The sequence below is a fragment of the Henckelia pumila genome, chromosome 4 (assembly GCF_033568475.1).
Source record: "Henckelia pumila isolate YLH828 chromosome 4, ASM3356847v2, whole genome shotgun sequence".
NCBI lineage: Eukaryota > Viridiplantae > Streptophyta > Magnoliopsida > Lamiales > Gesneriaceae > Henckelia > Henckelia pumila.
Genome location: NC_133123.1, coordinates 36726271 through 36798359, shown reverse-complemented (window position 1 = coordinate 36798359; position 72089 = coordinate 36726271). Strand labels below are relative to the sequence as shown.

The 72089-nt window shown below is 35.7% G+C and overlaps 6 protein-coding genes across 7 annotated transcripts; 1 reads left to right on the top strand and 5 right to left on the bottom strand.

The window, feature by feature from the left end:
• Window positions 1-1915: 1915 nt before the first annotated feature.
• On the bottom strand, window positions 1916-7163 carry LOC140864744 (MADS-box protein SVP). The gene is made up of 7 exons (XM_073269085.1): window positions 6551-7163; window positions 3659-3802; window positions 3478-3577; window positions 3342-3383; window positions 3068-3109; window positions 2788-2945; window positions 1916-2172 (listed from the first exon to the last, which is right to left on the bottom strand). The coding sequence occupies exons 1-7, from the start codon at window positions 6730-6732 to the stop codon at window positions 2154-2156; spliced, it is 687 nt and encodes a 228-aa protein (XP_073125186.1). The 5' UTR covers window positions 6733-7163; the 3' UTR covers window positions 1916-2153.
• A 5707-nt stretch (window positions 7164-12870) lies between these two features.
• Window positions 12871-19488, bottom strand: LOC140866996 (14-3-3 protein 1). Of its 2 annotated transcripts, XM_073272063.1 has the most exons (5): window positions 18900-19488; window positions 18249-18371; window positions 17281-17397; window positions 13468-13517; window positions 12871-13040 (listed from the first exon to the last, which is right to left on the bottom strand). In XM_073272063.1, the coding sequence occupies exons 1-4, from the start codon at window positions 19374-19376 to the stop codon at window positions 13497-13499; spliced, it is 738 nt and encodes a 245-aa protein (XP_073128164.1). In that variant the 5' UTR covers window positions 19377-19488; the 3' UTR covers window positions 12871-13040; window positions 13468-13496. The 2 variants fall into 2 exon arrangements, with proteins under 2 accessions (XP_073128164.1, XP_073128162.1); XM_073272061.1 differs by lacking the exon at window positions 12871-13040 and having other exon boundaries at window positions 13184-13517; window positions 18900-19487.
• Window positions 19489-20211: 723 nt separating this feature from the next.
• LOC140862311 (ATP-dependent 6-phosphofructokinase 5, chloroplastic) lies at window positions 20212-27130 on the bottom strand. The gene is made up of 13 exons (XM_073265324.1): window positions 26643-27130; window positions 26009-26099; window positions 25040-25113; window positions 24422-24533; window positions 24179-24274; window positions 23258-23359; window positions 23083-23157; window positions 22669-22809; window positions 22399-22515; window positions 22212-22316; window positions 21690-21770; window positions 21152-21280; window positions 20212-20699 (listed from the first exon to the last, which is right to left on the bottom strand). The coding sequence occupies exons 1-13, from the start codon at window positions 26957-26959 to the stop codon at window positions 20532-20534; spliced, it is 1608 nt and encodes a 535-aa protein (XP_073121425.1). The 5' UTR covers window positions 26960-27130; the 3' UTR covers window positions 20212-20531.
• Window positions 27131-31755: 4625 nt separating this feature from the next.
• On the top strand, window positions 31756-35854 carry LOC140867517 (homeobox-leucine zipper protein HDG11-like). Its single transcript, XM_073272595.1, has 10 exons — window positions 31756-31890; window positions 32454-32571; window positions 32688-32885; window positions 33114-33566; window positions 33673-33768; window positions 33864-34073; window positions 34302-34485; window positions 34576-34844; window positions 34944-35033; window positions 35474-35854. The coding sequence occupies exons 1-10, from the start codon at window positions 31778-31780 to the stop codon at window positions 35852-35854; spliced, it is 2112 nt and encodes a 703-aa protein (XP_073128696.1). The 5' UTR covers window positions 31756-31777.
• Window positions 35855-36226: 372 nt separating this feature from the next.
• Window positions 36227-39674, bottom strand: LOC140860602 (probable L-type lectin-domain containing receptor kinase S.5). The gene is made up of 2 exons (XM_073263604.1): window positions 38328-39674; window positions 36227-37166 (listed from the first exon to the last, which is right to left on the bottom strand). Exons 1-2 carry the CDS (start codon window positions 39583-39585, stop codon window positions 36352-36354), a joined length of 2073 nt encoding a protein of 690 aa, XP_073119705.1. The 5' UTR covers window positions 39586-39674; the 3' UTR covers window positions 36227-36351.
• Window positions 39675-66890: 27216 nt separating this feature from the next.
• Window positions 66891-67427, bottom strand: LOC140860854 (uncharacterized). Its single transcript, XM_073263858.1, has one exon. The coding sequence runs from the start codon at window positions 67425-67427 to the stop codon at window positions 66891-66893; it is 537 nt and encodes a 178-aa protein (XP_073119959.1).
• Between the last annotated feature and the right edge of the window lie 4662 nt (window positions 67428-72089).

The window sequence follows — 72089 nt, the reverse complement described above, 5'->3', positions numbered from 1 at the left end:
AATAATAATAATAATAATAATAATAATAATAATAATAATATAGTAGGTCTTTTGTTAGACAGTCTCACAAATTTTTATCTGTGAGACGGATCAACCAACCATACTCATATTTACAATAAAAAGTAATATTTTTAGCATAAAAAATAATATTTTTTAATGAGTGACCAATTAAAAGATTTATCTCACGAAATTGATTCGTGTGACCGTATCATATGAGTTTTTGTGTAATAATAATAATATACAAAATATAATCATTAATATTATATTTACATTCATATATTATAAACTATGATTTTTGTTATAACGTGTCATAAAAAAAAGTTAATTTTGCAGAGAATTTTTTTAATATTGTAGTCTAAATAGTAATATGAAAATTACAATATATATAATATGTATATATATACATACACTCTGATATATACATAGATGACGTATGTGTAATGTAATACGTAAATATTATGTACGTGGATACCCATATATAATATAATTTATACTAAATATTAAATTAATTGTGATATTATAAAATTGATGAGACAATTTAGTTAAATGAACTTTCATGGATATGAAAATATGGGGCTAATTGCATTAATATTCACTGTGAAAAGTCTAAAAATCATAAAATCCCCTAAGAAATATTAATAGGCTAATGCATCCATCAGTTTTTTAAAATGTAGCACGTTTCACCCCTATGTTATACAAATTCGAGCACATTTATACCCTCTCATAGGGGTTTCTATTCTAATTTTTTTAAAACATAAGGTCTAACATGCAATTAATTTTACACAGGGTGTTTTATGTCTTTTAAACTTTTCACATGGGGTGTGGATGTAATTAGCCCGAAAATATGCTTGAATCTTATAATAAATTGAACTGATACATTTGATAAAATTTATGGTGGATCGTGATGAGTCATTAATATGCATTAATTTCGATAATTATGGCTGATAGTAGTACTAGTACATTATGGTTGATAATTAATGACCATTAGTCTGCACCATTATTTGGCTGATAATAATTGATAATAATATCCATCATTCTCACATAATGGTTGTGGGTAAGTTAGATCCTACTTATACAGGCACTGCCTTGACATACATTTAACGGTCCTCATTCATCAATAAATGTGGGGTCCATTATTTTTTAGTGGACATTGCATGTATTATTAAATGAGAACTCTTATATCTATCATGGGGGTAGTGCCTGTAAAGGTAGGTTGAAATGAACCATGGTTGTGATAGCCCTTTGAATTTTGAAACCGAAATTCTGATTCATTTCTTGCAATTTTTAATTTTTTTTTTTATAGTTATATGGTAAAAATGTGACCAGGTTTTATATATTTTATTTTAATTTCACGTGTTATCTAACTTCAATATGTGTTTTAATATCATTTATAAATCTGATTTTTATCAATATAATATACATATTATTAAACACATATTCTAATATCTGAGTTAATAATTATACAAAATGCAACTATTTAAAATAATTATTCTTAATTTATATTATTTTCAAATACTAAAGTAAATAACTTCGAAGTACTCTTACATAATTATTTTTTAATTAACAGGTACATTATAACTTCACATAGCAACATTATACACTTTTTACACTTGTGACAGATTGCTGATCAATACATAATTTGACTAATATTATGTGTTTGATCATATATTGATTGATTACATAACCATGATATAACTTAAAATACTTTAAAAACTTGACTATAAATATTATGCATCACTTCTAAACGCCCTCAATGAAATTTTGGTTATTTGTAGCAATTTATTCATTTTCGCATGCGAAAGGGTCAATATGGCATATTGCATATGCAAGCATCATATTGATGTTATATATATGTCAGTGCTATATCGACTGTATTAACGCTACATGCATCAAAAAATTGATTAAAATAAAAATATTGACCTAAAACTGAAATTTTATATGATGGATTACCAACATCACAAATAACAAAACATTAGAAATTAGACGCCCCTAGTAGAACATGAAATATCCAGAAAAATTCCAACAATCCCCTTCGAATTTATACTGCGTTATACAACCTTCTAAATAGGAATTATAAGCCTTGTGAGTCAGTATTTAGTAACTGATCAGGCATGCACCAAAAGTACTCAGTCGAATGCGCAGCCTCGTCGAGTTCAGCCAGAATACGGCAGCCTGCAATCGAAAGCCGATATGCTTCTTTGAAGAACATCAACTAATATTTTAAAAGGTATTTGGATACCTCTTATAAACTTTCTTAAACAGCATACAACACTGTTTCAGAGCTTATAAGGTTCGATAAAATGTTTGGCAACCAATCATACGATATCAAACCGAATTGTTAAATAAACAAAATAAAATCGGTCACCCTATATTATTTATTTTTTGAGATCTTATATTAAAATTTTAAAAAGGCAAAACTATATATATCACTGTAATTTTGTAACTACCAAAACTAAATGGCACAACTCAAAATATGTACTCCAAAATATTTTTTTGCATTATTTTCATAGCATCATGTCATTTTCTTAATTTCTAATTATTATCAATAATAATACGATCTTATAATTAATATATATCAATATCTTTACACACTATTATCAAATAAGACCTTATAATTCATAAGTTACTAAAGTAACTTATGAGATATAAGAAGATATAAGCAATTTAAAATATATAAATTTATATTCTTCGATAATAGAATCATCATATGACAGAAACCATGCAGTATATATATATAATGTTACCAACTTTTTTTTTTTTTTTTGATAAGAAATGTTACCAACTTACCACAGCTTTAGAGAAGTATCTGAGCTATCATAATCTTGGGGAGGACCGGTGGAGTTACAGGCATTCGTCACAGATTCCGACGACTGTCCTTCTTCGTAGATTATGACGTCGGTATCAGCTTTCGGGACAGGTTTTTCACCATTTGTTATTTCCGACACCTTCATACATGGCACCAAGTTTCACATCAAAACGAGGCGAATCCAAGGATATATCATATATCAGATGAACTACCATTTCACATGCATGCATGCATCCACACACATATATATACACTATATACCTGATGTTTTAATCGTTCATTCTCTTCCAGAAGTTGCCTTCCCTGAAAATTTCATAAAGAAACAAGAAAATCCAATATGTTTCGTCCAAACGTAATGAATTCTAATGTCTTGCGCATGATTTCATAAACCATTTCAATGCTAGGATGCATGTGATTAATAATATCTGATACAAATGTCAGTTGATTTCGAGGTTCATTATGCGAATTGCGACCTATTAATTTGCTGTCATGTATATCAAATGAAAGATATATATGTTCAAAGTTTGAAGATGACCTTATCTTGAAGTTCATTGATTTCTTTCAAGATCTTCTCTTCCTGCCACAGATAAAAAACACAAGAACACAGATTTCAAATATTCAACCACGCAAATCCAATCGAGGGTAACGATATGATGAGCCTACGTACGTACCTTCTTCTCCATAACACGCACGAGTCCAGCTTCGAGAGACTTCTCCAGCTGCTGCAACTCTTCAACGCTCAACCCTTGTAGCTCCTCTCCTCTCATACGCCTGTAAATACACCGGTCACACGCGTGGTATCGTAAAATTTGTAGTCGATCGTGTCAACATTTATACGTTTGTTATTCTTACCTAAGCTGATAGCTTTTCTCAGCAACTTCTTTGTTCAATCTGGTATAGTTGGTGTCCTCAACTAGCTGAAGCTCCAGGCATGGCTGCTCCAACTTATCAAGATTCTTTGAATGCAAATTATGCCTTTCGAGTATCTCCTTCATACTATATATATTGGGGCCATAAAAGAAAAATAACTTGTCACATAATTCTTCATTCATCTTATATACTTAATTTTTGCAAGTTCTTTCACTAAAAAGACTTAATATTAATTAACACGTATTTTTGATCAGATGAGTTACGCCATATGCACAAAATCAAGCCTACACATACGGTTACACGTTATATTTGAAATTACAAAACTATCTCAAATACACTAACACTTTTCATCAAAATAGTTTTGTAATTTCAAATGTAGCCTCAAGCTAGCTTTTTTAATTAAGGGAATGAATTCTTGAAGGGTCCTCTAGCTAATTGGGTCGATAGGATTGCCTCTACTTGGGTCGATAGGATTGCGTGGATATGTAATATTATTACATATTATCTATTGTTTTAAGCAAGAGGGAATCTCCATAATCACTTATTTTTAGAGGTTGCAAACACCACCTAAGTGATTTTTTTTATTTTTTCCCCTTTAATTTACAAGGGAAAGCTAACTTCATATACTCATTCCGTCTAAATTATATAGTCCATGTTTTTTTTGTCTCAAATATATAGTAATATATCATATTTAGTAATATTTTTTTACTCTCTTTTATTAATATATCCCTATTAACTACAATTTGAAAATTGTGCAATCATTTTTTAATACATTAGATAGGGATAAAATAAATGGTTTGTATAAAATTTGTTTTCCCGATGATTTTTCTTAATTTGTGTGGAAAAAAAGTATGACTACTATATAATCGAGACGGAGGGAGTATATTTTAAAAACCACTAAAAGCTGCCTATATATATATATATATATTAAAAATTGTTTCCACAAAATCATAAAAATTAAGATGTCAATAACACTGAATAATATCTTAGCCCCTTAAATTTGTTTATATATATATATATATATACATATATATATATAAAGAGTTCTTTTATGGTACCCAACACTATATGCCCACTTCATGCCCACTTCATGTACAATAAATGAGTTGACCGGTACAATAGATGAGTTGGCTTGTACATGGTGGGCATGAAGTGAGCATATAATGTTGGGCACCATAAAAGAACTCTATATATATATATAATCTTGTTTTAAAAAAACGTATCTTCGATTGCTAAGGAATAAACTTCAATCAAAATTATAATGAAATTACGATTATATTCGAATAAACTTCGATAACTAAATTTCAATTAATTGGTGAAATTTGGGATGAAATTATGATTATGTACTAATTTAATTTCCAACAAAACCAAAATTATTATATAAATTAGTAATTTATGTGGTCTCCTATTTTTTTAGTAATTAGATTTTATTTTATTTACCAAAATGACATTTTGCTGTTTTTGTTTGTATTTTTAAATTCTTAGATTCGATAGTTATCACTCCTAAGCTTTTGAATATCTAATTCATCACGTGACTTCTAAAAATAAGGATTATTCTATACTACACCTGGAGTACTTCTCCCCTTATGATATGGTCAAATATCAACCATACCATTATCAAGACATATGTTACTTTTCATAAAAATATATGGGTCACACGTGATCTAATGGTATTGAAATAGGGGGAGAAGCACTCCCGGTGTAGCATAGACTAACCCTAAAAATAACATGAAAATTAATCAATGTTATGAAGATATTTTATGTAAATGCACGCGATCAAAGAACGCTAGTATTCAGAATTTTTCCATTCCCAAGAAGAGAGGGGTTTTTTTTTTTATAAAATCAAAATTATGAGTTAATTTTACGTGATAGATCTCTAATTCGATGTATTAATTTTTTTTTAATGTCACTCTACAAATAGGTCAGGTAGATGACCTATCTCAGATTGGATATTAATCCATAGTCACTCTAGATATAGATCGGGTTGATGACCTACCTCTTGGATATTGATCGGTAAAACCTTATCACAACAAACTTATTTGATTTCAAATTAAAAGATTAATCTCAAAAACTTTCATATGGGAGAGTCTAATTAGTAATTAGTTCTTTCCTTAGCTAGCTAGATCTCCTCAAGCATAGATACATAGGTCCAACACATAGTACATGTTAGACCCACCGTAAAAAAAGGATCACTTTTCCTAAAGTAATTAACTACATAGCTACAGCCTTTAGTTACTGTTTCCGTGTGAAATTTTCAGGTAAGTGAAAATATATGTACTTCTGTGTGTATGTATATATATTGTGTATATAAATGAAATCTAGCAAGAATGCCAAGAATATGGTTGTACTAAGTTAAATGACACAAGGTGAAATTTCTTACAACAAATGACCTCGTACATAGATACAAGGTAAAGATTTTTTTTAAAAAAATGCACAGAATATATAGAAGGCAATACGAAAATATATTGTGTATATAAATGAAATCTAGCAAGAATGCCAAGAACATGGTTGTACTAAGTTAAATGACACAATGGTGAAATTTCTTACAACAAATGCACAGAATATATAGAGGGCAATACGAAAATTAAAAATTACCCTTAAAACGCTTAAATGATTGAAGTACAACATTTTAATATTCCGTAAGGGACACCATCTGTAAATTAAATATAAAGAAACCTAACCAGTGAACAGATGGAAATTAAAGAAAAAAAACAAACAAACAAACAAAAATATTTGAACCGCTAAAAACCTAACCAATAAAATTTATGAACATTTACCATATATACCAGATGTATAATAATAAATTAAAACAGCCCATTTTAATTAATTTAAAGAACACATGATTTTGTTTGATGAAGGAAGCAGGAATTGAACCTGGAGCTAGCATATTCGAAGAGCTTCCCAGTGGAGGAGAAAATGATGAGAGCAACATCGGCATCGCAGAGAACAGAGAGCTCCTCAGCTTTCTTGAAAAGCCCTCTTCTCCTCTTGGAGAATGTCACCTGACGAGCAGTCGCGTTGTCGATTTTCTTGATCTTGATCTTCTCTCTCGCCATAATTAAGAGATATATATAGAGTTTAATTTCTGGAATGGGAAATCAAGAAACTGGGTTGCCAAAAATGGGGTCAAATATAGCAGGGACGACACAAAAGGCGGCGTTTTACCATTTTTAGCTAGAGAGGTGGAATATGATTGATATATATGATGATTACAATTTACAAGAGAACAAACCCTAAACAAAAACAGAACCAAGAAAATGATAAAAAAGGGAAAAGAAAACGAGAGGAAAAGAGGGACTGCAGGATCCTCATTTGGCCAATGTTCCACTCTCAGATCCAGATTTATACACACTCTCAGAAGACTCAAGAGGCAAAAAGAACACAGAAACAATAAAAAAAATAAAGTCCACCAATAAGACAAATCTGTTTGGTTGGAGTATAAAGAAGGAAAGAAATGGAATGTGGATTGGTTGCGAGAGAATTTATTGGCATTACCAGATTAGGGGAGATGTGATTTATTTTTGGGTACCCAAGTTTATTGTTCCCTGTTGGCCAAAATGCCACCAATCAATGAAAGGTGGAGTTATACTCTGTGTGAGTCTCATACTTGGTCCCCATGTATTTGCATCTAACTTCCAGAGACAAGTACAAGTACGAGTGATTTATATGATCCGAAGGTGAAAATTAGCAGCAGCTGGTGTAGTGCACCTGATGCATTGTAGAATTATCTCATCATATTGGTTGCTTGTGATAATATTATTCATACATTAATAATGCATTTACTATTTGAGCTAATAATTATTGGGTGGAAGTAACTAGTAAGGCCTCGCGACCTATTTTGAAACTGTAGCAAAGGGATTTTCTTGTCTTTTATAAAGAATGAAGTATTTTTTTTCTTTTTTTTTTTTAAAGAAAAATTAAAATAAAAAGTTATTGTTTTTTTCAAATTGAAATGATAAGAGACAAAAATTGATATTATATAATATAGTAAATAGTTTGATAAGATGGATGATTTTTAGGTAAAATCTAAAAATATCACGCTATGACTATATATAGTTATTATAGAATGCTCTTGTATTTATTTATATATATATATATATATATATAGAGTTTTGTTATGCTGCTCATCTTCCGTGCTCACCTTCATGCCCACCTATGAGGTGACAATCATCTCATGGATGAGATGAATCATATACAAATGGTTCATCCAATGGATGAGTATCACCTCATAGGTGGGCACGAAGGTGGGCAGCATAGCAAAACTCTATATATATATATATATATATGAGTTATTGACATATAATGAGTGGGGAAAAAGTTAAAAGAGTTATTGACATAAAAAAATTGAACCAATTTAAAATATTCAGTGTGTTGTTGACTTATCGTTGATACCCTCTAAAATTGTTTGGGTGATTACGGTAGATTTCAACCTAGCATATGAGTAATATCCAATGATAGATCTAATGTTTCATGATTTGTCACGTCAATAATATATAATTAATTAAGCTTATGTGTAAAAATATGAACCGTTGGATGCATGATTTGGGTATTATTCATATGCTAGGATCTCATCTACCCGTGATCACTGTGTGGATGAATTCAATCAAAATTTTACAAGTGGATTCTTTGTGTTACTAGTTTCTCCATAAGTAAAATACTAAGTTATTTTCCGTTAAAAAATCAAAAAAAAAAAAAATGAGTAAGTTCCTTTAGTTGTAAAACTTTGAAACTTTGTAGATATGGTTCCTTAAATTGACTTACTAATTATGGAGAGTAGGGGTCAAAATATATGTTAATTAGTAGCACTAATTAAATCGATAAACCTTTAAACCAGAATGATATATAAATTAGATTTGGATTCTAAATTATTGGTCTACTGATAATACAGTTGGCCGAAAACAACTCAACTGACTTAATGAAATTCAAGTAAAATTTGAAGGGGTGAAACTTTCTGTCCTTGATATTTTTTTTTTGGGTCCGGATCCTCTACTGTCTTCTATGAACAGCACATTGTGTTGCGAGGCTTTCAATTTTTTTTTTTAACTTTTGTTTTCCTTTTTTTTCACAATTGGACAATTCTTTTGATTTCATTTTGGGAAAAAAAAAGTTACTTTCTTCATTTTCTTTTAGAGGTTCCTTTCTTCTTTTTGAAGATCTTTAAAGTTTACAAAAAAACTATTTTCATGAAATAAACAGAGTAAAATTTATTTCATTCACATAACATTGATAAATTGAAATTTTGGTACATAAAATATTATAAATGATTTAATTGATATATTAACTATATTAAAAAATAATTTTACTCTTTAATAAAATTGATTTTAAATCTAATTTTTTTAATAAATTCAACTAACCCTTTATGTTTCAAAATTTTTATTGATAAAAAGTTTAAAAACAAGTTTAAATTATTTAAAAATTATATCATCCTAAATAATTGTTTTACGCGTTTATATAACAATTTTAGATGTATCAATTGATAAAGGCAAAAACTCCTATGAGACGGTCTCAAGGGTCATTTTTATGAGACGGGTCTCTTGTATGGGTAATCCATTAAAAAATATTACAATTTATGCCAAAAATATTACTTATTATTATAAATATGGGTAGGATTGACCCGTCTCACGGATGAGACCGTCTCACAAGAATGTTACTCATTGATAAATTATATACTCAAATATAATATATTTTTATTTATAAATATATAATAAGTTATATTTTTTATTTGATTTATATTAAAATATTATAATTACATAATAATAAAATCATGCTCATAAATAAATCATAGACAGATCTAAAAATATATATTTTAGCAAACCGATAAAAATACAATAATGAATATGTTTTTGTTCATATTTAAAGAAAAATAATGTATCGATTATTTATTTTTAAATAATTTGTGTACCATAATGTTTTTTTACATACATTAACAAAAATAAAGTGTATTACATTTAAATAACATAAATAGTAAATATACATATAAAATTGTTGGAAATATTGAATGAATTGTGATTGTGGGCTTGAAAGGCTTTTGAAAGGATTGTTCCAATGTGTTGAATAAATTCAAATTTGGTGAATAAATTGGAGGAAAAACTTGTTTTAGTTTGTCCCACATTGGAACAATTCCAATGTGTTTGACTCCTTAAATAACCCAAATTTGGTTTATGAGATTGGGCCCTTAGGGCACCGAGCTTTTGTAAAAGGGTAAGACGCTAATTGATGCAACAAACACACGCGCGGCCGGCTGACCCGGCTGGCGAGGCGAGGTTTTATGATCAATTATTTTTTTTGGATAAAATTTGGTTAAAAAATAATATTTTTGTGTTAGTGCGCCCGAGCGGTAAGAAACTACCAACCGAGCGCAGCCCTCACCTTGCGAGACAGTAGACTTGAGATTTGTTGGCCGCCCGAGCGGTCATAAATTACCGACCGAGCGCAACCCAAATTCTGCAAAACAGAAAGTTGGGTTTAAGTTGGCCGCCCGAGCGGTCAAATATTACCGCTCGAGCGCGCCTTCTGGGCTCCGAAAAGTTGCGTCTGTTTCTGGGTTTTTTCTGTCACGGGTTGCATCCTTAGGCCATAAGACGTATTTTTTGAAGTCTTAGGCTATATATATGATCAGTTATAACGTATAATGAGATAGAAAAACATCTGATAACGTATGCATCAGCTTTGCAAAATCTCTCCCCCACTCTCTCAAAAGAAAAGTTGATACTTATTTTTGTTCGCTGAAGTTCGTGATATTTGTAGTGCTGCTATATCATGATCGTTAGTCGTTGTATCTTAAAGACGATTGCCGCCAACGTTGAGCACTGTTAACGGGCAATTTCATCTTGCGGATAGAGAGATTCTCTCGCCTCAACTAGTTTATTGTTGTTGTTAAAGTGTTTCAAAATTCAGAATACATCCTTCTAACAAAAAAAAAACACGAGAAAGAAGAGAAATTATAAGTTTTCTCCCAAAGAAACAAATGAAACTTTCAGTCGGTTTTTTAAAAAAGGAAAACAAAAGTTTTAAACAAAAATTGAAAGCCTCACAAAATGACACCGTCTTGTGAGGACAACACATTGTGCTGTTAATAGAAGACAGCAGAGGATCCAATTCTTTTTTTTTTTTTTTTTTGGGTTTGAAATTTAGAATGATATTTGAAAATTTTACAGATTGTTCCACCTAAAAAAATTGAGATTTGAAAAATCTAGAGTAATTAGATACCTATACCTACCAGTGAAAGGTTGGTAAATATTCATCTGCGACCATAATACATGAACATAGTATTTCGTGGTATATTAATTGTGATATTAATGCTTAAATGAATGCATCAAATGTGTTATGTATTGTTTGGTGGATAACGGATTAAAATTTTAGTTCATTTATATTTGTTGCACTTGCATGAATAACACATGAGGTAATATAAGATATTATTGCATGCACGAGATGGTTTTGAGATAAGAAAATATTTTTTTTCCACTACTAGTGCACTGATGTACACGAAACACACTTATGTGATATGTTGAGTGTCTCTAATGGGATATTATTTATTTTTTATGACGTGAGAACTCGTAGCCACTACTTTTCGGTGTGCACTAAGTAAACTCTCGAACTAACGTAATAGCCTACAAATTACGCTAGCGAGGTAAACAGCAATAAGATAGTATTTGGGAAGAGCTTCTATGAAGCATTTCTCAGATTATCCTTCAAAGTTTGTAAAATTTTGTTAAGAAAAAATTGAGAATTACTTCCTAAAAGATCTTCCAAAAACTACTTAAGCAAGCTATGTGCGATAGATTAGTCCAAGAAGGTGTTGACAGAGGGAATCGAACTCATGATCTCAGGATAGTCTTTAGAGGATTACAAAGCTTGATAGAGATATGTTTTTGGTAATCACAAAGTGATGGTGCATCGAAGTTGCTCTTCTTATGATTAATGCCCTTGGTGGGGACTTCTCGGATAGTGGTGGTCATAGAAGGATATATGGTCTATCGATACTCTCAATCCTTTTGCCTATTGATATTATGCAAAGTTATATTCGGTGCATTGTAGGTGAGCCAATGACCCATTAAAATAAAAGAATTTTGAGTGAGATATTATAATTCTTGGATATGATCAATTTATATGTATTCAATATCATTTTCTTACATGCATGATTTTTATTTATTTAGCGTAAACTCGTGTATCATGCATTGTGGGTGAGCATGATAATACTTGATGCCTAGATTTACCGAGTTGAGCGAGGAGCTCGTATGAGTTTTGAGAGCATTGCACATGGATGAAGACATAATTGGGTTGTTATGTTATTATATTATATTTTGGCTTTTAGCCTACTCAACTATATTTTTAAACTTATAGAATCTTTCTGACGCTATTTGTTTATTATTATTATCTACATCATCATCTTATCTACATCTTATCTAGATATTGAATATGAAGAAATATCACTGTCAAAAAAATATGCAGATATATCTCTTGGATTTATGTAATTATGTTGATATGCTAAGTTTGGTTCTTGTATTTATAGATTGTTATATATAATATGTTAGTTGTGTGTTGAAATTCTTGTAACCTTTAGATATCCCGAAAAGAACCCTTTCACATGAGTAAAAAGCGGAGGTGTTTATTAACACCTGCGAAATTTAAATCAAAAGATGTGCACGAATGAAGACTAGCTGTCATGGTGGGTTGTTACATCTCCATCGGATAAATTAATAGCTCCAAATTCCAACGGTCGATCTTTCTCCAGACTCCATATATGTACCACCATTTGTCTTATCTGATTAATGCTCTTGTACTTGACAAATTTTCAAATATTACACTGATACAGCCCCTACGTGCTCGGTCGTTTCTTCTCGTAATCGAGAAGATTACAAGCATATTAATTCAATATATCAAGCTACCAGGTAAAATCTTCTTTGATTTTAATCTTCAGAAATGAATCCTTTCATTCCTCGGAAATATTATCCATCTTCTTTTGAATCCTAATCGGCCCCCTAAAGCATTTTTGCGATTTAAAATGATATAAAAATGATGTTTACATGATCGTTGTGTTATATTTGTATATATCTCAAATATCAATATACAATTATTAGCTTTAAAATTTCATCTTCTCTTGCCAATAAATATTTGCAACTATTAAATAATGCATTTAGTTCATAACTAAAATTGTATACTATTTCGTACAATATCATGAAGAAAATAAGCAGTTCAAAAAGTAAAAATATATTTCCCTTAAAAAAAGGTAAATTACACTTCCTACCCTCAAAAGTACTATAAAATAGGACCAAACAGCAGCCCAAGTCAATCTCCATGCAACTTTTAGAGTAATTCAAAGGTGTAGATTGTAATTTATTCGCTCTTCTTTCACCATTTGCACCTGTAAATCCGAGTTTATACACAAATTTTCTATCTCCCAAATCGAGTCAAGATCGAGAAGCAAGACTCAAAACGTCAAAATCATGCAAATTTTCAAATCCTCAAACAAGAATTCAGTCAGACCATCATCATCAATTCATCATGTTAAATAGAAATCAAAGCTAATAATAAAAATATTTTAAGCGTTACATTTCTCCACAAACAAATTTCCTGGGGCATCGAGAGATGAAGTTGACTAATGAAGGAAACTACATACCTTTCATCTGACTGTCCTACTTTCTTCGAAATCGTGAGAAATTGACTTTGGATAGTTATGCACTCCCAAACAATTTTAATAAAACAGGTACCAAAACACAATACCAAGTACACAAATTCACCACCAGTCGAGTATATGGAAATTACAGAGAGATAATGACATTCAAACCCACCTCCTTGAGACACACATAAAGCCATTGGTTCAAGCCTCGTCTATTTGGTCCTGCATGGTCATCGAACACTGAGTTAATTTACCGGAATTTTAATTTTTTTCCTATTAAATAAACTGTTTTTTTTTTTTAAATTACATTCGAAGTAAGATTGTAAGAAACATAGACGTATCAACAGATTGAAAAAATCTATGATCATATTTGGAGAGCAGTCCTGTCACTCATACTCAATGATGAGAAATAATATCAGAGGGAAGCATGAAGCAACTTATTAACAGAGAAAAGCTCCTTTTGGGGTAAAAAAACAAAAAAACAAAAAAGCGAGGAAAATTGAAAGCTAGCTTGACTCTCTTCATGAACAAATAATCAAGAACAACCAGAAGCCAAAAGGTGTCAAAAACATCGAACCGTGAAGTCAGTAAATCATAGATCAATAATCAAATATAGGAAAATACTGGATATTTCGTATATCAAATTCCACGACGAAGTTCCGATAATCACTAGCCAGAGCTTCCAAATTTGTCAAAGATGTCTTCCTTTGTCTTTTTATTTATCGAAGGACAAAATGTTTTCCTTTTTATTTTAATGAACTAAAATAATGGTATTGAACAGTAAAGTGTATATAAATTTGCTACTGTATGATTTCATAGTGTCATTGGTTTCCAAGCATGGACCAAAAAGTTAAATTCAGTATCATAAAAGGAAAAAAAAGCAATTACAAACACATTTACATTTAGAAAAATGTTTATACTTGTGTTGATTGACAATCTGATGCCGTATAGCACATGGCAACTTGTGGCAATTAAGGAGAAGCTAGAAGTTTAAGGAATGAGAGCTTATACAGTTAGGATAGGAGAAATGTAAGCAATGATATCTCCATAGTCCATACGAAATAAAGGTGCAGTGAAAGTCTTGTTGCTCCTTGAGCTAAGGTGCACATCTTATAGGCTTTTACACTAAATGTATCAAAAGAGTATTTTACTTAAACTCTAAGCACTGACATCTCCGTACAAATTAAAGGTGTGGTCAGAACCTTGTCGTTCCTTGAGCTAAGGTGCACATCTTATGAGATTTTGTACTATGATCTATGAATGTACCAAAAGAGTGTTTTACTTTATTGAAACCAAAACGTTCAACAGTAGTGTAGCAAACCAGGCCCTAGGTAAATAAGAGTGCATTTGGATTAAAAGGCTAAAAGATAAAAAGTTTTTTTTTTCAAAAAAAATGTTTTTTATTTGTAGTGTTTTTCTAAAAGTCCATCTTTACAGCTTTTCAAGTGCTTTTCTAATAACTTAAATTTAAAAAAAAAGTGTTTTTTTTTATCTATTTATCCAATTAAAAAATTATCACAACTTCTACTTAAAAAAGCCTTTTTAAAAGTTAACTTAAAAAAAACAATTTTAAAAATTTAAAGCAAAATGCTTTTGTATCCAAACAGGCTCTAAACCTTTGAATCGCATTTCCCTTGTAACTTCTAGTCTTTAAATGGTAAATTTCCAAATGAAGTCAGGTCACATAGCAATACATCTAGGTATCAGTTTGCACAACATGAGTGTCACGAGCCACATATAGGAAGTGGGCCACGAGCAAGAACTGATAAACAGGCCCAAAGTTTATCAGTTTTTACCCGTGGAAAGTTGAAGGCTCAAGATTGAGCAAGAAAGATTTAGTTATTTCCATAGTAATAAAAATTGATAATTTCCAAATCTCGACATTTCCATTGTATCTTTTAATATTTGGTATGATTTCTCTCAGTTTATCTTGCTGGGGCTTTTCCATTTCCATTGTATGAACTAGATGCAGTAAGGATTCTTAAGAATTTCAATAAACAATTTACTCTTTGCGAGAGAGGTTCTCTTCTTAAACGAGCCTCAAGTATCACTCAATCATAATTCGCAAGGTTCTAAATCCAAACATGGAATATAACAAAAAGTTTAAAGGAGGATTCTTAGAGGATTTCACTGTCCAACAACCCACAACACAATCCATATCATAAACACATAACAATGACATACTATGACCATTATGGTCTATGGACAACATTGATGCAGAAAGTTTGAATTGGAAAATTTTGAGATATTCTAAACTTATAAACCAGCAATTATGATCCACATAATTAATGGCATTAACAAATCACTACGTAGTGGTGGGGAGGGCCGGGTTACGTTGGGGTTGGGTAGTTATAATCGGGTAGGAGAAAAAATACACGACTGTGACCCGCATAATACCAGGTATCCAAATAAAGCCGGGTACCTGATATACTATTATTCAAAAAATATTTTAATGTCATAATTCATAATAAAAATTATAAATAGAGATGTCTTCAGAATATATGATATAAATAATCTGTGAGAAAGTAATTTGATATTAAAAAATGTGCTTTTATTGAATTTGGTCGCAAATATGAGGACACGGAAAAATTAAGTTGTTGGTAGAACTTGGGAAATGATATATAAATAATTTATATCATTTGCCATATGTATATGAAAAACAAATGTCCATTTATAAAGGGCATATCGAACATGTTTGAACATTATTTAATTTATGAACTACAAGAGGTAACTTTACAACATTTGATGAAATTTATATAATATACTTCAAATATATTTATTAATAATCATGAAAATACGGGATATTTGATAATATATTTTAATATGGACTTCAATATATTTATATACTTTTCAACCAAAAACTAAAATGAATATTTCACGCCCATCTCATCCCGACTGGCAATAGCCCATCCCGCCCATATTGCCCGGTCACCCATCACCTCTAGAACCAGAAAATCTCAAGCAGTCTCCCCCGGCCTGTCCAGCCATCTCTGATTTCCCCAAATTCCAGATCTGGCGCTCAAACCTCGGTGGTTTCTCTATTCTCGCCGGCGGCTGCCCTTACCTGCACCATGTTTGGCCCCTCAATGTAGATGCCAAAATCTAGACTCTTCCATCCGAGGTCTGATCTCGGCTGGTGGAGGCGGAGGTGGGTGGGCGGTGGTGTACGCGGCTGGAAATTTTCTCGTGCTTGGTTTTCTTCTTGATTCAGTTCCGCATTCCCGAGTAGTGAAGGATATGGGCAGTGACTAGTGAAGGAGTAGTGAAGGAGATGGGTAGTAAGGGGTGGAGTGAGCGAAGAAGACGAAAGAGCAGAGCGTGAAACTTCTTCATAAATTGGGCCCAAAATTTTTGTTTAAAAAAGAAAAGAAAAAATGAGGTGGGCATCAGCTGGGTACCACGTCAGCTGGCGCCATGTATTCTCCGCACCCTAGGGTGCGGGGTATCATTCCTCTATTAAACATTATGATTTGGAAATTTAGATAATTGAACTGACATGGCATCTATAATTTCATTATTTTGGCAAAATATTAGTTTAATTTCTTTTTTTTTTAATATAATGTCATGATCGAAAGTAGTGTTTATTTAATTAATTTAAGTTATAGTATAGTATTATATTATTATATTTAAAAGTACATAGAATTAAACTTTATCCAAGTACCCGATAGGGCATCAGTTAGTAAAACTCCAAGCCCTGACCCAACTTGTATATAATTCGGGGCCGGGTATCACCTGGATCCAACTTAAAAAATAAACCGATCGGGTCGGGTATCGGGTACCCATACCCGAATGCCCACCCCTATCACTATGTCCAAGTAAAAAAAGATCCATTATACTATCGAAGCTCAGACATACTAAATTTGCAAAGAACTTTCAAACAACTGACAAGATTACCAAAAATTAAAATACGCAGATTAAAAAAATACAGGAATTAAGATGTTTTTCTTTTGTTATATAAACGAATGCCTGGAAATAATTTGCTAACCTGCATATCGGAAGTCCAAAGAGTGAGATTGTCCCTGAGAAGTTGCATGATGAGAGTGCTATCCTTGTATGACTCTTCGCCCAATGTATCCAACTCTGCAATGGCTTCCTCAAAAGCCTGCAGGACGAGGGAAAAAAAAAAAAAAAAAAAAAAGTTTCCAGACATAAAATGTATAAGAAAAAGTCAAATGACATGAAAAGATTATTTAAAAAAATCCCACCTAAGTTTACCTGTAATTATCTCATCAGGGTTGATTTTAGTGGATTTACTTGCATTGTAATTATGAAAGGCAGTAAAAGCTATTTCAGAAAATTAACAAGATAATTTTTTGTGAGACTGAAACTGATTGTTTTTCTTCTAAAACTCTCTTGTACCAATGTACATGGTGTAGTCTCCGCCGATATATGGAAGAAAGAGACACAAAAGGCACACAAGATTTTGAATTGGCCCAACATAGAAACATAACAATTAACACGTTCATATTGGTAATGCTCCTGGTACCTACCAATATAAATTGAGAGTTATGATCGATCAACTCTCTGACACAGATTTAACGTTTTTATCTGGGACCCTCAAAACTACGTACTTGGTCAAAGCTTTGGAGTAACTACAAAAATTCGATAATGCATTGCAAGAAAAAAGTGAATTTTGATGTATGGAAAAGTTCACAGGATTCACACGGACCAATAAACACATAATTTCTAGGAAAGTATTTGTACACAGTATGTATAATGGAGTAATTGAGTTTGTTCCAGAAAGCAAAAAAATTGTAATTTATCACCAATCACAATTCACACCTATCTTAAATGCATGTAAAATTCAGAAAAGTATAAACAAAAACCTGAAAACTCTTGAAATTCAGAACACAATAAATTGGGAAAAAAAATTGAAGAAAGGAGGGAGACAATAAATTCTTCGAGAGCAAGGGAGATAGGATGAAGCAATCTTTTGTAGTACCCTTAACTAACCTGTTTGGCCATGCTGCAAGCTTTCTCTGATGAATTCAGAATTTCATAGTAAAAAACTGAGAAATTGAGAGCCAAGCCCAATCGTATTGGATGAGTTGGAGGAAGATCAGCAAGTGCAATGTCCTGTGAACAATGCAAAACATAAAAAAAAAGTTCTATAAAAAATTCAAATTATAGAATCAATAAGATTGATGCATCCAGCTTTCTATTCAACTTTCTAACATTTTACTAAAAAAAGATTGTATACAACATGAGTTCTCAAGCGAACCTTATACGGGCTTGTAAAATTTCCACATAAACATAAGCTCCAATTCGCAAATATTATTATTTTTTTTTTTCAAAAAATACAACTGAGCCACCAATTCAGATTTCAGAGCATACATAAAGTATGAATAGAAAATCTTTTCACGATAGCAAGAATAACACGAATCTTCGACAGATAAATCAAGTTATATCTACAAGCTAATAGCCAAAACACAAATACAAAAGGCATAACAATTCAGTCATTTCCCATCCAAAATATCATCAAAATACAATGCTTTACCCCGCCGTATCATTAAAAGACTACTGGGAACATGAAAAATCATTAAAGACGGGGATCCAAACTACTTGCATAACTACATATCCGTTAAAAGAAAGCAAAGAACAAACCTGCGCGGCTTTGTAAGCCAGCATAGTATCCTCAGCAGCCTCTTTGCGCTCATTCCCAACTTTAAACTCGGCCAAGTACCGATGATAGTCTCCCTTCATTTTCAGATAAAAGACCTTCGATTCACTAGAAGCAGCCGAAGGAATCAAATGATCATTAAGGATCTTGAGAATTCCGGCGCAGACTTGCGACAGCTCGTTCTCGATCTTAGATCTATAGTCCTTGACGAGCAAAACGTGGTCGTCGTTCTTACGGCCCTCTTCCTTTTGCTCGATGGAGGAGACAATCCGCCAAGCTGCACGCAGGGAGCCGATAACGTTCTTGTAGGCGACGGAGAGAAGGTTGCGCTCCTCGACGGACAGCTCGGCGCCGGCGGAGCTGATAACAAGGCTGTCCATAAACTTAACCATCTCTTCGTAGCGCTCGGCTTGCTCGGCTAGCTTAGCCATGTAGAGATACTGCTCGCGACTCAAAGCCATGGGAGAACTGGTTGAGATTTTTGCCAAGTTTAGGGATTTGAATTGAAATTGGGAAGTTTTTTATGAGAAAATATATAAGAGGTGGCAAGGGATTCACTTGTCTTGTCACCCAATTTTTTGAGGTCGCTATCTTTTATAATGAATGAATGCTTTTTTTTTCTTTTTTTTTAATAAATATTTTGATTAAATTAAAATGAGTTTTCCTCGGTGATATTTTACCACAAATGTTTTAAAATAACATTAAAGGTATAATCAATATATCGTACAATGATGTTTATAATAATTATACTGTGATATTTTGCTATTATCTCGTGAGATTTTGATATGATATCGTGAGATTTTGCATTTAATTATCGTGAGATTTGATAAATTGAAATTTTGTATTGAATTTTTTGTGGTGTAGAAATTGTTGTACAAATTTGGTTGTACATGTAGCATTAATCGTGTTTTAACTAGTCGATGAATTTTTTAAACAATCGTCTTGTCGGATTGAACATTTAATGAATCGAAAATCATTGTCAAAATTTTAACGAATTAATTGTCGTGTAAAGGATCATCTAACGAGAGCATTTATAGATAATTTCTTGTTGTAGAGATTATTGTTACTTATAATTAGATTTAAAATATTTCATATGAAGATAAGTATGGCACAATAATGTCTCTGAAGATTTATATTATGTTAATTGTCCCAATAAATAGGTTTAATTAGAGTGAAAATTGTGACAATCTATTTTCTTTTATGATCTATAACATAATCATATTTTAAAATCAAGTTCTTATTTTGTGATAAAGTTTAACATTAGGAAAAAAAAAATGAAGAAAAAGAGGACTTAGATGCTATAGAAATACCATCAATTATTAAAGTTTAAAATAACAAAAATTTAGAGTTAATTTGTTCTCTGATGAATAATAAACAGCATGTAACAACCCCAATCAGTGGGGGCAAAGTTTCCTTTAACTTCCTCTCCTCTAAAAAGTCATAGAAATGCTTTTTCTAAGTTTTATTACCTGCATGCCAGAATAGAAATGGCATCGTGAATGCTGTACACTTGGGAAAAAAATGGGGATGCAGTCTGGAAAACTGGCTATCGGCAACACTAGTATACAACACGAAACTCATGTTTCTAGGGTATAATTAGTTTCGCCTCCTATCGATTAGATGAAGTCTGGTTGGCCAGTGGACGTCAAACAACGATGCCACATCCTGCTGTTGGGGTCGACTATTCTGGGTTGCACGATGACTTCAGGGATAGGAAAGTAGACGTAATGTGTGTTGCAGATTCCGACTGTGATGCCACTGTACCCGGCAAATGCACCATGAACCTGTAACATGAGTTTCGTGTATTGAGTGAAATGGTTTCCAGGATCATCCGGTTAAACAAAAGAATAATACTTATTATAAAATCGTTATTCTTTTTTAAGCAATATCAATATTTGTATTCTATAATTATTATTAGTATTTTATTTATTTATCTATTATTTTATATTTTAACAAATACGGTGGGAATGTCTACTCCCATGTTCGTGGGAATAAGCATTTACATAGTAATGGGAGTTCCCATTTCCGAGGCTGTACCAAACAAAAGAATGGAATGGGTCTGGGAATGTCCATTCCATCCAGCATTCCCTACTCATTAGTCATTTCATTATGTAGAAACCTTAGTCTAAGGATCTATGAAACGCAGACCAAAATGGAGAAGGGAAAAATGGTATCCCGAGATGCAACATAACAGGGGGCAGATAAACGAAAGAGTAACGGGCACAAGTAGTCTTACAGCATTTTGACCAAGAACAGTACAGAGGATTCCATCTGATGCATTTGCACGGCACGCACGGATCATGTAGGTGGGATCAATGAACTTCACATCTGCTGGATTTCCAATCCCTTTAAAGAACTTCTTCACCTGTAATATACAACAAACGATGTAATGCTGATGAGATGGACCCAGGGTCAAGTATTCAATTGCCTCTAGAGGAGTATAACATAAAAGCATGCATCATCAGAGCAGATGCCTATATCTTTATCAGGTAATTCTTTATTTGGGTAATATTAATAAGAAATGATATCTTTATCAGGTAATTCTTTCTTTGGGTAAATATTAAACTACTGAACAAACTTGCAATATTCAACAATCAAAAGCAAATGAAAAGGACAGACAGGCCGAAAATGTGTTTACTTCGTACAAAATAAATTAATAGCTTGCAAATTACATAAATCCATACAGGATATCTTACAATCCAAAACCGTCATCACCCGATACCCCAAAGAACAACTAACAGCAAGTTGACAACAAGAGCCAGGTAGTGACAAACCTCTTGTTGTATATGGACACCAATATCTCCGAGTACGATGTTTCCAGATGCATCTGTAGCATTGGTTTTTACAAGCAGGTCCTGTGAGAAAATAAAATATGGTGTTTCCGTTAAAAAGGAGAAAAGATACTTCTTGAGTTGAGGATCAAGAGTTGCCACACGCCAACAAAAAAAAAAATGAATAGAAAAATATATATGTTCTTCCAATAAACCACAAAGTAAATAAATATTAAGCCAGAAGAAACTGCATCATTTTGAAAGTTGAACTTCTCCTCCAATGGATAACTATGAAAAGAAGGATGATTTGCATACAGGAGAATATGGGAAGAGAACAAGAAAGAAAGATTCCATAGAGAGAACATTGGCAAGTATCGTGGAAATATCAAATGCTAGAAGATTCCAAATGATATTTAATTTAATCAGACAATACGATCATGTCGCAAGAGATGGCGGAGAGTGAATTTTCACATGCATTTGCCTACTCAAGGAAATCACACGTAGGTAAAATATTATCTTACTGACCTGCCCAGCTCCCTCTGCAACACAGACAACGGCAGATCCCTTCGTCTCGAGAAGGTATTCTAAATGGTTTAAGACACCATGAGGTCCGTGAAGATTAAATGGCACCTGATGCAGCCACAAAAATACCGTGAATGAGCCAATCAAAATGAGTCCGCAATTTTTTTAGTGTTGATTGAAAGATCAATACCTCTGGAATCAAGCATATATCAATTTGTCCACTAGCAAGGGATGCCTGCATAGCAATAAATCCACTGCTACGACCCATCAATTTCACAATCCCTATACCACGATAAGCACTGTGTGCCTGTCAAATGACGAGAATCATCTAAACTAAGGACAGAAACGGAAGGGTTTCGGGGAACAAACTTCAAAGGTGGAGACTTGGAGAACAAATAATCAAATCATGATCAAAAACAAACTTATGACTTATGAGGATAAAGAAAGTGCCCATTTTCACCTCAATATATGCAGAATTAATAGCTCTTTGTGCTTCTTCAACGGCTGTATCAAAACCAAATGTTTTATCCATGAGCAGAATATCATTGTCTATGGTTTTTGGGACACCAACAACAGCCACTTTCAATTGTCTTTGACGGCACTGGACATCAACCACCAACAATAAAAATAAAAATTTTAGATCAACTAAAGAAGGTATTACAAAAACTAAGGACGCACGGACACATTTTTCCTCAAATAATTAAAACATGGAATACATCATATTATCATCATCCCACAATAAAAAGGTCACAACATTGTCCAGTTTTAGTTTTAACTTCAATGCACAATGTACAAACGCAAAATCAAACTTGCTATCTATGACATAAAGATAGCCGAGACTGAAATTAAATTGTGTAAGTAAGGTCTTATAAACCTCTTCATGTATGGCATTGGCGCCAGCATGGGTACCATTTCCACCCAGCACAAAAAGCATATTGATTCCTCTTTCCTGCCATCAATTATTAGATTTGTATCAAAACCACCTCACCGTAAAGAAAGTTTTAAGTGAAACAAAACCAGAGAAATGAGGGATCATCATTAATATTTACCTCCATGCTGTCCACAATTTCACTAACTTTAGGTCCCCCACGAGACACTCCTAGCAAGCTCCCTCCAGAGAGATGGACATTCTGAACCACTTTCCGCGATAACTGATATGACACACCAAAGCACAGTCAAGCTTTAGCAGACAACGAAGGACAAGGCATATGCTTCTGTTAAATTAACTAATTATCCTATTAAGCTTTTAATTTCTATTTAGAATCTCACAAAATTTTGTTTCCTATGTATATAATAAAAAAAAGAGTTTGTTGGCTCAGCTTTTATTGGGTTAGAGCAGTATATTTACGCCTATTTGCACAATTTAGTGAACCAATTAGACTGGCTCACTCTCTATTACTGATTATTCTGAATATTCATTTATTTCTCTTTTTTATTGTTTAACCAAGAAAACTAAAAGTTTAACTAGTGAATGGAGTAGACTAAAATTTTAACTAGTAAAGAAGAAGAAATAAATCTTATAAAATTATCATTCATCACCAACTAGCACAACAAATATCTTAAGTTCTTCAGTCCTTCTGAGACGAGTCACTGCTGGAGCAACAAATTTTGCCATGTACCCAAAGTTGCAATTCGTAAACTATCATCCAATGCCGGAGAACTTTAGATAACTTTAATAAAACTCTTTAAAATTAATGATCTCTTAACCCGAGGAAATTGTGTACACTCCGGTTCATTCCGCATGCCTAATGACTATATGCATTTGATATTTTGAAACGATTATTCATCTAAAATCCAAATGATAATAGTCTCTAGCTCAATTCTGTGATTCTAAGGCCTTTGATACAATTCTTGTTGATTGGGTGATGTATCATGTCGAAGAAATAGCTTCTGCATGAAGTGTTTAATCAACCATCTTGTTCAAAAACTGGATTAGTGTGCTTAAATGTTTTAAGTAGCAAAAAGCTCACCGGCATCTCAGCTAAACCTACGTCAGAAAACCCGCGATACCCGAAAGGGATCCCGACAATCTTTTTCACACCATATATCTCAAGAGTGATGACTATCTGCAACCATAACAAAGAAGAGAGATATTAAAAACATCAACAATCCTTACTAGTCTCTTTTCTATTGCATGATTCGAGAGCTTTTTCAGCTTAATATCATGTTATTGACACATGTCAAAATCAAAATGTACACTGGTATGGAAATACCTGTCGTATGACATCATTGAGACCAGGACAAAGGCCTCCACATGTAACAATTGCCGCTTTCACTTCTTCGGGTTTGAAGTATATTTTTTCTCGGGGCCCAGCACGGTGAACCCTGAAATTACGCATTGTTTGAGATCATTCCTCAATTACCATAAAAGGGAATTTTCTATAACCTACCAAATTAGAAATAATAACATCGTGTGAAAACTGACTCTACACGCCATGAAAAGATCCAGCAGACAGTCTACTACAACAAAAATTTCAGGCCCATTCGACATGTTAAAGAAGCCAACTGGAGTTTGTGGAACATGGCACTTCCAAGGGTTCAACCTTAGTAAAAGTGTACATCAAGGGTAGAGATCATATCATGCCGAATAGTTTCAGATAAGTTGGCACATGGCATTTTCACTTGTGAAAATAAAAACTTCAGAGAGAACTAATAATATCATTGATAAAGTAATGCTCCAAGATTCAGAAATTTCAAGTTTTCATCTCATGTGATCTCTTTCTATAATTTCTATAGCTCTATATCAAATGATGTTTAACTCTTGGTTTTGGAAAGGAAATAATCAAGTTTCTTGACAAAGCAACATGCTTAATGTGAATCAGTATATTTACCATTGCTCTACCCATGTACAATCTGCGTCGATGCACTCTGCTCCTGCGGATGTAGGAGACGAATAACGGATCACCTGAAATCATTGCATAGAAAAGAAATTCAGAACCAATGAGCACAAAAAAGAATAATGCTCGACAGAAAGAAAAGAAGTTTGTCTCTAGGCACCGTTTGGTTCGTGTAATGTGATAGATAAAGACTATGAAATAAGAGTGATAATAAAATGAAAGATAAGGATAAATAATACGGTGTGATATATTATATAATGTTTGGTGATTTTAAATTGATGGTTTACTTTCGTTAATTATATCGTGATTACCAAAATGCCCTTATCATATATTAATTAGTAATATATTCTAAAAATAATTGAATAAATAATTAAATTTCTAGAATTACTTTATTAAAAAAATTATAACAAAATTTGAAATATTATATTAATTATTAAATTTTTACTGATTTCAATATCCAAAATACAAGAAAATAACTACAAGTATTAATTAACTAATATATCAAATAAAAATTTAACAAAGAACTAGAACACATAACAAAGAAAGGGGATCAGGTGCTCTTCAATGTTTACAAATCTATTGTCAATTTTAAAGCCTCTCAAAATTTGAAATATTTAAATATTCGTCAGCATTGCAGCAAAAATAGAAGGAAATATTGTGTTTGTGAAGAGATTCTGCGAATATTTGCTTCTTAAGTACATAGGGTAATCAAGGATAATTAGTGTCTAGTACCTAAACTTAAGGGATTGTTCCTAGAATTAAGTCTGATTTTTCTGTATAAATTAGTAGACCTAGAGCCAAGTAAAATCAGATGAGAACTTATCATAATTTCATAAATATACTTCTCATTTGTTGTGATGGATTTGATTCTTTATTCTTACTACAATGATTAAGGAGATAATGGTGTCCCAAACAAACGGTCAAAGAAATTAAGCTACAGAAAATAGAAAGAGCATTATTAACCTTAAGCAGTACTCTGTCGTTTTTGTTGATATACCCATGCCATTCCTCATCCGACGGATATCCTCTCGGAAAATCAGAACTTACAGGAGTCCTGTAATGCAATCTCAAGCTAATTATTTTCTAAAAAGTAAAGCACAATTGTTAAAAAAAATCCAATGGTCGATTAGTTATCATGCTGATCAGTGCCTTGCACTGATTAATGGAAACAGGCATTAACTCTACGGAAAAAGATAAAATATAGTAACAAATTTTCATAAACAAAAAGAACAGCATTGAAGGAAAACTATTGGCGATTTTGAATTATAAACTCCAAAATGAGAAGAGTACTTCTTTGTGAGATGGTTGACAGATCCATATTTGGAATGAAAAGTAATAATTACTTCTTCATGGTGAGGTCGGATCCGTGAGACAATTTAACAGGAGTTTTCCTTAATCCAGCATAGAAAATACTATCCCAGATCATAGTCATCATGAAATGACAAACTAATATAGGTGGAATATCATGAACAGAATTAAAAAAAAACGTATATATTCTAAGATGACAGGAAACTCATGGAGAACAAATTAATAAGCAGAACCCAAAAAAAAAAATTAGATTTTTAATACTTAATCAGTTCGAAGTCCGAGCAGAAACCTCATCTTAAGGCAAAACGTGGAGGGATACGCAACGGCGTCGGGAAACACATCGGTGATATGCGGAATGTTGAATCTCGACTCGAAGTCCTTCTGGTACTTGAACTTCCAATCCGGGTCGCTGAAATCAATGCTCGGGGCGGCGGTAGATACTTGCTTCTCAAGCTGCGCTTTCACCCGAATCCTCTTCGTAATCCCATTCCGCTTCGTGTTCTTACCCAGACACAGCGACCCGAAAGGGAAAAGCTCGTGATCGGAGCGAGCGGTCATCGGCGGAAGAATCAACCTCGATTCAATCGCCGGCGAAAGCACGCCCATGTTATTATCGATTCGGTCAACGGAAAACAATCAGAGAAAAAGAATCAGAATCGAAAATTGCTGTACTTGGTAGGAGTAAATTCACATGTACGTGTATGTATATACAAAGGGAGAGATCGGGGTGGCGGAGAAGGAGAGGGAGTTTGGGTTTAGCAAGGATCCGTCATGTACTAGAACTCCAACGTTTGAAATCAAATTTAGTAGGTGTTGTTTGTTTTGTTACTAGAGCGTCAACATGGGTTAGCCCGTCGGGTCGGCCGGCCCACCACATAATTCAACCCAGCAAAAGGTGGGCCAAGATGGGTCAACACGCCTAAACCTGCGATCGCGTGGGTTGGCCCATCACGGGCCTGGATTGTCCCGCGGACCTGAAAAATTAATAATTTATTTTTATTTTTGATGTGATATATGTATTTTTTAGTAAAAGTTGTTAATTTTTTTTTTTTGTATTAATTAATTTATATAAAATTTACACACATGAAATCAATAACTAAAATTTTTATTAATATATTTCTATTAATATTTATTTATTAAATGATATTTATAATTAATTATAATATTATTTATTTATTTTTATTTGTCATGAGCCAACCCGTGGGCCGGTCCGCCTAACCCACAATCCATCTTGGGTTGGGTTGAGTTGAGGATTTCCAGCCCGCCAAGATGGTGGGTCGGCCCGCCATCATCCCGCCAAAAGGTGGGTTTTTAGTGTGCCGGCCCGCCCCGCCATGGGTTGACCCGTTTGACAGCTCTATTTGTTATACTCTCGAATCTAATATCTAATCTAATCTAGATCAATTTTAATTATGGTTAGCAAATTTTACACACCCTTCTATTAAATTTAAATTTATAATCCCTTCCTCGCTATTATATAATCTTACCTTTTTTTTTACACAGATTAAAAAAAATCATTGAAAAAATAAATTTTAAAAAAATTTTCTATTTCATCTCTATTTAATGTATTAAAAAATGATTGCACAATTTTTAATGTGTAGTTAATAGGGATATATTAGTAAATGAGTGTAAAAAATATTATTAAATATGATATATGACTATATATTTGAGACAAACAAAAAAAAACATGAACTATATAATTGGGAATGAGGAAGTATCTAATATCTTATCTTATTGTTTTTTTTAAGTGTAAATAAGTCACTCCTGTGACCTCTTGCAATTTCATTGCAGCTTAATATTATGTGAGTAATAAGTTACTTTCAATTTTGATTTTTCGTGGTCTATATTGTAATTTCATTGCTAGTGAGTAAATAAGTGTCATGCCCCGGATCTAAGCCTGCGCAACTGCACAATGGGTCCCTATAAGATCTGTTACAATTTCATTGCAATTGTAAATAAGTGTCACGCCTCGGACTCAAGCCTGCGCGACTACACAATGACCTTTATAACAACTACTTGCTAGTGAGTAATCAGTATCATGCTCCGAGCTCAGGGCTGCGACTGCACAATGGAGGATATTCATCTTTGCTTTACGAAAATGATTAACCCGAATTGTTATATAAATTCATTGAAGTTTATTATAAAATTATTTTAAATTTTTCATTTTTACCAAGCAGGACAGGACATTCAATTGTGATTTTCTTTGCATACCTTTAGCTATCGACCGGTTTTTCTGTGGCCTCGGTTGTAATTTTATTGCTTCTCAATAGGTTCTGTATGCTTCTTCCGTTGGGTTTTATGCATATATTTATTTATCATGGTAATTATGACGGCTGGATTAAACTATTAATTATTCAAATTGAAATTGATTGAGATTATTTAATCCGTGTTAGATAAATTTTAATTTTTTTAATAAAGATAAATTTTAATTTACAATTAGCAAATTGAAATATTTTTGTTCTGCGGTCTTCCTAATTTCACCACCTCGTTTTTATTATTTAATATTGTCATTATTTTATTATATAATATAATTAAATTTTAATTATGGTTGGCAAATTGAAATAAGGTTATTTAGCTCCCGTTTGGACATGTACTTTAAAAACATTTTTGATGTTTTTTAAAAGGAGTTATTTGTACCAAACACCCCTATGAAATATTGAAAATGCACACTTGTACCCTATGAAATTTTAATAGGCATCTTCAACTCTGATCTTTTATAAAATTAGTACACGTGCCCCTTCATATGAAAGATTATTGCGCACGCGCCCCTCATGCAACTGAACTAACATTTTGATTTTTTTTTGCACCAAAATACCCCTGTGAAATATTAAAATCACATATTTGACCCCTTGAGAGTATAATTTTTAATCTATTTTACCCATAAAATCCAATTATAAAATATTTATTAAACATTTACATTTTATGATTTTTTATTTTTATTTAAATTTATTATTAATAATTAATTTGTTTCTAAAAAATATTATTACTTTATCTTGATATCATTATTTTATTAAATCACTTCGTCTTTCCAATTTTTCCATTTAAAATGCATTTATAAACAAGGATTTAAAACTTAAAAGTACCAAAATATTGAACCAAAATGATAAGTTCATGCATATTACTTTTTCAATTTAAGACTATATATATTTAATCAAAATATAAATTTTTCGAGAATATTTATTGCACAATTTGCAATAAAAAATAAAAAAGAATAAAGTGGTTATATAATGAAAAAAATTACTTTTAAAATATATTTTTCGTATACCTAATACTAAGATAAAATATTAATATTTTTCATAGTTATTTAATTAAAAATATTATTTTATTTAATTAAATATAGAATTAATAGAAAATGTTATCATCATATAACTATTTTATTTTTTTAGTATTTATTATAAATTGTGCAATACATCTTTTCAAAAATTTAGATTTTGGTTCAATATTATATAGTCGTAAATCAAAAAATTAATATTCTTGAACTTATCATTTTAATTAGTTCAATATTTTGTTACTTTACGTATTTAAATTATTGTTTATGGATACATATTTAATGAAAAAGTTGAAAGCACGAAGTGAGTTTAATAAAATAATGATATCAAGATAAAGTAAAAAAAATTTAAAAACAAAAAAAATTAATAATAATAAATTTGAAGTAAAAATAAAAAATTCATAAAATGTAAATGTTTGATAAATATTTTATAATTGGATCTTATGGGTTGAATAAATTTAAAAATTATACTCTCAATGGGTCAAATATGTAATTTTAATATTTCACATGGGTATTTGGTGCAAAAAAAATCAAAATGCTAGAGTCACATGAGGGGCGCGTGCGCAACAATCACTCATATGATGGGGCACGTGTGCTAATTTTATAAAAGGTCAAGGTTGAATATACCTATTAAAATTTACAGGGGAGAAGTGTGCATTTTCAATATTTCACAGGGGTGTTTTGTGCAAATAACTCTTTTTAAAAGTGATTTTGGTGTTTTATAAGTGAAAAAATTTAAAGTAGATATTTGGATAAAATTTTTATAAAATGTTTTTGAAAAATATTTTTGAAAAGTATAGTTTTTAAAGAACACTTGATAAGTATTTTTAAATGTTTTTATAATAGAATTATGGAATGCAAACATAAACATCGATCATTACTTTTGCCTAAAAAAAACACCATTACTTTTGAAATTTTTAAAAAAAAATTTATAAAATAGTTATCCAAACACATATTTATTCTTAAAATAACTTTTAATTCACTCTTGTTAATTGATATTTGGTTCATCTTCCATTAATTTGTTATTGTTTTGATGTTCCGAGTTTTTTTTAGGAGAATAAGTTGAAGTGGATTACATTTGACAAAAAATGACATGAGGTTAGGCTATAAATCGCATGTTGTACTTAAATTTTATTTCAAATTAAATTGTTTCCACGTGTATCACATCTTTCTTCTAAATATCTTTTCTTACAAGATAAGTATCTTCTTCTTAAATGAACATGTAATGATATAAGCGAATATATAGCATATTTTTGGATTCACTACTAATTCATACTAATGTAATGTGTCATCAGAATCCTCATTAATGAACAGGAGATTGCGAAAATTAATGGCTACATCGGAAGCAAGAATCATACATTTATTAATCAGCAAGCAGTTAAGACAATGAAATTAAGGAAGATTAGGAATCATTCGTATACGTACGATTTCATACTATTAATGGGGAATCACTGTTCCTTTTTAATTTCGAAAGAATACCAATAAATATTAATTAGTAGCATGATGTACATATGATCTCTTGATAATGATGCATCTTCTACATCGTGTTTCTTTAATTGTTTCTTTTTGAAGTTTGGCCCCGTAAAACTCGTCGTTACAGTAAGTGACATATTTCAAGTGACTGATCGCGCAAGCCAAAAACCAAATTTATTGATCTGTTTAAGTATATCCATGTTATTTCTCGTAGAATTCCATATTCAGTATTTTTGAAGAGTTATACATGTACAACAGCTGGTGCCAATGGATCCCCGCACACTAAGGTGCGTGAGATGATCAAAACTGTATATATATGTGTGTGTTATTTGTTTGTCTTTTTATCCTTTTGTGTTTGGAGTTAATTCAGTCGATGCATGCTACACCATGAGTATATGTTACCTCCTGCGCATTTTACACAGAATGTACATACGAACATCTGAAATCAAAACAAATTAAAAAATCACGAATGAACCTCACTTTGTTTGTTTTGAATTCAGGCGTTCGTGTGAACATCTTGTATAAAAAGTCACTCCTGATGTAGCGTGTAATAAGCCTTTTGTTAGTATACGAGTTGCCAGTGTTTTTACTGTTTCTTGATATATGCTTCCTCCATTATTTGTTAAAGGTGGTAAATTCATGCGCAATTAGGATCCAGAAACGTCTCTACTTTAAACAAAGAAATGAATCTTGCTGGAGGAGGACGTGGATCGGGTGATGAAGAAACATTTTTCAATCGGAAGGGCAACAAACAATACCATCGGCACTCTTTGCGACAAATTCAGCAACTCGAAGCGTATATTTGTGAACTTAATTAGAATTCATACGTATTAGTAGAAATGTTTTATTCTCAAGGGATATCAATATTTTCGTATTTTTGTTTAGTTTTCTGAACTTAAAATCTTCAGTCTAATCAGAGCTTTATGTATTTGTACTCACTGGCTATTTGAAAATGAGATTTTTTTTTTTTTGTCTTTGTTAAGATTCTTATAATGATTATGCTTTTTGTTCATGAGATGGGGTCATTTTTTCCGAAAAATGATGTGAAACACTTTGTTGATCAACTGCAGGCAAAGTTTATCAAAACAAGTGAACTTTTTTGAGTTTCGCAAATGAGAAAAGAGATCTTTCACATGTTATTTTATATTTGTTACCGTTGGATAGCACAAAAATTTAAGACATGCACTTTATTATATCCGAATTCTTGTTTCAACTGTACATTTTTTGCTTATTGAATTGAAAAATATATATTCAGCAAGTTTATGGGATTTCAAATATTTCTTTGATATTTTAAATACCTGATTTTTTTCTGCTTATCTTTCTTCGAAAAGGATTTCCTTATTATTCATTTTGATTCAGATTTTTCAAGGAATGTCCACACCCAGATGAGAACCAACGGCAGCAATTAAGCAGGAAACTAGGCCTTGATCTTAAGCAAGTAAAGTTCTGGTTTCAAAATAAAAGAACTCAAACTAAGGTGCTAATTAATTGATATTTACATAGTACAAACTTTTTTCGTAGAAGCTGTGTTTTGTTCAAGTTTGGTCACTCATGTTGTAGTGATTTAATTACTTTACCGGCAATATATTGCAGGCTCTGAATGAGAGAGCAGACAACGGTGTCATCCGATCTGAAAATGAAAGAATTCACTATGAAAATCTTGCAATGCGCGAGGCGTTGAAAAACGTCATTTGTTCATCTTGCAATGGTTCAGGTCTCGGGGAAGGAGAGAAAGAGTGTAGTTTACAGAGATTGAGGATGGAAAATGTATTATTGAAAGAAAAGGTGACTGTTGTTATTGTTTAAAAAAAAGTGTGCTAAAACAAACCTTGTTAGAAATGAGATTTGGACCTAACTCACCTCAAAAGCTAGCTCAAGAGGTGAGGGTTGTCTTGGATCTATATTAAGGGCTCCCAAGAATTATATCCTTCCGACGTGGGACAATATTTCAATAAACCTTTCGTGTTTAATATTAACTTGTGATTGAATTTCTTGATATTTTTCGGTGATCTTTTGCAGCATGGACGAATTATCGCCATCCTTTCCAATAATATGCGAAAATCGACTATGCCTCTGCATGGAGTGGATTCCTTCTCAAATATGCGAGTAAATAATTTTCTTGATATTGAGACGGGAGTCCCTGCTCCATTTGATCCTGAACAACTACCATGGAATTCGACGACTCCCATATCTCAGCATCGTTTGAATCAAATAAAGGAGATGGATGAAGCTGTCATTTTTGAGGCAGCTGTTAGTGCCATGGATGAACTTGTGGATCTTTTACGCATGAAAGAGCCTGTGTGGATCAAGTCCGCCCTGGATGGGAGATATATGCTACATCGCGATAGTTATGATAAACTTTTTCCAAAGGCGGTCCATTTAAAAACTTCAAATGCTCGGACTGAATCATCGAAAGATTCAGGAGAGGTGGCAATGGCTGCGTTGGACTTAATTGAAATGCTTCTTGATCCGGTATAAATTCCGAGACTCTCATTTTTCAGATGTTTTACTTATTAATATGACCATCTAACCACTTGTTTTAAGTGGAATTAAGTCTGTTATGCTAATTATATTTCAGAATAAAAGAGAGGACATTTTTCCAACTATTGTCACAAAATCAAGGTCCATCCACGGCATAATTGATATTGGAAAATTTGATGGTTCTTTAAGTTTGGTAAAGATTTAAAATTTACTTGAAGCGTGTTAATTTAAAAAAATATCTTTCAGTGCTGATGGAGGTTTGATGTGTGACTGTCCGTGTTTATACAGATATATGAAAAAATCCACATCTTGTCTCCTCTTGTGGCTCCTCGAGAGTTTTTTCTCATTCGCTATTGCCGGCAGCTTAACTCAAATACTTGGGTGATGGTAGATGTTTCCTATGATTTCATCAAAGAGCTCCAAGAAGTAGCTCCCACTCGCTCTTGGAAACTTCCCTCAGGATGTATGGTCGAAGATATGTCAAATGGAAAATCTATTGTTAGTTATGTGGAGACCTTTTCATTTTATGTCAACTATTACAAAATGATTGTATTTCGTTTGATTTTGGTCCTATTTTCTCAAATTTTTACTTATAACGAATAAAAGTAACCATTTCGAGTTCTACTTCATGCATACCTTTTATTGTAGCAGAGCCAAAATAGGACTGTCAATAAATATTATGGCAATATACCTACTTCTTGTTATGGCATGCTATTTTTCTTGTAGATTACATGGATTGAGCATGTTGAAGTGGATGACAAATCATCGACGAATCGTCTGTATAGAGATCTAGTTTTGGGTTGTCAAGCTTATGGAGCTAAAAGGTGGATCGTTACTCTTCAGAGGATGTGCGAGAGATTCGCACTCTCAATGGGGCTAACTATGGCGTCTAAGCATGAACTTGAAGGAGGTATTAATATATCACTCTATTGTCACAATGTGATGGTTTTGATACTCCTACTCGAGCAATAAATGTTGGTAATTTTCTTTCTTCGTTCAGTTATCCAATCGACTGAATGTCGGAGGAACTTAATGAAGCTTTCTCACAGAATGGTAAAAAATTTCTGTGAGATGTTAAGTATGTCGGAAGAACTAGATTTCCCCCACTGGTCAGCAATGAATAACAGTGGAGTTCGGATCTCGCTCCGTAAAAGCAATGGGCAAGGACAACCTTATGGCTTGATTGTTTGCGCAGCTACCTGTCTTTGGCTTCCCCTGTCTTATGAGAATCTCTTCAACTTCTTCAAAGATGAGAAAAAAAGAGCTCTGGTAAGTTTTATTTGCTTTTCATTAAACTAAGTTTTCAATAGATAGTAAGTTTCATTTGCTTTTCACATGCTTAAAAAATGCATTTTTTTTTTTATACAGTGGGACATCTTATCAAATGGAAATTCTGTGAATGAAATCGCCCACATCTCGACTGGGACTCATCCTGGAAATTGCATTTCTATCATCCAGGTAAAGTATTCTTGGTTAAGGTTCTATATTTTTTTCGGGTCCAAGTGTTGTGCATCTGAAGACATTTTCAAGAATTTTTTAGTTCAACATCTAACATAAATCTTTTTCTGACTTATGTTTGATATGTATGACTTTAATTTGTTGCATAACTGAGTATATGAACTGTTAATGTCGTCGGCCGGCCATAATATATAAATATTCCTATCTTCTAATACAATGCAACTTTACCTTTTTATTTCACACTTTTAAATATGTAATAGATATATCTTCTGTTGTTTAGTCCAACGCGCATGAGCCATATTGATTGAGGATCATGATCGGTCCTCCTCGTGTCGTGCTGAAAATATTTTGTTCCACATAAACATGAATGCATAATTTGTAATCTTCGACTCTCTCATATTGTCTCTCTGAAAACATTGAATCTGCACTCTGCTCACCAGCCTTCTGTACCTAAAGAGAACATGTTGATGCTTCAAGAGAGTTGCGTCGATCCACTAGGGGCCATGATGATCTATGCCCCAATAGAGTTGCAAGCGATCAATTCTGCTGTGATTGGTGAGGACACAAAGAAGATCCCAATACTTCCATCAGGCTACCTGATTTCCACCGATGGTCGTTCGGACAAGGGAATTGGAGCTTCAACTAGTTCAGGTACATGCAACTCCAGTGGTTCTCTATTAACTATTGCTTTTCAAATATTAGTGTGCTGCAGCACCATACCAAAGCAGCCAAGCATGGAGTCGATAGCCACCGTGCATGCTCTCTTAAGCTCAACCATCCAAAAAATCAGATTGGCTCTTAACTGTGCGGAAGTAGATTGATATATACTTCATTGCAATATATATATGTACGTATCTACCCACAAGGGCATTAATTGAGTGCAATTAATGCAAGAATTTTGTTAAGTTGAGCTTATCAGATGATGAACATTAAAATTATCTTGACCCGACTACATTTATATCAACATATGAAAAAACTAAAATCTTATTTCAAATACCAAAATCCTAAACTTTATTCCACACACAAGGGCATTGTGTGCAATGCAAGAATAGAAAAATCTGTAGAACCTTATGGACTTCATCAACATATACGTATACAGATACATCTTGTTTCCAAGATGAAAATTCTAAAATTTATCTTATAATGTACTTCGTAATAACTAACCATTATATATGTTCCATGCAAAATCAAAATATATAATGGTGACATTTACATTGCCTGTTAAAAAAGCACAGCATCAAACTATAACAAAAACACACACATTTGGAATTCTTGAAACTGGCTTCTCACCAGGCTTAGAAAAAACATGGGTAAAAATTTACACCGAAGAGTCACTATATCCCATATGGTTCTCCCTCTGGCTGTGTTCTAGTTGGCTCCAGCCAGATCGAGTCATTGACGTCGTACCGGTCGAGCTTGAATTCAAATACGCCAGTGCAGCGGAAGGCCACACAAATGCCGGCCTAAAAGAAGGCACGAAAGGCACCGGAACTGTTTTCGACGTGATCATTTGAAGTATAGCCTCAGCTTTCGGCCTTTCACTAGCACTAGGATGCGAGCACGCCAGCCCTAATAGAAGCAGTCTCGTTGCTTCTTCAGCAACGTATTCGTCGCCCAACCTCGGATCCACGGCCTCTAGCAACTTCCCATCACGATGCATGAGCCAAACCCAATCCACCAAGTAATTGAAGCCACCAATATTGGCACCTGCAGGGCGTCCACACACTAGTTCGAGCAACACGGCCCCAAACGCGTACACGTCGGACTGTTGAGTAGCCTTTCCGGTGTGGAAACACTCGGGGGCGATGTATCCCATCGTGCCTAAAACCCCCTCAGCCTCGGCGTATGAAGTCTTCTCATTTTCTAGAGCCCTTGCTAGACCGAAATCGCCTAGACGAGCATTGAAGCTCGAGTCCAGCATGATGTTGCTGGCTTTGAGGTCCCGATGAACGACCTTTTGTTCGTATTCATTGTGAAGATAGTGTAGGGCGGAGGCAACGCCGGAAACGACGTTGTATCTGAGGTTCCACGGGAGAGGATCTACACTTGGAGGAGCAAAAAGGTGCTTGTCTAGGCTACCATTTGGCATGTATTCATATACAAGTAGTAGCTTTCCATTCTTGTGGCACCATCCTGTGCAAAAATAATATGTATATATATATATATGTGAGTCGCTCTGTCCTATATTCTTATGAAACTCAAACTTAACAGAAAATTTTTTTTTTGTTGCTTTTATTATAAGATTAGTTAATCCGCAATCGAGATATTTTGGTACGCATTATGAAATAGTTCAAAAAGATATCGGTACGAAAATTTCGTTGATTGATCGAATCTATGCACTTGCAATAATTTCTTATCCTAAAATAATCAAAGGAGAGTCCTTAAATAGCTCAATGACATATACACAAAAAGAAATCTAGGAATGGTACTGGATAATGAAAGGCCAAGATTCAGACTTCCACTTGCCAATTTTGATACATATAGAAGTCTGGATCTTGGCCTATCATTATCCACCATTCCTATTATAGACACGTATGCTTTAAATCTAATCTATGCCTTTTGAACTAAAAAAGAATATATAAAATTAAAAAAATTATTGATTTCAGCCACCAGCTGCTTAGCTTGTCGAGTTTTAGAAAAGTCGGTCAAACTCGAACGAACGAAACGGGCCAACCAAAACAACCGGGTCGGGTTTTATAAAACTCGTTGTAAACATGCTAGGTTAGAAAAATCAATAGTCAAAAGTCAAAAATATCGGTCAAACACTTGTGGGTAAGGAAGTTTCTTGAGGTTTTCTATTAGCACATGCATGAATAAATTATAAATCGAACCACCCACCTAGCTAATTGTAAAATAAGTGTGTGGACCTAATTAATCAGTGGTTTGGTCTATGTGACAAGAAATGTTATCTCAAAGGGTTGACAAATTAAACAATTAAAAAAGTCTTATAAATCTGCTGATAAGGTGGCAATGAATTTATCTAAATAAAGATAAAGTCAATAACTTTTTCGATTCATGGATTAAAAAAAAAGATTTATTTTTAAAAAATATAAAAATATTAAAACATATATATGTATGTGAGTAACATTCCTGTGAGACGGGTCAATCATATTCATATTTATAATAATAAATAATATTTTTGGCATAAAATGTAATACTTTTTAATATATAACTCATATAAGAGACTCGTCTCAAAAAAAATGACCATAAATTGGAGTTTTTGTCTATTTATTTTCAAGATTTTGAAGCCAAAATCATCTACAATGTACAAACGACAAAAGAATGAAAACTTACCAAGCAGCTTGACAAGATTCTTGTGTCGCAGGCGATTAATAATAGTAAGCTCAGCCAAGAAATCATCCTGCCCCTTAATACTCTCCCTGGAAAACCATTTCACTGCAATTTCCAAGTTGTCATTAACCAGAAACCCCCTGTAAACCACCCCATATCCTCCCTGTCCCAGCTTGTTCTTGCCGTCGAAATTCCCCGTCGCCTTCTTCAAATCCCTGAATCCAAATTCCCGCGGCGTTCCGGGCAGAGTTTTCAACGCCCCGACCAGGTTCGGGTTCGAAAGCTGAATCCTCCTACGCCGTATGTAGCATCCTAACCCGAAAGCTCCTATCATCAACACCACAACAACTGGTATTCCCACTCCAAGAACGATCTTCAGCCACGGACCATCGTTTTCAGGGAAGTAATGGACCGTTAGATTCCATCTCAGAACACAGTTCAGTTGAATGTATTCCCCCGTGGAAGCGGAGAACCCGAAATACGAATACTGTCTCACGTGATCTCTCAGGTTTAGATTGTACGACAGGATCGGGGAAACGGGCTTGGGCGGAGTCGGGCCCGTTTTGTTTTCTTGTTCCGTAATGTACACTTGCATGAACTTTCCAACGCCGTCGTAATCGACCCAAACGTTGTAAAACTTGGCTCCCATCGGAGCTAGCGTGATGTTATGTGGTGTCAAAGATGTATTCACCACGGATTTCACGCTGTTTATGTTGATCCCGACGTGATTATCATCGACATCGAAATCTTGCTTAAAAGTGTCGAATTCAACGGCGAGAATATTGTTACCCGGATTCCCGTCCGTGGACGAATTCGTGAGACCAAGAAACTCTCCGGAGCTGTGTCCCGGAAGATTCAGGTCCGGAGCGATCACGAACGCGAGCCCTTCGCCTGGAGTCTCGTTTTTCGGGCGGTAAATATTGATCAAGAAAGAAGAGTTGAAAGACCCGACGACAGTACTACTTACATTGTTGATATCCCCTGCATCCGGCCAGAGCTTGAAAGGCTGTTTGAAGAACACGCGTCCCGATTGGTGAGTTAGATTCATGTCACCAGAAGCTGAATCGAGTGTCACCTGAAGAGCTCCGTTGCTAATAGTTGCGGGCTTTTCGACCTCGAAAATGCCGTAGTATGATTCGTCGAAAGGGTCGCCGTATTGCTTGCTGAAGGTTTCGAGTTTTGTATTATCCGCTTCGACCACCGTGGAAATCAAAGAGAGAAATATGGCTACGGCGGCGATGATTGTGGCCGGGATCGCCATTTGATGTGAATCAAGTGGACCGATTTTTTTGTTTTTATTTTTTTAATATTCATCTTCTTCTTGCGATGAGTTGTGCATATATATTAATAAGCATGGTCAAGAATTTCTTGTGTGCGAAGTGCTTGGAAGTTGCCTGGAATTTCTTTGACTTTGTATTTCTATCTCGGCCACGGTGGCGTGGATTGAAATTTGAATTTATTATTATTATTATTATTTTATATTTTGACCATCATGTACTACATTTTTATATTATAAAACAAAGGACAATATAATAACTGGTTTTGGTATATTACTGTTAGTCAAAACTGAGAAAATCGAATCACAAAAATTAATTTTATGTAATTCCAATAATCTCATAAAAATAGGATCATGATCGTTTTCTGTATTTAACAAGAATTAATTAATTCAACATACAAAGGAATTGAGATTACCCTTGAAGCGTGCTTTACGTTATCTTGTCTGCAACAGATCTGCAACTCAACACTTCAAACCTTCAAGCCTTCTCCGGTGTTCTCTTAAAATCAAACGTTGGAAAATTGTACGTGCTGCTAGACTACGTTATATCAAGTAGTCTAGAAAGATAAGATAATTTCAAGAATGAAATTATCTCTTTTTCATAAATTAAAAGATTATCAAGCGTATCAAATCTTATCGTATCGGTAAATTTTTAATTCAAACTTTTCATAGATAAAGATACTATAATCATATTAATTTATTCCTACGAATTCCATAAATTATAACTCATATAATTTATTTGAGTTTATATTTGAGCGACCTGATCGGACCCAATTAAATTAAGCTCCAATAAATTAATTTGATCTAATCAACTCATGATTAATCAAATAATTTATTAATCTTTTTCTACTCCACTAAAAGAACAAGATTGCACTCTTAATTTAATTGAAATTACTGAAGCATAAAATCAATAATTACATCCTCAGATTGATCGACCCAACATATCACCCCCGTCGATCAACTAAAACATCTAAAATAGGATACCATGACCATGTTGCCTATATTAGATATTCATAATCACTCACCCTCATCTTCTATTTGACAGTCACATGTGATCGCATCACATAATTAATTCAACAAATAATATTGAATTACTGAGCTCAGATTTTACTGTCTTTTAGAAGAACTCGTGAGTTCATGATCATGTAGGTGACGGATTCCATCTTGCGAATATATGTTCTTTGTTATTTCATTTTGATTCTCAAAACATCGATATATTGACCAATGGTCTGATCTCGCTCATTGATGTCTCAAAGAACTTCAAGTTAGTAATCAAAGTTCATTACCCGCTCAGGATTAAGGTGCTATGTACGATAACCTAGTGGATTTGAATTAGTATGGTCAATTCAAATTCAATTTTCACGTGGTCCAGTCCAATACATCAAAATGTATCTCCAATTTTATTACCTAGTCAAAGATAGACTTCAATAAAATTGAAACGATCTTGTCAAAATAATTTGTCCCTATTTATTTTCCGATCATGGACATTAAAAATATGAATTGAATTATAAATTGAATCTTTCTGTATTTAACAACATAAACACTTAATTTATAATAATACAACAATTCAATGGACATATGCATTGCTCAAAATAATTTATTTAAGAATAAATAAATAAAACATTATTAGAATTTCAAAATGTCATAATACATGAGAAATTACTCGATGGACAAATACTGGTAAATGAGACATGTCCAACACACCCATATTTCGAATATGTTCCTCAAAAGCTCTAGCAGGTAAGCTTTTAGTAAACGGATCAGCAAGATTTTCAGCAGATGCTATCTTGCACACTGTCACATCCCCTCGTTGAACGATATCTCTCACTGGGTGATACTTTCGTTCAATGTGTTTTCCACGTTGATGGTTTCTGGGTTCTTTTGCAATTGCCACTGCACCACTGTTATCACAGTATAAAGTAATGACATTTGATGCAAAAGAAACAACCTCGAGGCTGAGCAAAAACTTTTTCAGCCAAACGACTTCTTTTGCTGCTTCACAAGCCGCCACATACTCCGCTTTCATAGTGGAATCAGCAATGCAAAATTTCTTGATACTCCTCCAAATAACGGCACCACCTCCCAATGTGAACACAGATCCTGATGTAGACTTACGAGAGTCTCTGTCAGCTTGAAAATCAAAATCAGTATATCACACAGGATCCAAGTCAGAAGCTGTATAAACAAGCATATTCCCTCTAGTTCGACGAAGATACTTGAGAATATGCTTTACAGCAGTCCAATGCTCTGGTCATGGGTTTGACTGATATCTACTAACAATCCCAACAACATAACAAATATCTGGTCGAGTGCATAACATAGCATACATAAGACTTCCTACAGCCAAAGCATATGGAACTATTTTCATGTATTCTATTTCACTTTGAGTCTTAGGATTGTGGTCCTTGGACAAGTGAATTCCATGTCTAAAATGGGTTTGACCTTTCTTGGAATTTTTCATTGCATATCTCACCAATATTTTATCAATGTATGAAGCTTGAGATAAGGCAATCCGCTTGTTCTTCCTATCCCGAAGGATCTGGATACCTAGAACAAAATTTGCTTCTCCCAAGTCCTTCATATCAAAATGTTGAGCCAACCATCTCTTAGCAGATGTCATCACCCCCACATTATTTCCAATCAGTAGGATGTCATCCACATATAACACGAGAAAAATCACTTTGTCATATAAAACTTTCTTATAGACACAAGGCTCATCAAGATTTTGATCGAAACCATAATCCTTCACAGTTTGATCAAATCTGATGTTCCAAGATCTAGACGCTTTCTTAAGTCCATAAATAGACCTTTTAAGTTTGCATACTTTATGCTCTTGACCGTTTTGGATAAAACCATCTGGTTGCATCATATAAATGCTTTCGTCAAGATTTCCATTTAGAAATGCTGTCTTGACGTCCATTTGCCACACCTCATAATCAAAATGAGATGCAATGGATAAGAGAATCCGAATAGACTTTACCATAGCCACAGGTGAGAAGGTTTCATCATAATCGATTCCTTCTCGTTGGCTAAAACCTTTAGCTACTAATCTAGCCTTAAAGGTTTCTACTTTTCCATCTATTCCTCTCTTTCTCTTGTAGACCCACTTACACCCAATAGGTTTTACCCCTTCAGGCATATCTATAAGATCCCAGACATAGTTAGTGTACATGGATCGCATTTCTGAGTCCATAGCACTCCTCCATTGGTCAGCGTCTATATCCTCCATAGCTTCTTTGTACGTAATGGGATCCTCCTCTTGTTCTATAGAGACTGCCTCTAAAGACTCTCCATAGAGCAAGTATCTAGAAGGTGGTCGGATGACCCTCTCACTACATCTAAGTCGTGGAGGTTCTTGGTTGATTGGATTTGATTGTTGGTTCCTTGAGTTTCCTTCTTCACCATGTGCCTCATTCTCCATGTCGGTACGGTGAGGTGAATTAACATTAGGAACATTATCTTCCACCATATCAGTTGTTCTAAAAACAGTGATTAATGGTGGTATAGATGTGAAATCAAACTGAGTAGGTTCAGTGCGGATCTCTGGATTAGAAGATGTTTCAATAATCTCTTCCAAAAGAACCTTACTCTTTGATTCACGATCTTCTATGTATCTGTCCTCTAAGAAGGTTGCATTTTTACTCACAAATACCTTCTTATCCTGAGAACTATAGAAGTAGTATCCTCTCGTTCCCTTAGGATATCCAACAAACACACATGCTTCTGATCTAGATTCCATTTTATCCATCTTTCTCTTAAGCACATACGCAGGACACCCCCATATCCGAATATGTCTTAGATTAGGTATACGCCCATTCCACAATTCTAGGGGTGTCTTAGAGACAGACTTAGAAGGAAACATGTTCAATATGTATATTGCAGTTTGAATGGCATATCCCCAAAAGGATGTACTGAGCGTAGAGAAACCTAACATGGATCTAACCATGTCCAACAAAGTCTTATTTCTCCTTTTCGAGACACCATTTTGTTGAGGAGTATATGGTGCGCTCAATTGGGATAAAATCCCATTATCTGATAAGTATGCTCTAAAGTCATTGGATAGATACTCACCACCTCGATCTGATCGAAGTGTTTTTATGCTCTTACCTAATTGTTTTTCCACTTCATTTCTGAATTCTTTGAACTTTTCAAAAGCTTCAGATTTGTGGGACATTAGGTAAACATAACCGTATCTAGAGTAGTCATCAGTGAAGGTGATGAAGTACTGAAATCCGCCTCTAGCTTGAACACTAATTGGTCCATATACATCAGTGTGCACTAATTCCAAAACTTCATTAGCTCTATGTCCTTTAGATTTAAAAGACATCTTAGTCATTTTACCCTCCAAACAAGATTTGCATACAGGCAAGGATTCCACCTTTAAATCACTTAAAGAACCATCATTTACCAACTTTTGAATCCTATTAAGGTTGATATGACCAAGCCTCAAATGCCACAAATAAGTTTCATTAGTGGGAGATAATTTTATTCGTTTGATGGATTGAGTGTGATACTGTAGTAACCCAGAACCCATTTTAAGATAATAATATGTTAAACATGATTAAGGGTTAGTAATTAACCAATTTTGAGGCTTAATTGGACTTCAGAATTACCAGATGGATCGCTACATCTAAAGGTAGTAGCCAAGTTCCACTTTACATGTTGTGATATGACATATAATTTTAAAAGTGGCAAAACATGATTAAAGAGTCCTTATTTGGTGAAAATAAGTGGAAAATCAGCTCCGGAACGTCCGAAAATGGTAGGAAGTGTCCCGGGGGTCTCGGACAGTTCGGAGGCACCGAAATGAGTTCGGACCATCCGAACCTGGGTTCGAAGGATCCGAACCCAGCTCTTAGGAGGCTCCGAACTCCCCCAGACAGCAATGCTAAATGACTAATCCGCGATTTTAGACAAGTGTCGTACATGCAGGTTCGGAGGGTCCGAACCCAGTTCGGAGGCTTCGAACCCAGTTCGAAGGCTTCGAACCCAGTTCGAAGGCTCCAAACTCCGACGAATTTTTGGCTATAAATAGGGCTTTTCGGAGTCATAATTTGAAATACGAATTCCCGAGGTTTCTTATTTAGTTATATAGTGTGATTTATACACTTGAGGGCCCTATCGGTAATAGTGAGATTCTGGAATAACAAAGAAGTTGTTATAGTCATCCAGAGTCAGCAACATCAAAGGGCTTACTACGGACGAAGGTATGGTCCGGGAATCTATTTAAGTTTTGGGAGTACTTATTAGCTTAGTTAATGCTTATAGAACTTGTGTAGTGATACAGTGAACTTTTGAATATAGGCTTGGAACCTAGGATCCCACTAGACTTGAACTAGCTTAGAGGTGCGTACACATTGACTGAGATTGCCAGCGAGTATACATGTCTATATGTTGCATTTATTTGGCATTATTATATGGCATGATATATGATTTACCACTTTCTATATTCATATGTCATGTGCATATACATGTTGAGCCTATACCTTGTTATATCTGACTATAGAGCCGCTCAGCTCTATACTCGATAGTCTGTCACTGAGAGTACCACGACGGCGGGGGCATTTATGTCTGTCTACTCTGGTGTACTAGACGAGTGTGGTTGCACCCAGAGGTTGATCCGTGCGGTGGCAGCACTTATGTGGCGCCGGTACTGAGCATGACTTTTCAGATGACCCTTTACCAGTCATCATGTTGCATGCATCATATTTATACGTGTACTCATGTTTATGTACTGGGCGTTAGCGCTCACATCCTAGTTGTTATCTTGGACACCCTATTCCATGGGGTAGGTCGCAGGATGGACGGAGCTGGTGGTTCAAGGCAGGATTAGGGAGCAGGCCTTGAGGAGTTAATTATATAACAGGATTCGATATAGCTGTATAATGTTTACTTTTAAGTATTTCGATATGGTTGTATCACTACTGATGAATAAGCTTGACACTTTTATACTAAGCTGATATGTAATTTATGGTTATGTTTCCGCACGTTTTACTCTGTTAAGTTATTTTGCTGTATTAAGTTTAATGCATGCTATTAGTTGCCAGTTAGTAGGTGATACCATGCAGGGTCACTACATTTTTGGTATCAGAGCATGCTTAGATTTGGGATTAGTACTTGGGATTTAGAATTAGTTTTGAGTAATTCTTGCGCATTTGGAACTTTAATGTGCAATTATTTTCAGGATATGGCTGACGAGAGTCACGGTAGTGTTGGCCAGGGAGGTGGTCATCATCATCGTCATCACCGCCATCATGATGATCAACATCGTCATCATGAGGGTAGACGTCGCTACTCTATCAATAAATTCATTCAAGTAGGACCGAAACCTTTGGTGGGAGGCGAGAATCCTGAACAAGCAAGAAGTTGGATGTCTAAACTCGAGAGTACTTTTCGTGCTTTCGATTGTACTGAGGATCAGAAATTGGAAGTTCTAGAATTTGTTCTAGAGGATCGAGCACGTTTTTGGTGGGATGCCAAAGCTGCTCAGGCACGTACTGAGAGAGGACAGGTGACTTGGGGAGATTTCTGTCAGCAGTTCCAGAAACTGTATTTTCCTCAAGCTGTTCGCCAAGCACGATCGATGGAGTTGTTTACTCTGAGGCAAGGATCAATGACTATTGATCAATATCAGCAACGATTTCTTGATCTGCTACCTTTCAGTCCTCATATTAATGAGAGTGATGCATCGAAGTATGATATCTTTCTACAAGGCCTGAACCAAGATATCTACTCACAGGTTGTTGTTTGTGATGACCCAGTATCTTATGAGACTTTGGTGGACCGTTGCCGTCTTGTGGAGACCAGCAACATGCGTGCACAGTTGTTGATGCTAGCACAGCTTAGTGGATCATTTGAGCCTAGAGCTCAATCTGTTGTGCAATCTGGACCTACGTCTTCTTCTACTCCTACTGAAAGAGTGGGTGCCCGGTTAGCCAACTTGTGGCTAAGGGTTTTTTGTGACTCTATGTATAAATAATCTTTGTTTAATATAATTTACATTCATTAATGGTATTATCTTTGTCTTTCTTCATATTGTTATATTGTGATATACTATTGTTGTTTTGTAAAGACCTTGAATATACTATAGTGTAAGTAAGATGAGATAGTGAATAAGGAGAGATCACTATTATGAAACACATCTTATAGTCACTGTATATTCTAAACAGTTCCTAGTCAATTGAGCCGTCCGCTAATAAGGATAAGGATCGCTCGAGATTGAGACTAGCATTTGTGATGCCAAGTACCATGTTTCATTGGTAATGGACATGGAGATGTTCAAAGCATGCAAATGGATATTCATATGATGAATGATCGAACTACCCTATTCGGACTTTCCAAGTGGTTATCACTTATCGAGTGGATAAAGTCCGCTGTTTTAGTTGTACACCATTAGTCCTTATTACTTGAAACATCATTGAGACTTTATATGCTAGTACTGTACTTTGACTCGTTTACCGACTCTATTGGGGTCATCAGGTGTCGGGATTGGGTACAGTTATGACATATATAGGAGTCGATGCTTTGTTATCAAAGATTCACCACATACTTGCGAGTGTGGATATCCTATGCGATCTGAGGAGATATTAGTGTGACGAATCTCTGGCCAGAGTACATGATGTGTTTTAGGTTAATGAGTTTTCCTAGTAACACATGCGATGTCACTATTTGATCTCCAAGATGTAATGCATAGTTATCGAATCTCGAACGACTCTCGATATACCAATGGTTGTTGATTTGATCGAGATATATGGATGAAGGTACCGTACTGTACGCTAACCAAAATCTACTGGTTCTTGCAGGCACTATCAATAATACCTAGGGAATCATGGGGCGATGTTGCTAGGCGCTCTTACCATGATTCGATGGGTAAGTCGGAAATTGTTGTTCCGAGTCACAAGGAGTTGTGAGCCCATGACTAGCTGTATTCTTGAACCATTGAGGGTTACACAAGTAATGGATTACTAAAACCCCGTAGAGATAGTTAAATTTAAAGAGTTAAATTTAATGAAAGATAAGTTGGACTTCTTAACTAAAGGAAGTGAGATTTCCTAAAATGACATAGGGATGGGCATTTTTGGAAATCACTGAATTCGGATTCAGAAAAATTATCTTGACTTTAAAAGATGCAGAAATGATTTCTGTGCACATTGGTAAAATCAGTTTATCAATCGGAGTCACGATGAATTTTATATTAATTTTTAAAACAACGGGCTTGGCTTGTTGGGCTTAAGTTATGGATTGTGGGCCCTAAGGAGTTAGAGTCCTAATGCAATTATAACTTAATCTAGTCTAGAAATTATCTATAAATATATGTACTGTGTTCGAAAATTACACAAGCTTTCAGTCTAGCAATTTTCGAAAATCAGTCTATATTATTCAAGAGGTTTTTCGAAAATTCCTCTGTCCCTTTTGAGAAAATTCGGACTGTGATTTTTGTGAAAAATTACAATTCGAATTAACAGATCAAATCTGTTTATTCTCTACGTAAAACTTCTGATTGATTTCTAGTGCAGTCAATTAGAGGGTTTCTATTTTTCGTTCGTGGACCTAATTCCGGTGATTGATCGTGACGCCATCGGTTCCCGAGATTTACAAGAAGAGCAGATTAAGTTCTGTTGGTGTCCATAATCTCGCTTCAAGATTTTAAGGTAAAATATTTAATTGTGATTATTTGTTTTACTTACACATATTTAATCGTAAAAGATTTGATACCCTTGATATGGAATCGTTCCATATAATAAAATAAAATTTTAAACTTCCGCTGCACCGGGTATCAATTCTTGATTGATCTGAACATGTTTTCCAACAGTGATATCAGAGACAGGTTGCTCAGATCAAACGATTAAATTAATCGATTGTACAAAATTTTTAAGCCTCAATTTTTGAAACAAAACGCAAATTTTAAAATTGAATTTTAATGGGCAATCGCTGCCCGGGGCAGCGAGTCCAGCAGCGCGATTTGATTGCTTCCCAGGGCAGCACTGGGCGCTGCCCAGGGCAGCGATCCCCTGCCCGGGCCCCCTTTTGGGGCTCGGGCTGTCCGGGATTGTCCTGGGCAGCCCGGAAAAATTAATATTTAATTTTTTATTTAAAATTTTAATATTTTGAAATTCTAGTTTTTGATCCGATCGAAAATTGTTTTTGATTGGTTCACGAGGCATCGGATCGAATTGTTCGAGTCCAAAAATTTTAAAATTAATTTTTGGATAAATTTAATTTTTTGGAAAATTTATAAATTTTATCCGTTAAATTAAATTTTATAAAATTAATTATTTTGGTACAATTGATGATAAGATATGATCTTATGGATGGATAAGATAAAATATGATTTTATCTTTTAAATTATGATGCCTTTGTATGTTTATCCAATTATTTAATTATTGAATTAATTATTGGATAAAGGATGATCGATTGCCATAACCAATGTTTTAGGTCTATGTTAGGTAATTTACATTTGTCTTATTGTTGTTGGATTTTATTAATGGGTTTGGTTTATAGCCCAATATGATTGTCATTTGTAATAAAAAGTGGGCCTGGTTTATGGCTCGTTCCCACCCCTAAAAATGTATCTCATATTTGTCATCGAAATTTATTGTAAAATTTATGAGACTTAGTGGGAGACAAAGATTTGAAGACAAGGTGGGCCCAGCAGACAATGGAGACCGAAGAAATGTAAATTGGAAGCTCAATGTAATAGGATTGCATTGCATACTTGCATATCACCTAGGATTTGACTTAGACTCGTGATTGGCAACCACGGGTCGATTAGTTAATGGGATCGATCATCCTTAAATAATATATGATATTATTGATGTATGCATGTTTAGACTAAATTGTATGAATCCCGCAAGCATACATAAATTGCATGATGAGACAAATTTTCAAAATTAAAACCTCTCATTTTAAATATGATTTAAAATTGATATCAAGATTAATAAAAAAGGAATTTAAATATTGTTTAAATGTTCCTACCTTCCATCAACGATCAATGTATGAGATGCTATCCGCGGATACGGTCCGGCTCATATTATTGGGGGGCCCGTTCGTCGGAAAGCTGTACATTGGATCGACACATGTTGTAAGTTGGGTGGAACTCCCATGGGATTGGCTCATATTATTGGGGGATCCACATGGCGACCGTCCATCACAACTTAATATTGATGGGTTATCTTGACATGTCACAATAAACGGCGTCATATTATTGGGCCCTTATTGTACATGAGGTAAATACATGGGGGTTACTTTGGAAGTAATTGGGCTCTACCTTTTGAAAATTATGGTTGGCTGATATTATTCGGGACTATGATTTGTCAATTGGACTCCATGTTCCCACTAAGGAATGGAGTTTCCCGTTTTCACTAGAGGGTAGTGAAATCGTTAAAATAGTGGGAGTGAAATTCATAAAATTAAATTTTGCCATATTTTATGTCTTAGTAAATTAATTAAACAATAACTGATTATTGTCTGTTTCTTTTCAGTATTTCATTACGATGAATTCGCGAAATCCACTATACTCAATTCTCGAACAAAACAAATTGACTGGCGCAAACTATACGGAATGGTTCCGTAAATTAAAAATTGTTCTAAACTCGGAGAAAATTTTCTACGTGTTAGAAAAGAATCCTCCAAAGGAAGCACCGGCTAATATAAGTCCGGAAGAATTGGCAAAACTTGATCAATGGTGGGACCATGATATCAAGGCTAAATGCTATATGCAAGCTTCAATGTCTGATGAGCTCCAGAGGCGATTTGAGGATGCCGTGAATGCTGCTGACATACACGTGCACCTCAAGGAACTTTTTGGAGCTCAGTCAAGATCGAAAAGGTATGCCACCGTTAAAGAGCTCATGACATGCCGCATGCGAGATGGGACTTCGGTTCGTGAGCATGGGGTACACATGATTGGGCTCATTGAAAAGTTGGTAACACTCGATTTGACATTGGAGCATGAGCTAAACGCGGACTTATTACTTTTTTCACTTCCTTCGTCGTTTGACGGTTTTGTGGTGAACTTCAATATGAACAAGATAGAGGCCACCCTTGAAGAGATGGTCAATATGATTGTGTCTTATGAGGCCACATTAAAGAAGGATAAACTGGTACTCTTGGTTGGCTTCTCTTCTTACTCCAAGAAGGGGCCAAGTGGAAAGGGTAAGAAACGTTCTGCCCCGCCCAAAAAGATTGTACCAAATAAGAAGGGAAAGGCCAAGGTTTCAAATGTGAATAAAGATGATAACGTTTGCCACTACTGCAAGAAACCCGGTCATTGAAAACGTAACTGCAAGAAATACCTCGAACAGTTGCGAACTGCAAAAGGTATGTTTTACATTGAAATAAATGTTTCGCTTAATACTTCTTCTTGGGTATTGGATACCGGACGTGGATCTCACATTTGCAATGATTTGCAGGTGATGACAAGAAGTCGTAAGCTAAGGATGTGTGAGACCCAGCTAAGACTCGGGAATGGTTCTAGAGTCGAAGCCAAAGCTATAGGATACATTTATTTAGTTTTGCAGAACAATTTTAAGTTATTTTTTAGAGATGTTTTATATGTTCCGGATTTGGTCAAAAACATTATATCTATTTCTATGCTTGATAGAGATGGTTTTTCTTGCAATTTTGTGAATGAGATTTGCAATATTTACAAGAATGAATGTTTGATTGGAAATGAACAACTTGAAAATGATCTATATAGCTTAAAATTAAAAGACGTTCCAATTAATTATGTTGATAAACCGGTAACAACAATTAAAAGGAAAAACGAAAGTCAAAACCCGGCAAACCTTTGGCATGCTAGACTAGGTCATATTTCCTCAAGGAGGATGAACAAGCTAGTGGGAGAGGGTGTAACGACCCACTGTATCAAGACGTGTCTTTTCAGCGTGCTTTTGTCCTCACTCACACGCACCCTGAAAAACTTCCCAGGAGGTCACCCATCCTATAATTGTCCCAAGTCAAGCACGCTTAACTTTGGAGTTCTTATGTGATGAGCTCTCGAAAAGAAGATGCACCTTCTTGATATGAATAGTACATATGAAATCTTTTAAGCCCTCCTCAACTATGTAGTCCCATACCTACACAGTCTCAGAATCCCCTCTCATTCCGGCATGGGATCGGTTCATTCATGTCTCCCTCCGCCTAGAAGCCTACCAGGAGCCGCTCATTGTCCGTGCAACCTCTTGGCACCGGCGATCACTCCCTGCTTCTTCAGCCCCGGGCGTCACATGCCCACCAGCTTCCGCTTGGTTCGTCCCCGAACCATACCGTACTAAGAGAGGTCGGCTCTGATACCATTTGTAACGACCCACTGTATCAAGACGGGTCTTTTCAGCGTGCTTTTGTCCTCACTCACACGCACCCTGAGAAACTTTTCAGGGGGTCACCCATCCTATAATTGCCCCAAGTCAAACACGCTTAACTTTGGAGTTCTTATGTGATGAGCTCCCGAAAAGAAGATGCACTTTCTTGATATGAATAGTACATATGAAATCTTTTAAGCCCTCCTCAACTATGTAGTCCCATACCTACACAGTCTCAGAATCCCCTCTCATTCCGGCACGGGATCGGTTCATTCATGTCTCCCTTCGCATAGAAGCCTACCAGGAGCTGCTCATTGTCCGTGCAACCTCTTGGCACCGGCGATCACTCCCTGCTTCTTCAGCCCCGGGCGTCATAGAGGGCATGTTTGATATGTCTGATATTAACTCTCTACCTACTTGTGAGTCCTGCCTAAAGGGAAAAATGACTAAATCTCCTTTCAAAGGAAAACCTGAGCGTAGTCAAAATCTGTTGGATTTGATCCATACAGATGTTTGCGGTCCATTTAGGATTGGTACTAAATGTGGCAACACCTACTTCATTACCTTTACTGATGATCATTCTAGGTATAGGTATTTATATTTAATGAAATATAAGTCTGAAGCATTTGAAAGGTTCAAAGAATTCAAGGCTGAAGTAGAAAACAAACTAGGTAAAAGTATTAAGGCACTTCGATCGGATCGAGGTGGAGAATACTTAAGTACCGAGTTTTTGGACTATCTAAAAGAGAATGGGATTATCTCTCAGTGGACTCCTCCTATGACACCTCAGCTGAATGGTGTTTCGGAGCGTTGCAATCAAACTTTGTTGGACATGGTTCGATCCATGATGAGCTTCACTGAGCTCCCACCTTCGTTTTGGGGCTACGCGCTTGAAACGGCGGTATTGTTGTTAAACAACGTCCACACTAAAGCAGTAGATAAAACACCATACGAGTTATGGAATGACAAAGCTCCTAAGTATTCGTACTTGAGGATTTGGGGATGTCCTGCTTACGTGAAACAGACAGTAGGAGATAAGTTGGATAGTCGATCCACCTTATGTTATTTTGTAGGGTATCCAAAGAATTCAATCGGATATTATTTCTATCATCCTGCTGAAACAAAAGTGTTTGTTTCAAGGAATGCCATCTTTTTGGAGAAGGAGTTCTTATTGGATAAGAAAGACACGATTATGGAACTCGAAGAAATTCGAGAAGAAACCGAGATACAAAATAGCGATCCTACACCTCAAGAATCATCACAAGACACGCCTATTACTAGGAGATCCGAGAGGACTTCTAGGCCTCCTATTAGATATGGTCTTCTTCTTGAAGAGGATCAAAGTGAACCCGACATTGGATGTGATCCAAGAAACTTCAAGGAAGCAATTTCTGATGCGGATTCGAATTTATGGCTTGAAGCTATGCAATCGGAAATAGACTCAATGCATTCTAACCAAGTTTGGTCTTTAGTAGATCCTCCCGATGGAATTGTTCCAATTGGGTGCAAATGGATCTACAAGAGAAAGCTTGGGCCTGATGGAAAGGTATTGACCTACAAGGCACGATTAGTGGCAAAAGGTTATACTCAAAGACAAGGAGTTGATTATGATGAAACCTTTTCACCAGTCGCAATGTTCAAGTCCATAAGAATCCTTATTGCCATAGCAGCATGGTATGACTATGAGATATGGCAAATGGATGTAAAGACTGCATTTCTTAATGGAAACATTAAGAAAGAGATCTATATGATGCAGCCTGAGGGATACACATCCATGGAAAGCGAGCATAAGGTATGCAAGCTTCAGAGATCAATCTATGGTCTCAAACAAGCATCAAGAAGTTGGAACCAGAAATTTGATGAAACGATAAAGAATTTTGGTTTTATCAAGAACCCGGAGGAACCATGCGTGTACAAAAAATTAGTTAAGAATGCGGTAACATTCTTAGTACTTTATGTTGATGACATCCTACTCATGGGGAATGATGTAGGGATGTTGCAGTCAACAAAGATATGGTTATCAGGTAGATTCTCGATGAAGGATTTAGGTGAGGCATCCTATATTCTAGGAATTCAGATCTATAGAGATAGATCTAAAAGAATGATAGGACTCACTCAATCAACCTACATCGACACCATATTGAAAAGGTTTTCAATGGATGGGTCCAAGAGAGGACATCTACCTATGTGTTATGGAGTTTCTCTATCCAAGTCCATGTGTCCCAAGACTGACAAAGAGATAGAGAAGATGACACACGTGCCATATGCGTCAGCCATAGGTAGTATCATGTATGGGATGATATCTACCAGACCGGATGTGGACTATGCTCTGAGCGTCACGAGCAGATACCAAGCCAATCCCGGTCAAATGCATTGAAAAGCCGTGAAGGATATTCTTAAGTACTTGCGAAGGACTAAGAATTTATTCATGGTTTATGGAGGGAGAGAATTGAAGTTGGAAGGCTATACCGACTCTAGCTTCCAATGTGACGTGGATGACTCGAAATCAACCTCTGGATTTGTATTCATGCTCAATGGCGGTGCTGTCTCTTGGAAGAGTTCCAAGCAGGACACCACAGCGGATTCCACCACTGAGACAGAATACATTGCAGCATCAGCTGCTGCTAAAGAGACGGTTTGGATAAGGAAATTCATCCAAGAGTTGGGTGTAATTCCTGAAGCTGTTGGTCCAGTCCCGGTGTACTGTGACAACACGGGTGCCGTTGCTCAGGCAAAGGAACCAAGGTCTCATTAGAAGTCCAAACACGTACTGAGGAAATACCACATCATCCGGGAGATCGTGGAAAGAGGAGACATCAGTGTCGAGAGAGTGACCTCTACAGACAAGATCGCTGATCCACTTACTAAGCCCTTGCCAGGACCATTGTTTGACAAACATCGCGAAGCAATGGGATTGTGTAGTGTGACTAGTTGGCTTTAGGGCAAGTGGGAGATTGAAAGAGTGGGTGCCCGGTTAGCCAACTTGTGGCTAAGGGTTTTTTGTGACTCTATGTATAAACAATCTTTGTTTAATATAATTTACATTCATTAATGGCATTATCTTTGTCTTTCTTCATATTGTTATATTGTGATATACTATTGTCGTTTTGATAAAGACCTTGAATATACTATAGTGTAAGTAATATGAGATAGTGAATAAGGAGAGATCACTATTATGAAACACATCTTATAGTCACTGTATATTCTAAATAGTTCCTAGTCAATTGAGCCGTCCGCTAATAAGGATAATGATCGCTCGAGATTGAGACTAGCATTTGTGATGCCAAGTACCATGTTTCATTGGTAATGGACATGAAGATGTTCAAAGCATGCAAATGGATATTCATATGATGAATGATCGAACTACCCTATTCGGACTTTCCAAGTGGTTATCACTTATCGAGTGTATAAAGTCCGCGGTTTTGGTTGTACACCATTAGTCCTTATTACTTAAAACATCATTGAGACTTTATATGCTAGTACTATACTTTGACTCGTTTACCGACTCTATTGGGGTCATCAGGTATCGGGATTGGGTACAGTTACGACACATATAGGAGTCGATGCTTTGTTGTCAAGGATTCACCATATACTTGCGAGTGTGGATATCCTATGCGATCTGAGGAGATATTAGTGTGACGAATCTCTGGCCAGAGTACATGATGTGTTTTAGGTTAATGGGTTTTCCTAGTAACACATGCGATGTCACTATTTGATCTCCAAGATGTAATGCATAGTTATCGAATCTCGAACGACTCTCGATATACCAATGGTTGTTGATTCGATCGGGATATATGGATAAAGGGACCGTACTGTACGCTAACCAAAATCTACTGGTTCTTGCAGGCACTATCAGTAATACCTAGGGAATCATGGGGCGATGTTGCTAGGCGCTCTTACCATGATTCGATGGGTAAGTCGGAAATTATTGTTCCGAGTCACAAGGAGTTTTGAGCGCACGGCTAGCTGTATTCCTGAACCATTGAGGGTTACACAAGTAATGGATTACTAAAACCCCGTAGAGATAGTTAAATTTAAAGAGTTAAATTTAATGAAAGAGAAGTTGGACTTCTTAACTAAAGGGAGTGGGATTTCCTAAAATGACATAGGGATGGGCATTTTTGGAAATCACTGAATTCGGATTCAGAAAAATTATCTTGACTTTAAAAGATGCAGAAATGATTTCTGTGCACATTGGTAAAATCAGTTTATCAATCGGAGTCACGATGAATTTTATATTAATTTCTAAAACAACGGGCTTGGCTTGTTGGGCTTAAGTTATGGATTGTGGGCCCTAAGGAGTTAGAGTCCTAATGCAATTATAACTTAATTTAGTCTAGAAATTATCTATAAATATATGTACTGTGTTCGAAAATTACACAAGCTTTCAGTCTAGAAATTTTCGAAAATCAGTCTATATTATTCAAGAGGTTTTTCGAAAATTCCTCTGTCCCTTTTGAGAAAATTCGGACTGTGATTTTTGTGAAAAATTACAATTCGAATTAACAGATCAAATCTGTTTATTCTCTACGTAAAACTTCTGATTGATTTTTAGTGCAGTCAATCAGAGGGTTTCTGTTTTTCGTTCGTGGACCTAATTCCGGTGATTGATCGTGATGTCATCGGTTCCCGGGATTTACAAGAAGAGCAGATTAAGTTCTGTTGGTGTCCATAATCTCGCTTTGAGATTTTAAGGTAAAATATTTAATTGTGATTATTTGTTTTACTTAAACATATTTAATCGTAAAATATTTGATACCCTTGATATGGAATCGTTTCATATAATAAAATAAAATTTTAAACTTCCGCTGCATCGGGTATCAATTCTTGATTGATCTGAACACATTTTCCAACACCTACTACTTCATCTAGATCTCGCGGTTCACGAGTTATGTTCCATTTTGGGAAGAAGAAGAAGAAAGAGGAGTTTTGTAGTCACTGTGGAGGGAAGCATCCTGCAGCTTCATGTCGGAGAGCTACTGGTGCTTGTTATATTTGCGGTCAGCAGGGACATCTGCGGAGAGATTGTCCTTAGCGCATGGGTTCTGCTAGTGGATCGGGATCACAGGTTGGATCTCAGTCTTCTACTTTTCCACGACAGCAGCCAGCACCACAGAGTTCTTCTGGTTACCGTCCACAGTCTCAAGGGCAGGTATTTGCTCTGTCTCAAGAACAGGCTACTGAGGGAAGCGATCGCATGTTGGCAGGTACCTTTTTGTTATGTGGTACTCCTGCACTTGTTTTAATTGATACTGGAGCATCGCATTCCTTTATTTCTAGTCGCTTTGTTAAGAGACATAGATTACCTTATGTATCATTAGATATGAATTTAGTTGTATCTACTCCGCTGGAGCAGGAGATAGTAACTAAGCGTCTAGTGATGGGTTGCCTTCTAGAGTTTGAGGGTAATGTATTGTCAGCTAATCTGATGATATTAGCGATGGCAGATTTTGATTGTATTTTGGAAATAGATATACTGACTTTGTATAACGATACTGTGGATTGTTATCAGCGTCTGATACATTTTCATCCTGCTAAGGGTGATAGCTGGTATTTTTATGGTGAGGGTGCGCGACCTCTGATGCCACTTGTTTCGGCTCTGAAGGCATGTCATGTCTTTGAGTCAGGTGGGGAGGGCTACCTTATCTATGCAGTTGATATGTCCATGAGTAGTATAGGTATTGATCAGTTACCGGTTGTCAGCGAGTTTTCTTACGTATTCCCTGATGAGATTCCTGGTTTTCCTCTGGTTCAAGAATAAGTATCCTTTTTCGCGGATTGATGATCTGTTCGATCAATTACAGGGTACTTATGTTTACTCCAAGATAGATTTGAGATCTGGATACCACCAGATGCGGGTACGAGACTCAGATATTCCTACGACTGCTTTTAGGACCAGATACGGGCATTATGAATTTCTGGTGATGCCATTCGGTTTGAAGAATGCACCAGCAGTCTTTATGAATATGATGAATCAGGTATTTCGAGAATATCTGGATAGATTTGTCATCGTCTTCATTGATGATATTCTTGTCTATTCTCATGACAAGGATGAGCATGCACAACATTTGAGGATTATTTTACAGACGTTACGAGATAAGCAGTTGTATGCAAAATTGAGCAAGTGTGAATTCTGGCTTGAACGGGTAGTGTTTCTCGATCATGTGATTTTTAATGAAGGGATATCTGTTGATCCTAATAAGATAGAGGCAGTGCTGAACTAGTCTCGTCCGACGACGGTTGCTGAGATTCGTAGTTTCTTGGGTCTAGCTGGATATTACCGTCGGTTCATCGAGAATTTTGCACAGTTAGCCAGACCTTTGACACAGCTTACACGGAAAGATGTTGCCTTCATATGGTCCTCGGATTGTGAGGAGTCATTTCACGAGCTGCGTGGACGTCTTACTACTGCACCTGTGCTAGCTATACCTTCTGGATCAGGAGGTTATGTTGTCTATACTGATGCCTCTGGTCAGGGGTTAGGATGTTTTCTGACACAGCATGGACATGTTATTGCCTATGCTTCTCGACAGTTGAAGACACATGAGAGTAATTATCCAGTACATGATCTCGAGTTAGCCGCCATTGTATTTGCACTCAAGATCTGGAGGCATTATCTTTATGGCGAGAAATTTGAGATATTCACGGATCATAAGAGGTTGAAGTATTTATTCACTCAGGCGGAGTTGAATATGCGATAGAGACGTTGGATGGATCTTCTGAAGGATTATGATTGTGAAATCAAATATCATCCAGGTTCTGTTAATCTTACTGCTGATGCCTTGAGTCGGCAGGTGAGACTTTCTGCACTTCAGACTAGTGAAGTATCTCATATGATTCAAGAGTGCTGTTCATTGAGTTTTATGCTCAAGCACAAAAAAGGGAGAAATGGGATTCGATTATATACTATTTTGTCTGAGCCAGCATTGTATTATCGGATCAGAGATGCTCAGATATCTGATGTTAAGACTCAGCATTTGGCACGTTTATCCAATGGAGTTAATACATCTGGATTTCATTTTCAGGCAGATGGTTTATTGTGCTTATCTAATCGAGTGGTTGTACCTAATGTTGTGGAGCTGAGGAACGATATTCTATCTCAAGCTCACAGGAGTCGATTATCAGTTCATCCTGGAAGCATGAAAATGTATAAGGACTTGCGAACTAGATTCTGGTGGAAGGGAATGAAGCGTAGTGTGTATCAATTTGTTTCTCGATGTTTGGTTTGTCAACAGGTCAAGGCTGAACACCGACGACCAGGTGGATTATTGCAGAATCTTGAGATTCCCGAATGGAAGTGGGAGCACGTAACTATGGATTTTGTTACCCACTTACCTATGACTTCACGTCAGTGTGATGCTATCTGGGTCGTTGTTGACCGTTTGACGAAATTAGCACACTTTATTCCTTATAACCAGGAGTATTCTTATGATCTCATGACACATTTATATATCCAGGAGATAGTGCGATTGCATGGGATTCTAGTGAGCATAGTCAGTGATAGAGACCCGCGATTTACCTCACGTTTTTTGGGATAGTTTTCAGGAGGCATTGGATACCACTCTGAGTATGAGCACTGCATATCATCCGGAGACTGATGGACAGTCAGAGCGGACGATTCGTACATTGGAGGATATGCTACGTTCTTATGTCATGGACTTTGGCTTATCTTGGCAGGATCAGTTACCTTTGATCGAATTTGCCTACAATAACAGTTATCATCGTAGTATTGATATGACACCTTTCGAGGCATTGTACGGTCGACGGTGTCGTACTCCGTTATTCTGAGATGAAGTCGGGGAACGACAAGTCGAGAGTCCTGAATTGGTGCAGCAGATTGTAGACAAGGTAGATTTGATCAAGAATAGGATCAAAGTTGCTCAAGATAGACAAGCCCGTTATGCTAATATTCGTCGCAGGCCACTTCAGTTTGAGCCTGGTGAATATATGTTTCTACGAGTATCACCTTTCAGGAAGGTGATGAGATTCGGTGTGAAAGGCAAGTTATCTCCTCGTTTCATTAGGCCTTTCCAGATACTGGAGAAGATCGGAGATGTTGCATATCATTTGGCTTTACCGCCAAATCTTTCCAGTATACATAATGTTTTTCATGTGTCGTTACTTCGACAGTATATAGCTGATGAATCTCATGTGATTCAGTCTACTGATATTCAGCTAGAGCCAGATCTGTCTTTTGTTGAACGACCAATCCGTATCTTAGACAGAAAGGAGAAAGTTCTTCGGAACAAGACTATACCACTTGTGATGGTACAGTGACAGCGCCGAGGCGTTGAAGAAGCAACTTGGAAAACTGAGAGTCATATGCAAGCAGAATATCCTGAGTTGTTTGCTTTGTACTTTTGATTACCATGTAAAGACGTAATTACAGTTGTTGTAATAAAACATGGTTTGATGTTTCATATTGTTATCTTGATTTGTCTTTAGATTTTATTTTGCGGATGAAATATCTAAAGGTGTGGAGAATGTAGTAACCCAGAACCCATTTTAAGATAATAATATGTTAAACATGATTAAGGGTTAGTAATTAACCAATTTTGAGGCTTAATTGGACTTCAAAATTACCAGATGGATCGCTACATCTTAATGTAGTAGCCAAGTTCCACTTTACATGTTATGATATGACATATAATTTTAAAAGTGGCAAAACATGATTAAGGAGTCCTTATTTGGTGATAATAAGTGGAAAATCAGCTTCGAAACGCCCGAAAATGGTAGGAAGGGTCCCGGGGGTCTCGGACAGTTCGGAGGCACCGAAATGAGTTCGGACCATCCGAACTCAAATACCAAGTTCGAAACATCCGAACCTGGGTTCGGAGGATCCGAACCCAGCTCTTAGGAGGCTCCGACCTCAGCTAGTTTGGAGGCTCCGAACTCCCCCAGACAGCAATGCTAGATGACTAATCCGCGATTTTTGACAAGTGTCGTACATGCAGGTTCGGAGGGTCCGAACCCAGTTCGGAGGCTCCGAACTCCGACGGATTTTTGGCTATAAATAGGGCTCTTCGGAGTCATAATTTGAAATAAGAATTCCCGAGGTTCCTTATTTAGTTATATAGTGTGAGTTATACACTTGAGGGTCCTATCGGTAATAGTGAGATTCTGGAATAATAAAGAAGTTGTTATAGTCATCCAGAGTCAGCAACATCAAAGGGCTTACTAAGGACGAAGGTATGGTCCGGGAATCTATTTAAGTTTTGGGAGTACTTATTAGCTTAGTTAAGGCTTATAGAACTTGTGTAGTGATACGGTGAACTTCTGAATATAGGCTTGGAACCTAGGATCCTACTAAACTTGAACTAGCTTAGAGGTACGTACACATTGACTGAGATTGCCAGCGAGTATACATGTCTATATGTTGCATTTATTTGGCATTATTATATGACATGATATATGATTTATCGCTTTCTATATTCATATATCATGTGCATATACATGTTGAGCCTATACCTTGTTATACCTGACTATAGAGCCGCTCAGCTCTATACTCGATAGTCTGTCACTGAGAGTACCATGACGGCGAGGGCATTTATGCGATGGCAGCACTCATGTGGCGCCGGTACTGAGCATGACTTTTCAGATGACCCTTTACCAGTCATCATGTTGCATGCATCATATTTATACGTGTACTCATGTTTATGTATTGAGCGTTAGCGCTAACGTCCTAGTTGTTATCTTGGACACCCTACTCCATGGGGCAGGTCGCAGGATGGACGGAGCTGGTGGTTCAAGGCAGGATTAGGTAGCAGGCCTTGAGGAGTTAATTATACAGCAGGATTCGATATAGCTATATAATGTTTACTTTTAAGTATTTCGATATAGTTGTATCACTACTGATGAATAAGCTTGACACTTTTATACTAAGCTGATATGTAATTTATGGTTATGTTTCCGCACGTTTTACTCTGTTAAGTTATTTTGCTATATTAAGTTTAATGCATGCTATTAGTTGCCAGTTAGTAGGTGATATCATGCAGGGTCACTACAGATACAAAGAGCTGTCAACAGGTTTTAAGACATACAAATCATTATTCAAATGTCCTTTGCATATAGGAGCTTTATTCAAGGAAATATCAACCACCATTTGTGAAAAATGGACAAAATATCCTTGTCTAAACAATAAAGCAACAGAAATCAAATTTCTAGTAATGTCAGGAACATAATAACAATTTCTCAAAACCAAATGTTTATTATTCTGAAAATAAAGATAAACGACTCCAACAGCTCTTGCAGATACCACAGCTCCCGTGCCAACTCTAAGAGTATGTTCCCCTTCATTGAGCTTCTTGGTTACTTGGAACCCCTGTAATGAATTGCATATATGATTAGTGGCTCCAGAATCTACAATCCAAGTACCAGTAGAATCAACCACTAAACAAGACTCAATAAATGATAACTCACCACCACCTTGCTTTTTGGAAGCTAGGTATCCTTGGCAGTTCCTCTTCCAATGACCCTTCTCTCCACAATGGAAACATTTTCCTTTGGGTTTGCCATCTATTTTGACTTTCTTTGCCTTTTGTTGTGGACCCTGCTTGTTGGGCTTCTTCCTCTTATTATTTCCAATTTTACCTTTCGGTTTGGAATAGGATGGTCCAACAGAAGCAACAGCAAGTGCATCATCACTTTGAGTTTTAAGAACATTTTCAGCATTTTGGAGTTCCTTCATCAACTCAGTCAGGGACATGTTTAGCTTGTTCATATTATAGCTAACCTTAAATTGTGAGAACATCTCAGGGAGAGTCTCAAGTATCATGTCAACCTGAGTCTCTGATTTGATTTCAGCCCCTAAAACCTCAGCCACATTGAATTGACCGATCAATGCAAGCATATGATCCCTCACGAGCATCCCAGGTTTCATGCGCATGTTCATAATGCTCCTAATGGCTGCTTGACGTGCCTGGCGTCCTTGATGATCAAACATTTCCTGAAGGTTTTTCATGATTTTTACCGCGGTTTCCATATTCTGATGTTTTTGTTGCAACACATTTGAGATGAATCCCAAAATGTAGCAACGAGCCATCTCATCAAAACGGACCCACTTATCATAAGCCTGCCTTTGTGCAGCAGTGGACTCCGCCGTAGGCACCGAGGGAAATTGTTCAGTAAGCACATATTTATGTTTCTCCACAGTTAAGACAATCATCAAATTGTGTTTCCAATCAATGTAATTTTTCCCAACTAGTTGGTTGTTTGTTAAAAGCATGGACAATGACAGTGAGTTTGAAGACATTTTTCTGAAATTAAAATTAATTAAATGAGCAACACATACAATAAATAAAATGACATGTGTTATGCAAAAAAAAATGCATTAGTAGACCCAAAAACTACTACAACACAACAATGACCTAAAACTCCAAAATCAAATTATATTTTACTTTAGAAAAAGTAAACACGATTTATAGCTAGGCTGGGACCCTCCCACTAAATTCAATATATCTAGCATCTCATGCAATATTAATTTTGTATTGCTTGATTTTGGCCATCAAAAATACATTGTTTGACTATTCTATAGGAATTTCTCACAATATCATTAACTTAAGTGTATACCCTTATATTGATTATTTTTCAAGTACTTAATTAATTATGTCACCTATAGGTTGATCAAAATTAATTTTACTTTAAAAATTATCACCATGTCGGGTCCAATCAAGTAACCGAAACAGTGTAGCCCTCCTATAAGGAGACCAATAAAAATTGGCACGAGGCATACACAAACTCTTACTAATGGACTAATAAGAGAGACCATGGGCTCATATAAAATGCACCCGTCATACTTAATATTTTTTAAAAATAATTTTGGGTTTTATCCGATTAATAATATCCTAACTATTTTAACTCATAAAATAGTTCAATTATTAATCAAAAATTTATTTTCTATATATAAAAATAGAAAATAAATAAAATTTTGAGTTTTGTTCGATTAATAATATCCTAACTATTTTAACTCATAAAATAGTTCAATTATTAATCAAAAATTTATTTTCTATATATATAAATTGAAAATAAATAAAATCTTATTTTATGCATGACAATGTAGTACCTAAAGTGGTGTTTATGCAATCTATATGGCATGATACATGAATGACATATAATGCATATAATAATTAAAGCAATAAGCAATAATTAAACAAGAACAAATTTATGGCCCATCCTAAACACAAAAAAATACAAATAAATTAATTGAACCACAAACTGGCCCAATCCTTCAATTTAAATATTTTGTGTCCAGCCCAGTCTTAATTTGACCCAATACAATGACTCAAGGCCCAACAGAAAAACCATGAACCACGACCCGGTTCATGTCCACGACCCGAAAGACCCATGGACCAAACCCGTGACCCACGACCCATATTCCTTGCTTGAGCCCTAGCCACGCCGTCGCCATGTCCGACTAGCCGCCGCCGCCTTCGCCGAAAAAACACCATGAGAAGATGCCTGGATTGCTGGTACGCCACTCACCGAAAATTCCACCGTGACATCTCCATTGCTTCGAATTCAAAGCAATGAGTCACGATTTTCCAGATGCAGCGCAGCCATGGTCGCGCCTGCTTCTTCCTGCCTGCGCATCGATGTTCAACGCATGGGAAGAAACCGCTGGACACCGGTCGAAGACTTCCCGAGGCTTAGCAATGGCTTGGCTTGATTCTTCGATCAAATCTGGAGCTTCCATGGAGGAATTCGGAAATTGCAGAATAGGCCCTCGAATTGTTGAAGAAGATGCAGTCTGGTCCCTGGTTACTTTGGACGAAATTGCAGATTGACCCTCCAGAAGTTTGAATAGTGGCAGAAAACTCCAGTTTCGAAAATTACAATAAAAATTGCAATAAAATAAACAAGGGAAAACATGAAGTCGTAATCCACCCCCTTGGTTATATACTCGATAATTACGAAATACAATTTCACCAAAATCTAGGGCCATAAACTATTTAAAAATTTATATTTATTCATCCAAACCATAATCACATAAATCTAACACCGCTTTAAACTAAAACATGCATACAAAATTAATTAATTCGAAATACGCAAAACACTATCAAAACCTGTGGCTCTGATACTATATGTTAGCCAAGACTGAGAAAATCGACTCACAAAAATGAATTTTATGTGATTCCAATAATCTCAGAAAAACAGGATCATGATCGTTTTTCGTATTTAACACGAATTAATTAATTCAACATACAAAGGAATTTAGATTACCTTTGAAGCGTGCTTTACGTTATCTTGTCTGTAACAGATCTGCAACTCAACGCTTCAAACCTTCAAGCCTTCTCCGGTGTTCTCTTAAACTCAAACGTAGGAAAATTGTACTTGGTATACAACTTTCTGTCAGACTACGTTATATCAAGTAGTCTAGAAAGATAAGATAATTTCAAGAATGAAATTATCTCTTTTTCATAAATTAAAAGATTATCAAGCGTATCAAATCTTATCGTATCGGTAAAGTTTTAATTCAAACTTTTCATAGATAAAGATATTATAATCATATTAATTTATTCCTACGAATTCCATAAATTATAACTCATATAATTTATTTGAGTTTATATTTGAGCCACCAAAGGGACCTGATCGGACCCAATTAAATTAAGTTCTAATAAATTAATTTGATCTAATCAACTCATGATTAATCAAGATAATTTATTAATCTTATTCTACTCCACTAAAAGAACAAGATTGCACTCTTAATTTAATTGAAATTACTCAAACATAAAATCAATAATTACATCCTCAGATTGATCGACCCAACAATTACAATACATTAAATTTTCTTTCTCGGAGTATTTTTTCGTGTGACGTTATTATTTTTATGAGAAAACATAATAAAATAAAAACCCAAATACAAAAATAAATAGGGAAATTGTTCTGTGAAGATGTATTTATTAACATTTTACGGAGATTAAATTATGTTTTTTTCTTAAAATTTGATATATATGCACAAATTGTGTGGTATCCGTAGTATATATATATAGAGTTTTGCTATTCTGCCCACCCATTATGCCCACCTAATGTGCCCACCATGAGGTGACACTCAACTATTGGACGCACAATTCATCACATCCAATAGTTGAGTGCCACCTCATGGTGGGCACATTAGGTGGGCACGGTAAGTGGGCAGAATAGCAAAATTGTATATATATATATATATATATACATTATCCGAAAATAATCTAGAAAGTAAAACTTATATTATATATATATATGTAATTGTCATTGAAAAAATTACTAATTTTTATATTTGGGCCTTAAATTTAAAATTGTAACCATCGATGTTTTAAATAAGATTTTCCCTTATTTTTCCACTGGTTTCGTGGAAGGTTCTTTTGTTGTTGTTGATTTTTAAATAAATAAATAAGTTAGGGGCCTTTCGTGGTTTCCCAATTCCCAGTGATTTGATTAGAAGAAATTTCCTATCCACATACAATTTTCATTGACATTCCAATTTCAATTATTAATATAAATAAAAATGAATGTTATAAACCTTCAAAAAAAATTGCATGTTATAAGCTATTAAAAACGTGGAATGTGTCATGACCATATATATATTGATATATATACACACATAAATTCATATGAGATAGTTTTATGAAGTCTATTTTATGAGATAAATTGTTGACTCGACTCATCTAATGAAAAAATATGACTTTTTATTGTAAATATAAATTGGATCGATTGTTGACAGTTGTGAGTTATTTCATTGATAATTGTTACGTTTGATTGTGACTTCTTTGGCATCCTTTCGTTTTCGTAGCCAGCAGGCAGCAGCCACAAATCATGGTCTTTCATGCATGAGTTCAACCTGTTTGATAAAATAATTATGAAATATTAGTAATTAAAAGCATTTTTTAAGACGTTAAATTAAAAGAGACAATCTTTTTACTTGTTATTAAATAATCACGATGTGTCGGTTTCTTTTATAGATTATATTATACAACTCTTTTTTTTTTTTTTTTTGAGAGAAATTCACTAGAATTAAATATTGAAATCACAAGATACAAGAGAATCGAGCCAAGAAGGCAGAATACTGTTTGACAAATCCAAGCTAAAATCCGAAGATAAAGCCAAATGAGCCAACTTATGAGCAACCAAGTTAGCAGTCCTACGCATATGAGAGACGGAAAGGAACTTAGGACCATTGAGAAAGTCTTTAACATCCAAGGCTATCGCTCCTTTTGTTCCTCTTTCCTCCCCTGGAGAATTGACAGCAATGATTGCTTGAATGGAATCCGAATAGACACGAACATTGGAGAAGTCATTCTCCATGCAAAACTCCAACCCAAACCAGATAGCAGTAATCTCAGCCCCTTTAACCGAACCCGGATTTCTAATAGCCCGCGCTTTTGCCCATTTCACTCGCCCACGGTAGTCACGGACAACAACTCCTATACTGAACCGATTATTGGTCTCATCAAAACCCGCATCGACATCTAATCTCAATTGGCCTCGGCTAGGTGGAAACCAATTCTGCCTATAACAACATCTAGCCACAAGATCTCCTCCACTACTCATAACCCTCGCTTTTCGAAAAGCGCCCAATAAAACCACAACCCACTCAATATTGCAATCAAAAGGACTCTGAAAATTATTATGAGTTAACTTGCAAATTTCAGACCAAATGGCCGAAATCATAACAACAAAAAGTTCCAATTCTTCCTTCAAAACATATTTAGCAACCACAAGGCCACACTCAACAAAAGAAGCCTTTTTCAGAGAACACAAATGATTCCAGAATATAGTTCCTTTCTGTGAGGCCCGTTTCTAATCTTCTAAACTCGAATAATTAATCATAATCGAACACGAATAGCCGCGAAAAAGCGAATAAAATTTTTTTTTTTTTTTTTTAAAAGAGCCTCGCGCCCGCGCGAGATCATCATCTCGCGCGTGCGCAGGCTACGCGGCCAGAGGGTGAAGTGATAGACACGACATCAGATAATGGCTTAGCAATTAAATCATGCATCACGACAAATCTTTCAGAAATAAAACAGTGAGAAGAACCCGTATCAATCAAAACAAACGCAAGATAACCAAAGATCGAACAGTTACCTGCTATCACGTCATTCGGAGCTGCATTGACCTGATCCTCTGTCAGAGCAAACACCCTTGCCTGCTGTCGAGGAGGTTGGTTCTGATTTTGATTACCTCCCTGACGAGTCTGTTGCTGGGGCTGAAAGGAATGAACTGCAGAAGCTGATCTCTCGGGCTGAGCTGGCGGTCGAGAAGAACTGCCGCTCTGAGCTCTATCAGATCATCGCTGAGGACAGACTCTAGCAAAGTGACCCGGCTGCTGGCAGATATTGCAACTACCAAACACACCTCGACACTGATCACTTGGGTGGCGTCCTCCACACTTGCTACACGATGCTCCTGAAAACCCAAAATTCTGTCCGGAACTGAACTGTCTAGAGCCACCGAAGCTCGATGAACTGCTCCCAGACTTCTTGAATTGCTTCTCCTTCGGTCTATACTGATCTCGCCTGTTTCTGCCACTGTTGCCTCCCTCAACCCTCTGAGACTGATTCGACTGCTGAGAAGGTTGGTACTGATACTGGGATTGCTGAGGCTGAAACTGAGCAGGTTGATTCTGAAAAGATCTCTGCTGCTATTGAGGAGCTATCTGATTTCCTCGCTGCATCAAAAATCCAGCTTCGGCTCCCTTTGCCTGATCCATTGCATCTGCAAAGTTGTTGGGTCTCCCGGTATTGACCAAGGTAAAGATCTCAGGATTCAAGTCATTGATGAAATGATCGGCTTTGGCTTCCTCGTGATCTGCAATGTGAGGTGCAAACCTCAAGAGACTGTCAAACTTGCTCACATACTCCTCGATACTCAGATTCTCTTGCTTCAAATTCGCAAATTCGGCACCCTTTTCCTTACGATACGAGACAGGAAAGAATCGCTTGTAGAACTCAGTCTTGAATAAATCCGAAGTAATAACGGTGCCTCGATTCTCATTTGCTCTCTTGGTTGTGGTCCACCAATTCTTGGCAACACCCTGAAGCTGGTGAATGACTAACCTAATTCTGCGATTGTAGTGACCCTGCATGGAATCACCTACTAACTGACAACTAATAACATGCATTAAACTTAATACAACAAAATACTTAACAGAGTAAAAACGTGCGGAAACATAATCCATAATTTACATATCAGCTTAGTAAAAGTGTCAAGCTTATTCATCAGTAGTGATACAACCATATCGAAATACTTAAAAGTAAACATTATACAGCTATATCAAATCATGCTGTATAATTAACTCCTCAAGACCTGCTCCCTAATCCTGCCTTGAACCACCAGCTCCATCCATCCTGCGACCTGCCCCATGGAATAGGGTGTCCAAGATAACAACTAGGACGTGAGCGCTAACGCCCAGTACATAGACATGAGTACACATATAAATATGATGCATGCAACATGATGACTGGTAAAGGGTCATCTAAAAAGTCATGCTTAGAACCGGCGCCACATGAGTGCTGCCACCGCACAGATCAACATCTGGGTGCAACCACACTCGTCAAGTACACCAGAGTAGATAGACATAAATGCCCCCGTCGTCGCGGTACTCTCAGTGACAGACTATCGAGTATAGAGCTGAGCGGCTCTATAGTCAGGTATAACAAGGTATAGGCTCAACGTGTATATGCACATGACATATGAATATAGAAAGCGGTAAATCATATATCATGTCATATAATAATGCCAAATAAATGCAACATATAAACATGTATACTCACTGGAAATCTCAGTCAATGTGTACGTACCTCTAGGCTAGTTCAAGTATAGTAGGATCCTAGGTTCCAAGCCTATATTCAAAAGTTCACCGTATCACTACATAAATTCTATAAGCCTTAACTAAGCTAATAAGTACTCCCAAAACTTAAATAGATTCCCGAACCATACCTTCGTCCGTAGATAGCCCTTTGGAGTCGCTAGTCCTGGATGACTATAACCACAACTTGGTTATTCCAGAACCTCTATTATAACCAATAGGGCCCTCAAGTGTATATCTCACACTATATAACTGAAGAAGGAAACTCGGAATTCGTATTTAGAAATGAATCTGAGAAGCCCTATTTATAAGCAAAATTTCCGGCCCGGATCGGAACCACCGATCTCGGGATCGGAGCTTCCGATCCAGCTCACGCCTTGCATGCATGACACGCCAGGATCGGAACGTTCGATCTGACGATCGGAGCTTCCGATCTCGCCTCCGATCAACACTTGTCAAAACTCGTAGCTGAGTCATCGGGTAAAGCTGGCAGCCGGAGATCGGAACGTCCGTTCCAGGATCGGAGCTTCCGATCTCGGTGCTTTCGCTGAGCTTCCGAAGTGGCTGGGATCGGAGCTTCCGATCTGGGTTCAGAGCTTCCGATCCGGCCCAAATTCAAAAGCCCATATTCTCTTTTGAAGTCCAATAACACTCCAAAATTGATTAATTATCAACCCTTAATCATGTTTATGATATTATTATCTTAAAATGGAATCTGGGTTACTACATTTTCCCCACCTTTAGATATTTTGTCCGCGAAATAACATCTAAAGACAAATTAAGATAATAATATGAAATATCAAACCACGTTTTATTACAGCAACTGTAATTACAACTACATGGTAATCAAAAATACAAAGCAAACAACTCAGGATATTCTACTTGCATACGACTCTTAGTTTCCCAAGTTGCTTCTTTAACGCCTCGGCGCTGCCACTGTACCTTCACAAGTGGTATAGTCTTGTTCCGAAGAACTTTCTCCTTTCTGTCTAAGATACGGATTGGTCGTTCAACAAAAGACAGATCTGGCTTCAAATGAATATCAGTAGACTGAATCACATGAGATTCATCAGCTATATACTGTCGAAGTAACGACACATGAAAAACATTATGTATACTGAAAAGATTTGGCGGTAAAGCCAAATGATATGCAACATCTCCGATCTTCTCCAGTATCTGGAAAGGTCCAATAAAATGAGGAGACAACTTGCCTTTCACGCCGAATCTCATCACCTTCCTGAAAGGTGATACTCGTAGAAACACATATTCACCAGGCTCAAACTGAAGTGGCCTGCGACGAATATTAGCATAACTGGCTTGTCTATCTTGAGCAACTTTGATCCTATGCTTGATCAAATCTACCTTGTCTACAATCTGCTGCACCAATTCAAGACCCTCGACTTGTCATTCCCCGACTTCATCCCAGAATAACGGAGTACGACACCGTCGATCGTACAATGCCTCGAAAGGTGCCATATCAATACTACGATGATAATTGTTATTGTAGAAAAATTCGATCAAAGGTAACTGATCCTGCCAAGATAAGTCAAAGTTCATGACAGAAGAACGTAGCATATCCTCCAATGTACGAATCGTCCCTCTGACTGTCCGTCCGTCTCCGGATGATATGCAGTGCTCAAACTCAGAGTGGTACCCAATGCCTCCTGAAAACTACCCCAAAAACGTAAGGTAAATCGCGGGTCTCTATCACTGACTATGCTCACTGGAATCCCATGCAATCGCACTATTTCCTGGATATATAAACGTGTCATGCGATCATAAGAATACTCCCGATTATAAGGAATAAATTGTGCTGATTTTGTCAAACGGTCAACAACGACCCAGATAGCATCACACTGACGTGAAGTCATAGGTAAGTGGGTAACAAAATCCATAGTTACGTGCTCCCACTTCTATTCGAGAATCTCAAGATTCTGCAATAATCCACCTGGTCATCGGTGTTCAGCCTTGACCTGTTGACAAACCAAACATCGAGAAACAAATTGATACACACTACGCTTCATCCCCTTCCACCAGAATCTAGTTCGCAAGTCCTTATACATTTTCATGCTTCCAGGATGAACTGATAATCGACTCCTATGAGCTTGTAATAGAATATCATTCCTGAGCTCCGAAACATTAGGTACAACCACTCGATTAGATAAGCACAATAAACCATCTGCCTGAAAATGAAATCCAGATGTATTAACTCCATTGGCTAAACGTGCCAAACGCTGAGTCTTAACATCAGATATCTGAACATCTCTGATTCGAGAATACAATGCTGGCTCAAATAGAATTGTATACAAACGAATCCCATTCCTCACTTTCTTGTTCTTGAGCGTAAAACTCAATGAACAACACTCTTGAATCATATGAGATATTTCATTAGTCTGAAGTGCAGA

Coding starts and splice junctions, on each gene's coding strand:
- LOC140862311 (XM_073265324.1), bottom strand. CDS start 26,959: ATGGGCGTGCTTTCGCCGGCGATTGAATCGAGGTTGATTCTTCCGCCG. Junction 23,360..24,178: donor TAGGTTTAGCTGAGATGCCG/GTGAGCTTTTTG, acceptor GTGTCATATCAG/TTATCGCGGAAAGTGGTTCA. Junction 22,516..22,668: donor TTAATTCTGCATATATTGAG/GTGAAAATGGGC, acceptor GTCATTTGACAG/GCACACAGTGCTTATCGTGG.
- LOC140866996 (XM_073272063.1), bottom strand. CDS start 19,376: ATGGCTTTGAGTCGCGAGCAGTATCTCTACATGGCTAAGCTAGCCGAG. Junction 17,398..18,248: donor CTTGCAGCATGGCCAAACAG/GTTAGTTAAGGG, acceptor CTCGTCCTGCAG/GCTTTTGAGGAAGCCATTGC. Junction 13,518..17,280: donor TTTGGACTTCCGATATGCAG/GTTAGCAAATTA, acceptor ATGACCATGCAG/GACCAAATAGACGAGGCTTG.
- LOC140864744 (XM_073269085.1), bottom strand. CDS start 6,732: ATGGCGAGAGAGAAGATCAAGATCAAGAAAATCGACAACGCGACTGCT. Junction 3,803..6,550: donor TTCGAATATGCTAGCTCCAG/GTTCAATTCCTG, acceptor CAATATATATAG/TATGAAGGAGATACTCGAAA. Junction 2,946..3,067: donor ATGAACGATTAAAACATCAG/GTATATAGTGTA, acceptor CCATGTATGAAG/GTGTCGGAAATAACAAATGG.
- LOC140860602 (XM_073263604.1), bottom strand. CDS start 39,585: ATGGCGATCCCGGCCACAATCATCGCCGCCGTAGCCATATTTCTCTCT. Junction 37,167..38,327: donor GAATCTTGTCAAGCTGCTTG/GTAAGTTTTCAT, acceptor ATTTTTGCACAG/GATGGTGCCACAAGAATGGA.
- LOC140867517 (XM_073272595.1), top strand. CDS start 31,778: ATGAATCTTGCTGGAGGAGGACGTGGATCGGGTGATGAAGAAACATTT. Junction 32,572..32,687: donor ATAAAAGAACTCAAACTAAG/GTGCTAATTAAT, acceptor AATATATTGCAG/GCTCTGAATGAGAGAGCAGA. Junction 34,486..34,575: donor TAAGCATGAACTTGAAGGAG/GTATTAATATAT, acceptor TTCTTCGTTCAG/TTATCCAATCGACTGAATGT.
- LOC140860854 (XM_073263858.1), bottom strand. CDS start 67,427: ATGAGTAGTGGAGGAGATCTTGTGGCTAGATGTTGTTATAGGCAGAAT.